This window comes from Pseudopipra pipra, chromosome 2, assembly GCF_036250125.1.
Source record: "Pseudopipra pipra isolate bDixPip1 chromosome 2, bDixPip1.hap1, whole genome shotgun sequence".
NCBI classification, from domain to species: domain Eukaryota; kingdom Metazoa; phylum Chordata; class Aves; order Passeriformes; family Pipridae; genus Pseudopipra; species Pseudopipra pipra.
The window spans coordinates 877,653-933,145 of record NC_087550.1 but is presented as its reverse complement, the minus strand read 5'-3'; the positions used below and the strand labels follow the sequence as shown (position 1 = coordinate 933,145).

At 47.1% G+C, this 55,493-nt stretch overlaps 3 long non-coding RNA genes across 9 annotated transcripts; 2 read left to right on the top strand and 1 right to left on the bottom strand.

Moving 5' to 3' along the window:
* Positions 1-36,053: 36,053 nt before the first annotated feature.
* On the top strand, positions 36,054-44,893 carry LOC135407687 (uncharacterized). Of its 6 annotated transcripts, none has more exons than XR_010426980.1 (6): positions 36,054-36,708; positions 37,003-38,399; positions 38,524-38,832; positions 39,356-39,528; positions 39,802-40,037; positions 43,854-44,019. It is a non-coding gene; the product is annotated as an uncharacterized LOC135407687 (long non-coding RNA). The 6 variants fall into 6 exon arrangements; XR_010426979.1 differs by having other exon boundaries at positions 39,356-39,504; positions 43,854-44,018; XR_010426981.1 differs by lacking the exon at positions 43,854-44,019 and adding an exon at positions 44,801-44,893 and having other exon boundaries at positions 36,055-36,708; positions 39,356-39,504; positions 39,802-39,935.
* A 2,412-nt stretch (positions 44,894-47,305) lies between these two features.
* Positions 47,306-50,791, top strand: LOC135407679 (uncharacterized). 2 transcript variants are annotated; one of them, XR_010426966.1, is made up of 4 exons: positions 47,306-47,390; positions 48,177-48,244; positions 48,377-48,526; positions 50,496-50,791. It is a non-coding gene; the product is annotated as an uncharacterized LOC135407679 (long non-coding RNA). The 2 variants fall into 2 exon arrangements; XR_010426965.1 differs by having other exon boundaries at positions 50,465-50,528.
* On the bottom strand, positions 49,654-50,590 carry LOC135407684 (uncharacterized). Its single transcript, XR_010426967.1, has 2 exons — positions 50,187-50,590; positions 49,654-50,105 (listed from the first exon to the last, which is right to left on the bottom strand). It is a non-coding gene; the product is annotated as an uncharacterized LOC135407684 (long non-coding RNA).
* Positions 50,792-55,493: the final 4,702 nt, after the last annotated feature.

Sequence of the window (55,493 nt, the reverse complement as noted above, 5' to 3'; positions counted from 1 at the left end):
GAGGCCCCGAGATTTGGAAGCTATCCTAAAGAAAAAGCATAAAACTACTTTCCAAATCATGGCTTAAAACAGTTAGAAAAGGAGAAAACATTACACTGTGAGCATCACCATAGTATTTAATATTGTTTTTCCCATAGCCAAGGTCATGCTACCTTCCAGAGGCCCAGTCATGACTCCCAAGCAAATCCCATGAAGCTGTGAGGTGCCAGGTAGAGCTGATGAAGAAATTCTGCTGATTGAGAGGTAGACCAGCAGATAAAAGAAAAATCAATACCTGAGCATCAGTACAGTGTAATAAAAGCAATATCTCATTTTGACACCTTGACTGAGGGGTTTTTTTGGACAAAGACTGACATTCTTTTTCCACCTAAGTTTAACCCCTGATGTCAAGTTTTGCTTTTCTGTGTTGTCCAGTATGGGTGACTCCTGCCTCATCTCCAGTTGTGACTCCTGCCTCATCTCCTCTCCTCATCTCCACATTGCTTGTTTCTCTCTTTCATAAAGGCTACAGCTATTTTGCTTTCTGCAAAGACTTTTCTCTCCGTCATATTAAGCTAAACATGCACTAGGAGGATATCAGAGACTAATTAAATATTGAGGCTGTGATACTCAAATAAACAGGTATTTGGGCTCCAAAGGTGCAGACTGTTGTCTCCTTCTCATCAACTATTTCATCAGTGGAGACTTCATAAGTGGTCATTTGTTGTTCCTTATAACTTTTGGATGACTCTGTAACAGGTTCTCTACATTCAATGCTGAAAGACAAAGCCCTTGTGCTGAAGGCACTCCTAAGTTTTTTCAATGAGCTGAACCACGGATAAAGATTTAATCTGATGCCAATTCCCCACATTCATTAAGATCAGTTATTCCACAGAAAAACTCAAATGGTCCAAGGGAATTCATGTCAGAAAGACTGTTTCTCCATCCCTCAGATAGCCAACAAAGAAAAGCACTACTTCAAAACACTCCTTAAATAGATGACTTGACTTCCAGCTTTGTAGGCGTGCTAGGCAATTTCAATTGCTACTTGTGAAAACGCCTGGTGACGTCTCGCAGTTGGGAAACTTAATTTTAGCACAACCAAGGAGTCAAGGAGGGACAAAGGAAGGTAATATTGCCCACCTAGTCCTTGAACCTGCACAAAAACTTACATCAGAAACATTAAACCTACTGAATTGTAGTAAAAACATATTGAGATGTGGTTTTCATCCATGAATTTGTTTCTTTTCCTTACCATTTCTATAAGAGTGGACATAGGATTGGGGCTGTTTTTTTAATAATTATTCTAGTGTTTATGAGCTACTTAATTTAGGAATTTTGGAATAAAGGAACCCTCAGTGTCTTTTTCTCTGTTGATTTCGAGAGCTCTACTTGACATCAGAAAGGATATTTTTTAATTTATTCTGAAGCCAGAATAAAATGTGCAACTGGCATTCATAATGACTCATAGAAACAGCACACCATATGTAATCTATCAGTGGCTTTAGCAACACATAGCTCACATGGCAGTGCTCTGCATATAGGTAAAGGTCATTTAAGAGAGGAAAGACACACATTTACACACAATTTCTACATATTAGCTAAAAAGAATATCTGTGGGTTTGAGTTTTCTTCAGTGGTACATGGGTTATTAACATTACCAAGACCCACAACTGAATGTACACTGTAACTGTTAGCTATAGCCATACCCTTATGAACATCTTGTGCCTACATTAATCACTCTCATTTTGCTGACTGACATTGTTGATGGAGTCTTGGAAGGGAAAATGCAGGTGAACACCTCCTACTTGCACCAGATTTGAACTACAGTAGAGTATGCCTACTTCTCACCGCCCAGCATGAGACACAAGACAAGTGAATTAATCCTTTTAAAAATTTTGCCTCTGTTCTTCTGGCTTGCACTTTGTGTAATGACCAAAAGCAACCACCTACATACTTGCTATATCCAGCTGTATGAAGAATGCCAGAGAAATAGTGAAACATGTACCAGCTGCAATGAAGGACCTGAAATGTAATAAGTAACACGTAACTGCACAATCAATTTCCACTATTAATTTCCATAACGTTTAGAATAAAATATGGTTGATTTTCCACAAGCATTTTAATTCATGAAGTATATTTATTGTAGGTTGAGTCTGAAATAAGTGACCCAATTTCAACAACTTAAAATAACAAGCCATATATTTTGCCAGAAGGATAGTTATTTCCCTGGATTTACAGATGGTATCCTGGCTATTCTTGATCTAAGATTTTTAACAACGAAGTTAGAAACTCTTTTGGCAATCCTAAAGTCCTGTGTAAGGACCCATCTTGAGTATTAGTATTCCTTCTTGACCATAAATTCTTTATCTATACATATATATATATGCAATGGACATATTTCCTCTTATCCAAACGTAGGAGAACTACCCAAAAAAAAAAGAAAAAAAAAAGCCCTCCTTCTGTGTTGGCTGCAGAGAGCAGCCAAATTTATCAGTTTGAGTTCTCTTTGGTGCACCATGCCGGTACTGAAGTGCCATCACACTCCTTTTTATTTGTATTACTTCTCCCAAAGCTAATTACAACTATTTGTCTTCCCTAACTTTTTTCTTACTATTAAAATTTACAGAATTGAATGTATTATGCCAGTTCCAAATTAATGACAGAAGTCTGCAATTTCCAATTTACATTCTACACTCTAATACCTTTTATGAGCTAAACTGCTTTGTATTCAGTTATCTAGAATTTGAAATAGTTGGCATTTTTGGGCATTGAACTGTAGGTAAAAGAGGATGAACGAGCAAACCTCCGACGCTCGTTCTTCACGCCAGCACGTTACTGATTGCTTCCTTAGCTTTGGCATCGAGATTCTCAGGGATGCCCAGAACAAGCCTAGCTGGAAGCAACAGCGCAGCTTTGCACCAGGTGTTATCCCCGCCGCCCCCGGAGCTCCCCCCAACCTCCCCCGCTTCCCCACACCCAGCCCCGGCAAAACTTGTGGAAGTTACCCGGCGAGAGGCGCCCGCTGGGGAGCACCCGGCGCCGGAGGGGCGGTGCGGGGACCCGGCACCGCCGCGCCCGGGGGGATGCGGGGCTGGAGGCGGATGCTCCGCCGCGCCCTCCCCCGGCCCCAGGGTGGGCTGTGCGGGGGCTGGACCCCAGCCCCTCTCAGCCCCTGCCCCCCCGGCTCTTACCTGGGCGGCGGGAGCCCCGAAACGCGGTCCCGGGAGATGCGGGAGGCGCGCCCGAAGTTCGTCGGGGAAAGGCGGGGGGGCAGATCCCGCGGGAATGAAAGCCCCCGGGGTGCGCGGTCAGTAGTTTGCACAGTCCAGGCGGAGCAAGCTCACTCGCTCTGTTAAAGGTTGGGGGGGCGGGAAGAAGGGGAGCGGATGGAGAGCGAGAGGAAGGCCCCCTTTCCTACGGGCTCCTGCAGCCGAAGGGAGGAGTTAGTTTAATCAGAGGCCGCGCTCCCGGGAAACGTGCCCGAGCGGGAGCACGGACGGGCGGGGAGGGAAAGTTGCGGCGCTCCGGAGCTTCAGCACCGCGGCCAGCGGCACCCAGCCCGGCCGAGGTGTGCCTGGGGCATCCAAAATACACATCGGGCAAAAAAACGCGGGCTGGGCAGACGGTGGAATATCGGGAGAGCTATTCCTATCGCAAATTGTCATCACCCTTCGAAAGGGGCATGTTATCCCTCCTGGGAATTTGCCAAGTGGCTTGTGCCAGCCCCAGCTGAAAATAGGGATCAGGTCATGAGAGCCTGAAGAATCACTAATGTCCCCTCCACCTCAAATAGACAGAAATTATATTTGATTGCACGTATTCTGGCGGATTGGTGATCCACTACCACTGGCTGGTAAATATTATTAATCTTATTCTGCAGGTGAGGACACTGGGACAGAGAGATCAAGAAATGATTGAGGTTACACACATAGAGTCAGATCCCTTTGTGACTGCATATATGTAGCCTGTGAGATCATTTTCCTCTTTAGATAATTTCTTTCCCTCCTTCTTTCTCCCTGGATTTAATCACAGAATCAGTAGAATTACAGAATGGCCTGGGTTGGAAGGAACATTAAAGAGCATCTTGTTCCAAACCCCCTGCCATGGGCAGGGACACCTTCCACCAGACCAGGTTGCTCAGAGCTCCATCAAACTGGCTTTGAACACTTCCAGGGATGGGGCATCCACAGCTTCTCTGGGCAACCTTAAGTGTAGTACCTCAATTGCACTAGCAGCAATAGCTTGATCATCAACTCTTGAAGTGTTTATAGACCTCTCCCAAGCACTGCAATATGACTTGAGGTCCTCCAGATTCAGTAAGTTGCTATTGTGAATGTAATAGAGCAAAATAAAGCAGCACAGTTTTGTGAGGAACAGTCAATAGGAGCATGAGAACAGAACCAGACCTTTTATCTGCACGGAGATGATTGTGAAGCAAGTGGGATAAGAATTCACATGTTAGATTCTCTCAAGGAGAAGAGGTAGAATTGACCTTTTGTAAATCTCAGCAAACAAAAAAATTCCAGAAATTGAATGCTTATTATCACCACAGTTCATGAAATATTAAACAAGCATTCCAGGACAACAAACAGTCTTCAGCATTGTAGAAAAAGCATTTCTACAGGAGTGGAGCAGAGTTATTTTTGAAAAAAAAATATTGATATATTACACTGAGAAAGGAAATTTTCATTACTAATTCATGTAAAACGTAAACAAAAAGAATCTACTACTTGTTGGTTGTTGGAAACAGTTTAGTTATTGACCAAAAACATAAAGGCAGACTTAGAGGAAGTTCATTAATGATCAAGAAAGAAAAGAGGTAGGTAAGGTAATCTTAAAAACAATACGTCATGACTCTTCAGTTCATCAATATTTATACGATGCATTTATGTGCATGCCTTTTCTAAATACCTGTATGGCATGAGAAAACAAATTACAGCTGTGGAAATGGAAGAGAGTATGGAAGGCTGAACAGATGGAAATGCTAGCCCATGCATTTTCTGCCTAATCTTAAAGTAAAGGAACTACGAGAACTAAAAGGCTGAGCTTATTTTTAAAATTGTCTTTATTATGTTAAGAAAACTTTCCTGTCTGACCATTGAGGAGGCACTCTGGCTGTCACACTCCCACCATTGACTCCTGCCATGTCACCTGAACGCCCCACAGGTCCCCATGTCCTTTGTTGGGTGAAAGGTTGATGCCAGTTCATGCATTCCTCAACATATATATGCAAATATATATATTATCTACTTTTAATTATTTTGTATAAATGCATTTTTAATTTTTTTCTAAATTATACATACGATTCCTCACAGCCTTCCCAAGGTATTTACTGTCACCTCCCAAGGTGTTTAAAGTACATTCTAAAGTGTCTTCTTTTTCTGCTGAGCTAAGGAAAAAATTTTTATATATATATATATGTACACACACATACTTACACACATATGACAAAACCTAATGCCAAGCATTTACAACATTTTGCAAAATGGAAGACAGACTTTGAAATCTCGGGATCTGAGAAGCAGGTAGTAACATAAGCCTAGAAGAAGGTTTTCATGGCAGTAACACACTAAAATTACATGGTGCAAGTTTCCCCAACAAGAGGCTGGAAGCAGGTGTGCCAGTCAGGCTCGTCACAGATTGTGCAGCAAAGACAGAGGCCTCTTTAGTGCAAGTGTCCTGGAGCATAGCCAGGACTGATACATGGCTTTGGATATGGCTGTGTCAAAATTCAGGCTGCTATGGTTTCAGACTCAGAAGTCACCTTGCTGTGCAGATGGTCTGAGAGATGAAGCATGGAAGAAGAAAGCTGAAATGCTGGTGGCAGAAGTCATGAACTGAACGGGACCAACTGCACAAAGCAACGTATGACACATCCTGCTGCAGCAGAGAAGAGTTTCTTTTCTTCCCTGGGCTAGCCACTCATTCCCAGTCAGGAGGCTCATTTAGGGTAGTGACCAGTTTGGTATGCTCATTTTACAGGACAGTCCAAACCATCTTGTGGTTAACATTTCACAGTGTGGGTAATATTGCTCTAATATCTCACAAGTTCTTGGTGTCTATGGTCTCAGTGCAGTTTCTATCGGAGAAATTTTTTCTCAGGTAGCAAAACATCAAAGTTAGACAATGGCCAAGCAGCTATTGTCAGAAATTATTAAGGGCTGAATAATGATCAGCTTAGAATAGAATTAAGATTACAAGATGCATGTACATCTTATTTTTAAGACAAGGAATCTTCTTTGCTCTCCCCCACTTTTGCTATAGAGCAGAAAGGGTCCTCTTATGTTAGATACCAGACAAGGAATGGAACAGCAACAGCAAAAATCTTCCTTCATTGGAGAGCTTATAGTCTAGTGGGGTAAAAGACTTGATAAGGATAATGTACTTACTGTGTGGGCAGCATAAGCTTTATGTGTTCTTAATTATTCATTTCTTTGCTGCTAAGTGCTTTGATTAAAAAATGATGTGATGTGTACATGCAGTGTTGATACTCAGATAACTTAATTGTTTTGGTAATATAACAGGGCATATGATGTAATGCCAATAGACTGCACCTTGTGTGCATTACAGAGCTCTTCCACGTGGATGCTGATGCTCTAGTGACAAAGCTAATGATTCCTAATACGTGCACAGGGTAAGAAAGAGGCTGCTGTGATAGACACTTAATAAATGGTTAAACAGATTGGAGGGAGAGCCAAGAAAAAAAACTCAAAATCTTGGCTTTGAACTGGCTTTGGAATGATATAAGCAGATGCAACAGATTTGAATGTGAGGAAAAGAAAGAGCCTGAGGGAGAAAGATACCCAAGTAATGCAGATAGTTTTCCTTACATACAAACTTACCAGCTTCCCTGCCAAAAATACGCTCCAAGCAATACCAACTTTATGGCATATTCCCAGCAGTAATCCAGGCTCAAATATATTAGTTACTGTAGGGCACAATGAATTTTCTTTTCCAGGTGTTTCAGTAAAGGAGTATAAAGTATCTAATTAAAATGTAAACATCCAAGTGGGTATTCATGCCTTCCAACTGATGTGACATGAATTACTGCCTAGGAAAACTCTCTAGCAACTATAGAAATTTACTCTTCTAATCATATCACCTAAACAGCATTAAGAAGACGCCTTTCATTCTTTTTTTTTCCCCCCACATATATCTGTGCTGAAGCAAAATAGAACTAGAATTAAACAAAAGAGAGAGAAAGGGAAATAAAATTTAGAAAATTACTGTCATTGTGGCTCAGCCACTCTGGATCAGGTCTTCTCAGAGGATAAGGATCTAAATGTGATAGATGCCAACAGCTGACTGTTCAAAGCAAAGAGGGATTTTTAAGATATTAGTGTATTGATAGGTAGCAAAAAAGAGCAGAAAATCACCCCTTGTAGTCGAAACAGGAGGATCTATTAGAGTAACTGTCTTTCCTCTCTGTATGTATGAACATTTGGCCCGTTGAAATTAGTTGGTATTTTGGCAGTAATTTCAGCAGAATCAGAATTTTATTAAACAATTTTTAGTAGGTATGAAGTAGTAATGTGTCAACAAAATGAGTGGAAGATGGACAACAGGCTGCATATGTAAAACAACTTTCATTAAACCTGCAACGAAATATATTCAAATCACTACCATCACTACTGTGATTCACATTTTCTTTTAGAAGTACATTTTCTAACCCCTTTCTTTCCCCCCAGTTAGCCTGAGCTTGAAAATCAGATTTACATTCTACTTGCCCAAAGGTGCTGCCCATTTCGAAGGGCATCTGACACATCCAGCAGGAACTGATGTGACAAATCAGAGCAAACCCATTATTGTGATAGCAGTCACCTCAGTAAAAAATGAAGTATTGGATTATCAGGAGGAACTAAGAGGTCATTCACCTTTTTCCAGTTGCTCATCTTAACAATTAAGACTTTGAATGATAATTTGATTTGAGTTGTGTCAAAAGTAGTTATACCACTGTTAGAGTACTACCTGATTGCAAGTATAATCATGCTTTTGTGTGAAAATTAACCCCTAAACCTCTTACAGTGTAGAAGGTTAAGCACTTTGATTACTTCATACCTAGAATCTGACCCAGAATCTCAGTTTCATAATGCCAGACCAACTTCTAATTGATTTTATATCACCATTGATTATTACAGCAATGTAAGACTTCATCCAATTGAGTTATAGAGCAGGGGAGGAGGGGGGGGAAAATCTATCACAAAGATACAGAAGCATCCATCAGAGATGCATTTAGAGCAAATGGACAATGCACTTTTTTTTTTTTTTAAAGTTGTAATTGTATTCAAGTGAAATGACATTTAGCAGCCATCGACTGTAGGTTATTGAAATATTCTGTGACCTTGGCTCGACTTCCAAATGGAAAGCAAAACCACAATAAAACGGCAGAGAATACAGAAATCAAATTTTGGTCTCTATTACATTGTTTTGAAAAACTTCAATAACATGTTAATGATCTTAATTACTCTCACAGCTACCAATTTTGGAACCAGTGCTTAACCAAAACCAAATGTTGAATAACCCCATAATCTCCAAGTGGACAGAGTTCAAAGTGGACCTGTACATACTTTCTAGAGCAGCCCAGCTATTTTGGTAAGAGTGTGATTTTCTTGCCCAAATAATTGCATCATTATGCTGCTAGACTTGTACAAGCCTAATGCATACACACAGCACATTATAGGTTAGTTCATTACTATATAAGATTAAACTATGGTAATACAGCTGCAATCACATTGGATGGGCATTTTTCACCCTACTATGTCCTGGCATTTAAAGCAACAATGTTATGTTTAGCAGTAATGCCTTTTTTTTATTCATATCACTACTTCTTGCAGTGCAAAATCATAATCTAAAAGGAAACTTTTTTTTCTTTTATTTCAGAAGGGATGGGAATGGATAGATGTTGAAAGCCAGCCACCAAAGTCCCAGTTTATTTAAGAGTTATTTATTTACAGCTTGAGACTGTTCACTGAATTTAGCTAAATAAAGGAGTAGGAAGAGGGGAGAGAGAGAACAGAAGCTCTTTGCTTGACAGCAGTTAGAGCAGCACTCCTGATTATTGTAATGGGTTCACTTGTCAAATGCCTTTCATACCAAAAGCAAGGCTGTTAAATGTGAAGTTGAGACTGTGGATTTTTTTTCCTCAATGAAAAAGCACTCTCCATATCAACCCCCCACAGAAGAGCATTAAAAGCATTTTGATGCTTGAGGGAATCTGATTTCCAGGGGGCTATCACAGCATCTACCTGTCTTTTGTGGCTTCTGAACACTTTGTTTGTAACTTCAAACAATGAGTCAGTACACAGGGGTCCTTTTAGAATTTACTAATAAGGAAGCCTTAGTTTTATCTCTCTTGACCAGTAGCATTCATAAATAAACTGTATTTCTCCCTTCCCACTCCATGAAAACCATGAGCATTCTACCAACTGAATTGAAAGCCTTTTCTCATCCTTTCAGCTCTTAAGTAGCAAAATTCCTTTTAAAAATATAATCAAAGGTAAGTGCTGGTTTTGAATCAGCCAGTAATCTGACCCTAAAGCTACGTAGTGACTAAATGAATATTTGGACACTTCTTCTTTAAACTGAACAAACAAACAAACAAACAAACAAACAAAAAACAACCCAGGAGTGATTTTAGCTGTCACAGCAGAGCTGAAAACATGGAGAGGCATCAAGAGGAAGGAAGGAAGCCATGCTATTGCTGATGCTTTCCAGTAAGCAGTGCTCAACAAAGGTGATTATTCACTGGGTATGTGGTTACACAATCAGAAATGGATTAGGAAAAATAAATCACCCCGAAAGCACTGATTGGGATTCTGACACATGATTTTTTTATTACTAGAAACGATTTTGAAAAAACAAACCCCTGCTTTTCAACTCCTCTTTATTTTCACAGGTGCATTCTGAAACTTCAGCAACACTGCTAGGACCAGTTTCACACACACAGGAATGTAGGGACAACCAGAAGGCTCAATAAGGAGAGTTGAAATAGACTTTTTTTTTCTTTAATTTTATTTCATTCTATTATTAGATGCACTGCTTACAGTTTCAGAAATATGAAACCATGTTTCTAGGAGATAGAGTTTTCTTTGGCTTTTCTGTTAGGCTGGGAGAGTTGACTTTCTTCCTTCAGTGCAAAGAAAGTTGTGTACCTGTATGCTAACTAGCTCCTTTCAGGCACAGGAAAGAAAAATGTTTGTGAGCCCCAAAGATTTTTAAAAAAATAACATTTTTTTTTTCCTGTGTATGAAGAGAACAAAATTCCAGTTGCATTTTAGAGCACAGATGAGTATAGTGAGTATAAAGATGAGTACCTCAGCATTGCTAGAGCTTTAATGGAAAATAATGATTAGAATTATTGCTCCCAGCTTACCTACCTTAATAAAGTACCAATTTATGAGGTATTTCTGATGGGTTTTAAACCATCAAAACACTTGCAACTCCCTTGAACCCTTACAGACCAACAAGTGCCTTTGCTGACACATTATGCACAGATTTTAAGCATGATATTCCATTACAGATACTGCAGGCCACCAGCCTGCTGGCAGAATTAAAAAGAAGCAGAAATAGGAATTTTAAAGGAAAATTAAGAGGAGGAAGAGAATATAACTCCGTGTGGAAATCAATCCCAAAACTGAAATTAGATTTTCAACTACTTTTACAAAGCATTTTTAGTCAAGGCAACAAAGAGAATGAGTTAGTATATTCAAAGAAACCTCAATTCCTTTTGCTACTGTCCTGTAATAGATGTACTTAAAAATCACTAATATATTTCTGAAAGATGAAGAATTGGAATACAGCAGCACAGTTATTGGTTGTCCTTTATTAGAAAGTCGATTGATTGCTCCAGGTTTTCTAACTATACATACTGAAAAAAAAAAAAAGCTGCAAAAAGGATTAATTCTGTAAAATAGCACACAAAAGTAGAAAAAAATCAATAGCAACAGGAATCTAGGGAATAGATTTTAAAAAATCACAAGGGCTGGTACAGTTACTTATAAATGACAGATAAAAAGCATAAATCAATAGAAAGTTCTGAAGAAGGTACCACAGGAATAGATGAGCATATACTCCAGAAAAATGAATGTTTTTTGTATGGCAGACAAAACCAATGGAACCAGTCATCATGAAATGGAAGAATAACAACACATCCCACAATACTTTGTAATGACCTTGATAGGAAAAATCAGGCTGCTGAGAAGTTACACCTCACTTAATTAGACAGGATTTTGTGCAGCTTTGAAAGCATTTACTTGATCTTGGTCATGGTTTAATACCAGCTGGCAACCAAGTACCAGGCAGCCACCCACTACATTAAATACACCTTATTGCCTGCAAGCTCTTTGTGATTTAAAACCATGCCTGCTTGTTAATCAAAGCAAGACAGGGATAAATACTATAATTCTCATATTTGTTAACTGCCTTTTTACCACCAGAAGTGCATCATTGGAAGCAACACACTGAGATATAGCTGGTCATAAAGCTACTAAATCCCACCTTCTGATTTGGAAATGATGATTGTTCCTGTTTTGCAACTTCCCAGAAAGTTTTATGAACACAACCTCTTTGAATTCCAAAGGGAATTTCTGCTACCAAGTGTGAATGTACTGGTTAGGGAGCTTAGAATAAAGAGGAGGACAGTCCATTTACTCTGACCTTTGCCTCGATGTTAAGGAACAAAGGCAGCATGTTCTTCTCAATTTGAGAACCCACTGGCAGGACAGCTGTGACTAAGCTGCCAGACAGACCACCTAAACAAGGACACCCTGAGAAAGATTTTGTCCCATAGCACCTGTCTTGATAGAAGGACAGATAAACTGGACAGACAGAAATATAAACAACTCGTTGGGATTACTCAGCTATTGGTGATGAATCTAGAAACTTTCAATCTGGAACAGATTGCTCTCCAGCAACCCTTACCTGGCATGGTAGCCATGGTAATCCTAACCCTAACTCTAAACCCTAACCCCTAACCCCTAAACCCTAAACCCTAACATTAACCCTAACCCCTAAACCCTAACCCTATTAAAGGCTATTAAAATGCACCCTGATTTGACCCAATTTAAATTTGACTGGACGGGAAAGCCTCCAAAAGGCAAAATGAGAACACATGCACCATGGAAAGTACCACAAGATCACACACCTGGCAATATCTGTACTTCCTGAAATCTTAAATGGCTTTTTCAAAAATACTAGTGTGGAGGATGCATGATTTAAACACGTGATAGTTGTATGTTCTTCTTCCTAAACCTTCCCTTGCTTCGCTGATCTTCTTTTTCTTGCATCTGGCTGTTTTGTCCTTGAAAGAAGCTGAATTGGAAGTTCACATTTTGCTCTGGACATGGGGCAGAACACAACAGTTTGTGAAAAATTTGGAGCACTAACCAATTATGAAAATGAGTGTTCATCTTCTGCTCTTCTTTGGTGCTCACATCCTCAGCCCTACCCAGCAGTGACTTAGGTTTGAACCACTTTGTGTCTCACAATCCACTCTGTGTATTTTTGAGAGGTCTGAGTTTATTCCATTCTCTTTCCATGAAGAAACTGTTCTGGACAAGCAAGGAGAGGAATCATGGAATCTTCAGGCTTTACCCTTCCTTCCTGTGAGTACATACTTACAAAAGATTGAAACCTTGTGAAAATAGCCACAGATTTCCAGGCTGAGCAGAGAAAATACAAATACTATTTCCTCAGATCTTTAATCCATTCTTTAAGCTACTCTCACAGCTTTTTTTTTCATTTTTTAATATTGGCTCAAACCTATATTATCTATCTAAAGCTAGTGTTCAGCTATATTGTGTAAGCAATATTGTATAACAATATTGTATATATTGTATAACAATTGTATATATTGTATATATTGTATAACAATATTGCTTCCCCTTGTGTCAAAAACAATTCTGTACTGCTGCCTCAGGCAATGTCTCCAGCCTTCCCTTTCACATCACAGTGGTTGAGAAAGCATTTTTCTCTCCTTTTCCCAACAAGTTCTCAGCTGTACTCTTGACATATTTTAATTAGGGTTTCTCTCTGATCAAAGGACGGACACCTCTCTCCTCCAATTAGTTAATGGTTTCCCACTTTCTGCTGCTGCTGTTGTTCCCATTTCACTTGCCATCCTCCTTGACCTCGCAGCAGCTGGAACTCTGAAATTAGATTAGACAGGTTCATGCAACTCTCTCAGCTGCACAGAGGCTGCCAGAGTAGTTTTGTTATTTGTGTCCAAAACCATGGCTGAATTCTTATTTTGTTGTATAAATTGCAGCAACAGTGGGTCTGTATGGATGGACATGACTATTTCCAACACGAATGAAAGTATGAAAATAATACAAAGCAGCAGTAGGAGACGGGTGTGCTTTCTTTTGTAGCACAAACACATATGAGACACAAGCCTTCCCAAAGTCTGTATTCAAAAGACTGTTCATTCAACATTGCCCTAGTAACAGCCTTACAAAAAGAGAACCTCTAATGGCAATGTATTCCAGTGACTAGGAATGGGTTATTATTGAAAGAGCCATATTGAGATTATGAGTGGTAAGGAACTAATCTTTCAAGTATTCTCTGGTTTTACTGCAAGGCTTATAGTAATATTAGGATGGTGGTGTGGGGGGAAAGGATTTTACAGAGAGACAAACCTGTGTTTTACTAACTTCTGCCTCTTGTGAAGCAACAGTAACTTAGGTTGACTCAGGTATGCTCTCTAAATCTCACTGCTTATATTTTACAAAAATTTTAAAAGGATATGGGCTTTTGCAGCAAATACTTACAGAGTCCTTTTCTGTACGTCATTGGCCCAGTTTTGAAAAAGTAAAGTGAAGGCCATGCAAGGAAAACATCTCATGAAAACTACAACTTAGTAAGAGAAATAGAAGGTAGAGCCATCGGCTGAAAATGTAACTGAATGTGGTGGTACAAATTAGTTGCTGTTCAGCAAGTCCTGTCGCTTACTGGAGTGGGTATGGCAGTGTCCCACAGTCACAGAAGGGTTTGGGCTGGAAGGGACCTTAAAGATCATCCTGTTCCAACACCCCTGCCATGGGCAGGGACACCTTCCACTACATCAGGCTGCTCAGAGCTCCATCCAGCCTGGCCTTGAACACTTCCACTAATGGGGCACCCATGGATTCTCTGGGCCCTTGTTCCAGTGCCTCACCACCCTCGTGTGCACAGTACTCATTAATCTATTAATTAAAAAGAGAAAAAAAAATAAAGCCAGCAGTGAAAGAAGCACCTGTTACTTCTTATTCCATCTATCTTCTTACTACACACTGGGAAAAAGAAACTTGTTACTATTCTTTATAGAAGACACACAATGGTATGTTACAGCTTTTGCTCCTTTCCTAAGGAGCTGTGCAATTTAAGTTTTTCACTCCTAGCAACAGTTCCTCTTCCACCTCTCTGCTGTTAAAGTAGGGCAGGATCAAAGGGAGTTGTTTGTTAAGTAACTCCTCTCGCACTCCCATATTCAGTTGCAGTTCCTCTGACTGTGACATTTCAGCTTATTATACACGAGGGTCAAATGTAGACTGACAGAGCTCTTTCTAAACACTCATGAAACATCCCACCATCCACACCTCCTCTTAATTCTGCTACATCTTGCCAAACAATGAGGAATCCACACCTTGAATCAGGCTCTGAAGAGTGCATATGGTTTAATACAGGAAAAGAATTTAGGCCAGATTTTTCAACTCAAAGAGCCTAACTAATATGCCTATTATTATTATTATTATTATTATTACTACTATTACTATTATTATTATTATTATTACTACTACATAAAATAATTTCCATTATTTTACCAATGCAATGCAATGCTTCATGAATGTTAAGGATTTCATCCTTACAAAAGTCCTGACAGATATGTTACTTGCAAGATATGTTACTTGGTGCAAGAAAGTGAAATACAGAGCTCCTGACTTACAGTGAAAGTTAAAGGGAGAAAAAAAGCCCAACAAAACAAAAAACCAGGCAGACAAACAGGGGGAAAAAAAGCCCCAAACAACAACAGCAAAAGTTGTCATGGGACACAGAGTTCCTAACCTGCTACTCAACAAACAGCAATTGATCTGAATAAAAAAGGAGGAAACAAATAAGGACACTCTCCTATTGTCAATCATAGCAGGAAAGATATTCATCGAAAAGTCAGAAGTCCAGAAGTTTAAAAAGTCCAGAAGTTTAATATATGTAAGCAATGAGATAGACAGAATGGATCCTGCTAATTGTTTTAATAATTCATTGCAATTAAACTAAGAGAAATCTCTTCACTCAATGAGCTGCAGGAGCAAACCATTACTGTCAGGTTATGGCTACCATGCATATCAAATGTCACTTTTGATAGAGTTCATAAAACTTCAGTGCTTTTTCATCATGAAAATAAATAAATGAATATATAAGGAAACCTCAGCTCTACACCAAAATTCAGCTTCATCAAAAATAACTTCAAGGGTTTAATATTTAGAGTAGGTGTAGGCAACCTGCCCTTACTGAGAAGTATCTATGATTAGAAAACACGATCTCATTTGGATTTATGTCACTCTCCCAAGGTATATGATTATGTCTCCAAAAGAAAATCAGTATTCCACTGGCTACAAATGTATTACTGCTGGTTTAGGAAACCCTGGCTCCACTGCCACCTTACTGGTAATATGATGCATTTCAGTGCATTTTGCTGAGTTCAGTGCATTTTGATACTTCCATTTAGTGTTTTGCACTTCCTTTTCAATTCTCTCTTTGCAGTGCATCAAACTTTGTTTGTTATATTTCAAGTAGTGAGGTAGATAAATACTGTCTGCCAAGATATACTTTCAATTTAGCGTGAAAGTGCCTGCTTAAAATTCCCTTTGAATAAATTTTTGTTTATAAAAAAGAAAGCTTTTTGGCAAGCCATTAATTATCACACAATTATTTGTGCTAGACTGTCATAAGAAGTGGATGTAGCACTATAAACACATTTTATAACTAAACAGCAAAAAAGATACTGGCCATCTTTTCCACTGAAGAATTTGTTGCACAATCCTAAATAGATAACCTACATGTCCTACGTAAAAAGGATTTTAGGCACCTTTTTCTGGACATGCACTCTGTTATAAATCTGGCTTTTTCCTTTAAAACAAAGAATCTCTACCCTCAGAGGCAGGATAAGCTGCATTTCTTAACAGTTTGCACAGGTAGCTAATATTTTACTTTATATTGAATGTAAAGAATGATCTCTGCAGCTAAAACCTAAAAATATTCAGAGAAGCATTGAAATTCTTTCCATAAGCCTCATGCAGGTGCTTTTCAATAAGTCATCTTCACTTGAAAATTTGATAATTAAAATTCTGTTTGCTTCATAATTGCGGTAAAAAAAACATCAAGAACTGGGCTTTGATATTCTCTTATTTATACAGGACTCAATTAGGGACAAATACTGCTGAATTTCTGTTACTCTAGAACATCATGACTGACCATAGATACCTATCTTTGTTTTTTGCCCTGCCCATGTTTTCTTGCTATACTGGCTCTGGCTGAGATGGAATTTACTTTCTTCACAGCAGCCTGGATGTGGTGCTGTTTTGGATTTGTGACTAAAACAGCGTTGATAACACATCAATATTTTGGCTATTGCTGAGTAGGGCTCTCACAGAGTCAAGCCTCTTGTCTTTTTTTTTACCTGAGGAAACAGAGATGTGCAAGGGGGTGGGGGGAAGTGCAGGGGGGATGTGCACAGCTGAGACAGCTGACCTGAATATTCCATGATACCCCATAATATCATGGAGTACAGGAGGAAGGGGCTGGGGGTTGAGGGAAGAATGAGGGCAGGGGAAAGTTGGCTTTCAAGGTGGCTGTTGCTCAGAGATCTTTTGGGCATCAGCTTGCTAGCAGCAGGTGGGTCATGACTACTTTGTCATCACTTTTTGTTCGTTTGTTTCCCCTCCTCTTTCCTTCACCTATTTAAAATGTCTGTATGTTGACCCCTGAGTTTTCTCACTTTTTCATCTTCCCTTTCACTCCCCTATACCATCACAGGAAGGGTGAGAGTGAGTGAGTAGCAGTGTGGTTGCTTGGCTGCTGGCTGGGCTCAACCCACAACACCCGTGAAGTTATTCCACGTGTTTTCTCATTCCCTGTATCCTTTCTTTCCTGCCCAGCAACCTGTTGCACAGGCTTGGGCAAGGTCCTTGCTTAGGGACAGAATTGAAGGATACCATATGGAGAGCAATCCTCTCTTCTCCTAAACTGTCTCATCCTACACCATTCAAATGAGTCAAAAGTGCTACACAGGACACCGAGCTATTAATGAAGCTTAACATTCTGCAGCTGGCAGCTTATGGTATCAACTGATCTGAGTGTCACCTTTACAGTAAACAGTTTTTAAACTAACAGAATTGTTTCCCTTAGAAAGGCAGTCACACACTGCTAAATTCACACAATTAATTCCACTTACGTGAACTGATGTTTCTGGTACAGACACCCATACCTGAATCCTTCTTCCAGTGTCTGCCTGAAACACAATCCAAACAGTAATTCCATTGTAATTTCGGTTAATTTGGGTATTTGTCACAACCTAACCATAGCAGAGCAGACTCAAGCTTTTATATTAACTCACCTGAAACTTCAGGGGAGGTTCTAGGCCAGGCAAAACTGTAGCTCTGCTCAGCATAATCAGACAAACCCAGCACAAAGTGGCTACTAGCCTTGAAGTTTCATTAAATTCCTGGAGGAATTATTCAGATATTTGGAGGAAAAATGGGATCATTGAAGATGTTTCAGGCAAGAGAGTCTGTAACCACTTATTGGCACAATATCTTCCAGAAGGTCACTGATTATTACCAACCACGTCTATTAAAATCCAATTTTACGTGACATTTCAAGAAGTGTGTTGGGCAACAAATTGGCAGGCTGAAAGTGTTTTTCCAAAGAAGAGAAGGCAGCCACAAGGGCAGATATACATTGCAGACCAGTAATATTGCAATAAACTAAAGTACACTATCAATCTGCTGAATTAATGCCAGGGGGCTGGCCCATTGTATTTGCTGAAAGAGAGACAGTTGTTACAGAAAAAGTACAGTAATATGAGGCTCAATAACTATTCCTGGGATAAATGCTGATGGATAAGGCAATTCTTGAGATGCCCATGACAAAGCTGATATCTAACTTTTTTCAGATTTTTTCAAATATTTTTCCATTGCCCTTCTCTTCCAATGGATCACTGCCATAAATACGAGCCCGAAAAATTAGGCTGACATTTCTTAGGATTCTTCCCCCACTACCCCATCCTGCAGCCAAATCTGGTCCTGCTGGAAGCTAGGAAATCTACTGTCCACACATACTAGAATAGGGAGAAGAATTTTACAGGAATGGATTATCCAGTCCTGCAATTTTCAGTGAGCCTGTGCCTCTCTGGTATGCTTTTGTTTACCTCCAGCTATTATTATCTTACCTATTATCCAGGAAGATAATATTAATTAAGAGAAGCTACTACTTACAAATCTGCTGATTTACAGGAGTGACAAAGCTCATGAAACCAAGTGTTTTATGATGTTGTTTCACATTTGAGCTCTCTGATGTGTTATAACACCTGAATTCTGGAAAAGACTTCCTATGAATGAGGTAACATCTTTCTGCCTTGTGGCTTCTCTGGAACTTAGTAAGGACTAAATTCAACCCACAGCTTTTTTTTTTCTGTGTCCTCTGCAGAACCTACCGTCAGAAAATGCAAAAGCTACTGTCTCTAAGACCACACTATCTTCATTACAAAAGACTTAGATTTTTCATAGGAATTGTTGGACAGAGAAGCAGCCTGATACTATAACTTATATCCTCGTAGGAAATCCAGGTTTCCTCTTACCTCCAGGAAGGTAACACTTCAAATTCTTGTTTACACTTGATTTGATCTTTGAAATTTAATTGTTAGAGTGCTACTAAGGCCAAATAAGAGCTGTTATATATTTTATTGGTATAGAAACTGTAGTAAGAAGGGAGTGGAAAAGCAAACAATTCCAGCAAATCACTTCTCACTAATGGCAACATAAATCTGCAGTTACTCAGTTGACTTCAATGAATCTACTTTACATTTATACCGCTGTAGCCAAGCATGAAATTCATGCCAGTGATTTATTCCATAAATGAGAGACATCGAGGTTGGACTCAGTTCTGCACCTAGGAAATGGTCCGTAGTTGAAAAATTCCTGGTAATTGGAGATAGAATTCACATTTGAGGAGTGTTTCCAGGGAATATTTTTTAATGTTTCAGGGATTTCATTGCTATGAAGGGCGAGATGTATGCAGCCACCTGTGACATAAAGTGTACATGTTTCAGATATGAAACAGTTCTTAGGACTCAGCTGTAGGGAACAGGTCTGGAAAGGTGATTGCTCCCCATATTTTGACAAAGGCTTCAACTTCACGTTGCATAATTCCTGTATCTGTAATCTACTTCATACACCAAAACAAAATCTATAATCTAAGAAACAGAGTTGAAGAAGGAAATGGGATAAATCCAAAATGAAAATCTGTTGGTCACCTTACTCTCTAATTTGGAGCTACAAATACCTAAACCAGTTTTGTCTTAATGACATAGGCATCAGGGGCATAAAGAAGATGAAGCCAAACTCTTTTCAGGAGTATCCAGTGACATAAGAAGAGGCAACAAGCAGCACAAATTGTAATACAGGATACTCCACTCAAACATAAGTAGAATCCCCGAACTATGGATGTTTAAGACTCCTATTAGGTTGTTGCAAGTTACTCAGCTATTCCTGATGCAAAGCAGTATTTCAACTTCAACAAAAGTCAGACCACAACAAAAAATCTTTTGTACCTCATACTTAACAGTTTGGGGATTGTTGTTAAAACAGATCTGTTTTTAGGAAATTAACTCTTGTTCTGCCGCTCTTATTCTGCTTCTACACAGAAACTTGATGAACACCCAATGTCTGCCACTGGTGGATCACAGGATCGAGGTCATCTATATGGAACCCTCCCCCTCTTCCCCAAAAAATGCCTTTAACATATTGAATATAATGTGTTATCTGATGAAAACTGAGTTGGAAAGAGTGTTGTACATTGTCTTCTCTGACTACACTCAAAAGGAGATTTCCTGCCTCTTCCAGCACTGTCCTGATCTGAAACTTATTTAAAAGTAAAAAATATGCATTTCCTCTTGGTTTCAGTCACAGCACTGGACAAGGGTACCATGTCAGAATCCATGAAAGAACCAGGGGAAAAGAAAAAGGACAAGGTAAATTAGATGTTTTCCCCTCAACTGACTAGTTTCCACCCTTTTCAGTAGTCACACAATAGATGCTCTGTAACAAAGTTCAGAAGAAATTTACATACCCATCTGGAGAAAATATAAAATTCATTAACACCTTATCTTATAGATGCAAATTGCAAATTCAAAACCTTTCTTCTTTTGACAAACTGGAGTCTTTTTTTGTCAGTAGTGTGAATTGATGTTTCCCATCTTTTACTTCAAGTGTTTGGTGGGAAATGTACAATTTGCACTTCAAAGACTCAATCCAGATCAGTCCTGTGCTTTGGCTGTAGGAAAGTCTTGCAATTGTATCATTAAACTCAAGATATTTCCATATATTTAAAGTGACAGGCTTACATTTATTTAATTACATAGGAAGCATTAGGCTGCATATTGTTTGCAGGAGCATTTCAGCATATTTGGAGCTCTGATCTATTTATTTAATCATATAAATGATATGCTTGGTGCCCACTGCAGTACAAAGTCTCATCTCATGTGTGTGGGAAATATTTTACCAAACAATCTTAACACTCAAGGCAAAATTAAACCAGACATCATGGCCCAAAGCAATCCTCTCAAAACTATTCTTCCTGCCTTAGGCCATTATTTGATTGTACAATGAGCTTTTAAATCCACGTGCTACCAGACCGAACCCTGAGAGTTTTATTCATTCAATATTCCTGATGGAGAATGCCCAGCACAAAGATTTCATGTGAAAGGCCATCAGACATTATTCCTGCCACTCCTGTTTACAGAAGCAGCTCTGTAATCACACGGAGGCACCGAAATGTTCATGCTTCTGATTCACAGAGAATATTTCTTCACAAAAGGATTTGAAAAGTGAACGTGCCATAAAACACTATCATGGCAAGTAGCAGAGGTGTCAGGAGACAGGGCTGAGAGAGCTGCTCATCCCTCCTACATGGAAATATATTAAAAACATAAAACTCAAGGCACTGCTGTCTAGGGAGCAGGCTGAATTAATCTCTTAAAATTATTTTCAAGGAGTCCGGGGTGTTACAGTTCATGGGAAGCTTATCAAAAACACTGTAGATAAAACTGTGCTAGGCAACACAGGGGTGGTGGCTGGGGTGCTATCCCTCCTCCTCAGCAGGGTCTGAAGGCCAGGGAAGGTGGTTGGCCACAGCCCAGCTATTCCCAGGCACTGAGTCCAGCCCAGGGTGGGAATGGCCACAGGCCAAATTTTCCCATTACCAGTTCAGATTAGCTTCCTCCTTGTCAGAAGTCACATCAGCGTCAGAGAGAAGTAACCCCAAGCTACTATGTCCATTAGTTGCTAAGTACAATGTAACAAGAAGTTAAATCCACACTAGTGATTGTCAAGCATTTTGGGGGAAAGTGTTTTTCAAAACAATTCATCAATATTAACAGTATGTCCAGTCATATTCTAAGGCTGGTCACTGCAAAAGTCAGAGAATGCAAAGGAATCTTGTGAGCTAAAGATCTTAATTTTCCATACAGTACAGCTCTATGTAATCTGGAAATGCTGATGGTCCTGTAATTAAAAACAAAAACAAACAAACAAAAACCCCACCACACAAAAAAAAACCCAGACATGTCTGAAAGCTCTACTACTAAAACATTGTCAGCCAAAACTGATTGTTAGGGGTAAAATAAATGCTATGGAGAATTCCTTAATAGCAAAAAGCTTTTTTCACAAGGAACTCTATCCTCTATACTTTTGCATTCCCCATCACTAAATAGCAAGTGCTTCTCAAGCCTTAGTGCATTTAGTTAGAGGAATAATATTATTTTTCATTGTACAGATGGAGAGCTGAGGTAGAGGAAAGGAAACACTGACAGTGGCCATCAGTTTGAATGTTTATTTCTGGATTCTTGGGCCACTATCCTAAATACTGGGCAGTGCTTTCTACCACAGCAATTAATTTTCCCCTCTTATTATGGAGAGTCCTAGATAGATGCATCAATAACACTACATCAAAAAAGATAGGGTGCCCTTGTCTCCTTCCTTGGGGAACCAGAACTGAGATCTCCCCCTTTTCCTTAAAAAGACTAGAAGAGAATTTAGTATTAATTAAATTATTAATTAATTCCTGAACTGCTTTCAGAAATTTCTGCACTTTATCATCTTAGCTTAGGGCAGGAAAACCTGTTCTGGTAATTTTGGCATCTAATGTGGCTTCCAAGACAAAAAAATACATACAGTGACATAGAGCAACAGGGTAACTCTTGAAGATGGTTTTAACCTAGCCTCCTCTTGCTGCTAGCCAGAACAACTTGTGGACACAGGGATATGGGTGAAAATCTTCCCCCAGTGCTGGCAAACTGTGATCCCCCAGGTATAAGCACTGCTGAATGACATAGGCCTGTGTAGGTTAGCAGAGGCTTCTGCTTTAACATGGGCTGACAGAGGGAAGCCTTCCCCTCACCCATATGCGACACAACTTTTTGTTTTTCTGGTAACTGCACCTCTGCAGACTCATTTGCTGGTGTACAGGTATATTATTTAGACACCTGATGCTTCTGGGTATAATATTAGCTTGGTGAAATAAAATTATGCTTGATACAGAAACTATTACATGAAAGCAGGACAAGGACCTGAGAGCAGGATGGTTTCCTGCTGTTTCCTGCTTCCACAGCAATACATCACAGACCACATGAAGATAATGGAAGGCAGCACTTAGGCACCCTGGCACTAGTGCTGTAAACCACAATAGCTCCTTTGCAAGGGAAACAGAAAACACAGCACCTTTCCCTTGAAGGGACAACACCTGGCCTGGGATTGGACTCAGTCAAATCAGTGAGCAGGTACATGAATTCACAAAAGCAGGTAAATAACTTACGGCTCATTACATTTAGCTGTACACATATATAGTATATCCTCATTACTGAACACCCCTAGTGTTCTTGCCTCTTTACTCGTGCAGTCCCGATCCCATACTACAACAGCTCTTGCAACAACAGGCATTTCAGCGCCTCTCAATCACACCATTTTTTTGGCTGCCGACAGGTGTCACCATAAGGAAGGAACAGATTCAACAGAGATTTTTGTTCTGCAGGACTTGTCACAAAACTGTTCTGGGGAGCAGCTTGAAGAAATGGCTACAAACTCTAAGTTACTCACGGTTTCTGCGGCCGTGCTGCCTTAAGCCATCAGTATCGATGGAAACTTGGCACCAGCAGCAGGGAGAAGCAGAATATGTCCCCATTGCTGACTTTCTCACTGCCTTTTCCTGCAGCATTTGCTATTGAATGGTATTCTTCACAGAATCTGCATATATTCCTCCTACACGTGTTTCTCCTACACTACCAAATTCTGAACTCTTCTCCAGGTCTACCTATTCTCCTCGTCTGTATGTTAAAATATTTTATTTTTTGAAGTCTGTCTTTCAACTAGATAAAGCAAAAGCATATCAATTCAGTGAATTACTTCCTATATTGCTTATGAATCCTTAATACAAGTGGATGTAATCAGAGCTATTCATTGCTGCATTGATAATTTTAGCACTTCAGCTTCAAAAAACCCTGATTATAATGATCAGTCTCTTGGAGTTTGTTTTATATTTTCTGATCTTTTTGTTTTAACACTCTGAATGGCTCTAATAAGATAAAAGGAATGCCTACTTTAAAAAAAAAAACACATTTTCTTCTTTCTTCCTCTTTCAGAAACTACAACTCCTCCAGTGCCTTGCAGATAATTGAATAATGAAAATGATGTGCTCGTTCTTAACTGAAAAAAAAGAAAACTCTTGCAGAGCAATCCAATCTTGGAAGTCTGAAAGATAAGAGGAGCTGTTATGCAGCATTCAGATAAGGTCCTTCCCAGTGCTTTGCAATCAGACAAAATTCCTACTTCTTTTAATAGAGGTTTGAAGAAGGGTAGAGTACTTTGATACCGAAATCTTTCACATATGAAAAACATGGACATGAGAAGGGAGACTACTTATTTAATCAATAAAGCACCTAATAAGGAATTCAACTGGAAAGAATGGAATTCAGGGAGAAGTAGAGCTACTGTCATCTCTACTAGCTGTAATGTCCTAGGTTTGAAAAATGTCATGAGACTATAACTTATATATAATAGCAAATCACTTTAACAAATAACCAAACTGATCATCTATACCTGCACAATGAAGTGTATTGAACTGAAAAATTTCAAGATCACAACTGAATGATCATGTTTCCTTATATGCATAGCTATATTGAGACAGTTTTCCTGCTGAAAAAGTGTTTATAGTAAACAAATATTAATATAGTTATTATTATACTGGCTTCAATAAGAACTGCTATAGAATTGGTTTTTAAAATTGGAATTTGCTGATGGCAAATTTTTTAATTTGATCCAGAAAATGTTAAAATGTCATGGTAGACTGAAAATGAAATATTATTTTGTTTCCTCTCAGGCTTTATGTTCTTTTTATGTTCTTTTCCTATTACTACATGACATCTGAGTGGCAATAACTCCTCCTGACACGTCATAACAACTGAAGTGTTCTGTTAGTCATATTCTCTTTCTAAAAGCAACACAAACAATTGAATGTTATCTTCAGATCCAAAGACAAAAAGATTTATTATATTCTTTGGAAATATGCCTCCTGTGTCTGCTGTAATGAAAATGCTGCAATGGGCACACACCCAGGCATCTTGGTATTGATTCGCTGAACTCCTGCTATTTACCATCTAGCTGTAATGATTGCAAAGAAAAACAAAAATACAGACTAAAGGTGTGCTTTAAAACACGTTTCTTTCTTGAAGAAAAAGCAGGCCACTCTTATCCTCCTGTTTTATTTAATCTTACCCAAGTTATCTCATACAACTGGTTGGAAGATAGTGCAACGAGGCACATCTCCGTAATTTGCCAGGTTACAAATGTTTCAGAAATGTCTTTTACCTTATCTTACCATGCAGTTTTTTCCATTGGTGAGTTCTCCCCTTTTAACAGCTTGCTGGCAGAAATTAGAAAGCAACAAATCACAAGAAAAGGGGAAAGAAAAAGAAGTGGAGACAGGATGTTTCAGATCAGCTTCTCAATTTGAGACAAGGAGCCGAACCAGAAAGCTGAAGTGCTGAGGAGACTGATCTGCAGGGAGTCTGATTCCACTGGTAAAATGGCAAACTGCTCCAACCATGGCAGCAATTTCCCAAATCCTGGGAGGGTGGCAGAGCATTCAGCAGCTGTGGTAGCATGACCTCAGAACTAGCTAGGCTTGGGACACGTAACTGGAGCCTCAGCAGCCAGAGGCTCAGCTGAGCTGGAATGATTGTGTATGAGAGTAAGCTATGAACTGCATCTGAGAATTAAGCTGGCTTTGCCAAAAGTCTTCTCTGCTTTTGTTGCCATTATTTTCAAGCTAATCTCTTCCCCCATTCAACTCAGCCATGCAGTGAAACCATAGTTTGGGCATCACTTAGACAGGGGTTTCAGCTTCTTTCATTTTTAATTACTCCAAAAAATTAGGTAAGACAAGATCCGAATTAAGCAGATTGATGCAGGCACAAGACCATTTCTTGAGAAAAAAAAAATTTGTAAGCCTACATGCTTCCAAATAAGCACACATCCATAAATCTTCAAAAGACTCAGGATGGAATACTTCACAACATAGGCATACAAAGTAGGTAATTACTGGCTTGCTCACTCTTCTTGCCATTCTGCAATTTTCATTTCACTTTGCCAAAATGCTAGGCAGGAAAATATGGAATAAGAATGACAAAGAAAACAAACTTGAAATGCCACTCTTAACAGGTTTTAATGATATTTTTTAATGATATTTTCTGGGATGACTGCAGCGTCAAAGCATATTGAAAGAAATTTATGAAAAGCCACAGAATAGGCACATAATAGACATTCAAATGCCTAAACTTTACAATGTGCAAGCATATAATTAGGGGAATGCTATATAATAAACACACAGTAAGCCAGAATAATCACAAGGGGAATAACAAAATGAATACTAAAGCAGGAAAACCAAAGCTATCTGCACACTGAAAAATACCATGAATTCAAAGCAGTGTGTGCAGAACTGAATACCTGAAAACCCAAACTGGACACAGAGGGGGAAAGGATGCCATAAGAAAACTTTCTTGTTATAAAATTCTCCAACTGGGAGAACTGTAATATATTTAATATATTAATATATGGGCACTACATGAGAAACTTTCACAAAAGACACTACAGAAAAAAAAAATAGAGTAAGAGCAAATACAATAAACTGTTTAAAATCAGAAGTTTAGCTCTGCTCAATGCCAAGATTTAACCTAAATACTTTAACATTAACCTGATACATTAGCAAGAAAAGTAAGTTTAAATTTGCCAATGGAGATTTACTGAAAGTCTTCTTCCAGTAACTCAGCTGATCACAGGCATCCAAAATATGGAGAGCAACAGCCTGCATCAGTAATAGTTACAACACCTTCTTCCTAACCAGTATCAATCCAACTCCTTCTCATTCCTCTTAATCAATATTTTAAGTTCCTCATTACAGTACCTAAAACAATTACAGCTACAGAAGTGTCTTATTTTCCCAAACATGGAGTGTTCTCATACCTTTTGCCCATTAAATAGAGGCCTCATTTGCATGAGGACTTAAAGCTAATTTAACAAGGAATTACATCAGTAGTAAAATTCACATCAACTGGTATCTCTTCTGAAGAAGTACCCAGCTAGTTATATTTAGTGCTGCATCTGCCACAGGAAACAAAACTTTAACCACTATTTTCACAGGTGAGTTATTTACAGAACAATACTCCTTCCATTTCATCCAGCATCAATGGTGCAACCTGACATACAACCTTTGGGTGCCTGGGAATGCAGGTAGCCAGGGAACTAGCAAATTCACCTCCTGGAGCTCTGCAAAGTGATGGCATCACCAGTAGCACATCAAGAAGGAAGAAAATAAGGTAAAAGGGAAGAAGGGCAAGATGCAAAGGCTATAGTTTAATTAGGCTGCAGATTCATTAAACCTGGGATAATTTCTCAGCAGTAAATTGTGCCACTCATGATTACTCCCAACTTGTTTGGGAGGGTGCTCTTCACCTTACTGACAATCTTTCAGTCCCTCCTTGGCTAAAAATCAAAGGAGAGCTGATAGCTGCTATTTGTCACCCTGCAGCCTCACAGCAAATACATATTTTAATGCCCTTTGCCCTCTTTCTGACAGCCCGTTTGCAACCTGGTTTATAAGAAAACCAAGCCCTTGTGATTCTTCTAGTGTGGATACGGTTGGAGAAAAACCAAAGCAGAACAAAACCAAGAAACTTGACCAGTCTGGTCTCATAGGAAGAGAAAACGACCCCCTTGCTTGCTTTCAGCCTCCTGCAGAGTGCAGCAGTTCTCAGTGTGAATTGTCAAACACACAAACACCAGCACAGGGGACTGGTCTCTTCTGCCGTGTCTCAAGTGAAAGGATGAGAGGAAACAGCCTCATCCTGCACAAGGGGATATTCAGATTAGATATATATATATTAAAAAAAAACATCTGAAAGAGTGTTTTGGCATTGGAACCACTTCCCCAGACAGAGGTGGTGGAGTCACTGTCCCTGGAAGTGATCAAGAGGTGGCTGGATGTGGCACTTGGGGATATGGTTTAGGGGTGATTATGGTGGTGCTGAGTTGACAGTTGGACTCGATGATATTGGAAGTCTCTTTCAACCTTGTTGATTCTGGGATAAACAAAAAGGTGCTGTTTATGCTGTTCCACATAAGGTGCTGTTAGAAGATACCATACATTGGCTAATTGGAGAACTTACCTGGCAAGCAAGGTATTTTTTGATTCTTTACGTCCATCTCTCTTCTGGATCCTCCTAAATATTTACCTGCCTCTTGTTTAAAGCTAAATGATAAATTAAATTTTAGAGTTCTGTATTTTTGACAATACATTATTTCTATACAGTGAAAAGCCATGAGAGAAAATAAAACACTATACTAAAAATATTGATCAGTATAAATAATGCATGACTCATTTTGAATTACTTCTGTAGCCCAATATTCTTGTCTTGCTAGTGGGAATAAATTAATTATAACATTAGAAGCCATTGTGCAAAGGTTAAAAACAGGCATGCATGCATTCAATCTACAGAAAACTAAAAAGTTTAGGTTAATGAAATGTCTGAGGAAAAGAGTCTTATTAATTAGCAGGTTCACAGCATTCTTCACAGCTATAATTTAGAGATGCCAAACTGCAATATATTAATGCTGTGGGCAAAATCTGCATCTCCATCTTGAAAATCATTTCAAGCTTATTTTATTCAATCTTGGATCTTTTGTCTAGCGATTTGCATGCCCAGAAGCACTATCACTTCTTCAAAGTCTTGCATGAGACAGAAACCAAGTGTAATGTTTATCACCCTGTACATAATGGATAAAACCACAGAAAGAGCTCTAGTTACATTTACTTTTTCTAAATAGATTGCATTTTCAAAGTTTCATTAATATTGTACCTGATGTAGATAAGAGTTTATAGATTTTTTTTTTGCCCTTCATTGGCATCAGATTTGATATCGATCTGATCACTTATTATCTTTGGTTTTTTGGTTTGATTTTTTGGGGGGGCTGGGCATGTGGGCCTGATCCTAGCAGTCAGCAGGAATCTTTCCACTGACTCTGCTGACTGCTTCAAGGCATAGCAAACAAAACCAAAGTACAGTACCTTGCAACCTAACAAACCTGGAGCTTTCTGTATAACACACAGAGAAGGCACACAGTGAGGAGTATTGCCACTAGCTGTGACACTGTTCCAGTCCTTCAGTCATAACCCAAAAGCCATTCAGGAGTAGATATTGTAGATATATTTTCTCTTTTCGGTCTTTGCACTTTGAAGAGCGTCGATAATGTTATTATTTATTGGGGCTGTTTTTGTGCGATGGACACTTCTGCTTTTTAAACACCAAGGTTATTCTGTCACTGAGCATCACCTTTAAGAACCGAGCAGTAAATTAACATTTGTGGTCCTGTGGGTTGTTTTTTGGGGAGGAAAAGTCACTGCTGGAGGGAGGTGCGAGAATGGGAGAGCTGCCAAACTCTCAGAAAGTTCCAGTGATGGGGACTTCTTGTTCTGTGTTTGAGTGGGCAGAGAAAGGAGGAGCTGACTGCTGAGCCAAGTTTGAGTGGCATGGCTCCCAATAAAAAGTGTACCAGATTGGAGAGCTGCAGTTTTCCAACTGACAACTCAGGATCCAGCTCTGACTTTAAAACTGACTCCTCTGAACTAGAACAAACCCCGTTTGGCTCAACCTGGGAGAGAACACTTCTAAGAACAAAGTCCACCCAGCAGATGAGACCCTTTTTAGAAATCCAAAGATCTTTTCACAGATCAGACCACATCCAAACACCTAGGATGTGCCCAGGCTGCGCCACACACTGCACCTGAAAGCCAAACCTCAAAAGCTTTGTGTAATGGGAAACAGGGCTGCTGTCCCTTTGGTCAGACCCTGCCCGTCATTACTGGCCCGACCCCCCCCAAAACCCGATACAAATGAGGATTCCTCGAAGGGAAAAGGTGCCAGCACAGAAAGCCCTGGCTGCCCACGGAGTGCCCAGGGTGCGCCACACACTGCACCTGAAAGCCAAAGCTCACAACCTTTCTGTCCTGGGAAACAAGGCTGCTGTCCCCCCTTTGGTCAGCCCCACCCACCACTGCCGGCTCGCCCCCCCAAACCCGATACCAATGAGGATTCCTCGAAGGGAAAAGGTGCCAGCACAGAAAGCCCTGGATGCCCACGGAGTGCCCAGGGTGCACCACAGTACACCTCAAAGCCAAACCTCACAACTTTTCTGTCCTGGGAAACAGGGCTGCTGTCCCGCCTTTGGTCAGCCCCGCCCGCCATTGTCTGTATTTGCTTTGGAGGAGAGAATGAAAACTTGGGATGAAATGAAGTGGATCAGGATGGTGGAACAAAAAGGAAAAAATCAGAAAACATTTCAAATATTATTCAAGTGATTTTTTTTTTCCAGTAATACAAACCATGAAATTCCTTATAACATTATAGTATTTTACAGTTTTATGAAGCTTTCTATTGTGACTTTTATGGAATCAAAAGATGAAATGATATTTTAGCATTTCTATTTTTCAAAATGAAAGGTATACTGAAAATAAAGTAGCTTTATGCATTTATGGGAGAGTTCATGTCCATTTTCGCTCCTTATGTGTCGAGTCTTGTCTGATTGAATTGAGATCTGAGGATCACTGTGGTGGTATGGGAGAGTGGCTGGCAATTTGGAAGCAGGCGTCCTTGATTCGCCTGGATTGCCAAGGAGCAGCACGGAGATGAGCCCAGTGGTGGCAGGGGTGTCACCTCCTTCAGGAAGCAGGCGGTGGGTGCAGGGGAGATGCAGCAGGTGGAGACCATGGAGAGGAAGGTCCTGGTGGAGCCCAGGGGCGCCTGGCTGTAGCCGCTGGCGTACTCGTACAGATACCTGCGGCAGGGGCGGGATGAGGAGACCCGGCACACCGGGATCGGGAGCAGGAGCTGCGGGATTTAGGGGCGTTGGGGCTGCCCGGGGATGGGAGCCCTCTCCGGCTACCGGGAACGGCGAGTCCGCACTGCAGGACTTGACCGACAGGGCCGAGGACTGCGGGAGGGACAAGTGGTTATGGCCACTCCCGACACACTGTCTCATCCCAGCCGTGCTTTGGGGTCCATCCCCCGCTTTTGGGTCGCGCCCCGGGGCTGCAGTCCCGGCCGTGCCCACCGGGGTCACCGCTCTCCCGTGCCAAGGCACAGCCCCGGCTCCCCCGGCCCGAGTGGGACCGTGTCCCGTTCCCTGGGGGGGTCCCAGCCCCAATCCCACCTCGGTCCTCCCGCCGCGGGGCCCCCACTCCGCCTGCCGGGCGAGAGGCGGCACCGGCCAGGACCCGCAGCGGGCACGGGCGGGACCCGGCAACGAGCCCCGGGAACAAACCCCCGAGCACGGACCCCCGGGAACGAGCCCCTGGACTTAAGAGGAAGGGGTTTGAAATCCTCAAAAGCTCAGTGATGACAGAACAGTGTCACTGCCTTTATCAGCTCATCTCTAAATTCGTCATGTCACAAGAAGCTGTGCAGAAATACCCATCTCAACAAACATCTCCCAGAGCAGTCCCAATCCAAGTGTGCTTCACTTCAGCTGGGCACAAGCACCACTCTTGCTCACCTCCGTGCTGTGTTTGACAGTCTGACAGAACATTCCTTTGGGGAACTTTTCCTTCCGTGGTTCCTGCTCACGAGGAGGCTGATACACCAGACTTACTGCCTGAGGTACAAAACACTCTCCAGAGTAATCCCCCCAACAACTGTATCAGATAGAAACACATCCTTAGAAATAACAATTGCGATGCCAGGGTTTCATGTTTTAAGCTCTCTGTCTCTCCCTCCAGAGTTCTCCTGGGAATGTAGGGATGGTGTTTAAAAGCAGCATAAGGAGAACTGGCAGTCACTGTTCCACACTTTCCAGGATAGCAACACTGCCAAACTGAGCTTGTAACATAGACACTCTCAGGATAATTTGTATATCTCATTAAATGCTAATTCTTCATGGGAAGAATCAGGACAGAGAGGCTGATTTAACACCTAGAGGGATTCGTGGGCTACAATGAGGACACTGACCACAAGCCTGGTGCTCCTGAAAAGGGCAGGGATTGACCTGACAAGTGCCTCAGATCGATCTGTGACAAGAAGTGGGAGGTGCAGTTGGTACCAGAGTCGCTGTCCCTTCACACACAGTTAGTCATTGGCCTGCAGAAAAGAAGGGGGTTCCTGCCTGCTGCTCTCCCCTGGCACTGCCCCGTTCCCTGGGAAAGTGCAGCTCTTGTCACTGCAGTGTAAAGGTGGGGAAAAGGCAGCGAGAGAAAGGCAGCCCAGCTTGGGGGGGTGACCCTCCCTTCCTTCAGCTGCTGGGAAACGTGGCCGGGGTCCCTCAGAGGCACTCCAGCTGAGGAGCTGCACCACTGCCAGAGGGACTTGGCAGTGACGGGGCAAGGGCAGCTCCTAAAATGCCCAGCTGCAGGAATGAGCCGCCCAGGCCTCCGCACCAAGCCCTGTGCAGGGCACTTGGGCTGCTGGGGAATGGCCCAGCAGGGAGGTTCTGCTCCTGCCAGCCCAGCTGTTGCTCCAACCGCATAGGAGGGGAGGTATTTTGTCAGGACAGTCGCTCATGGAACGGGTTGCCTGGGGAGGTTGTTGTATCCCCATCCGTGGAATGTTTCAAAACATGACTGGATCCCTCCCTGAGCAGCCCGCTCCGATCCCATTGGTGACTGTGGCCTGAGCAGGAGGTCAGACTTAGAGACCTTGAACTGTCTCTTCTGACCCAGATTGCTCTACAGTCCTGCAGCAGTTCTGGCTTCTTACAGTCCATGAGATCTGTTGGTTCCACAGTCTGCAGAGAAGCTCCTTTGCCCAGCAGGCAGTCCTGGAATGCCCAGCCATCCATGGCAGAGATTCCCAGAGCTGCCACGTGCCCCAGCTGTCCCTGAGCCCCAGCTTTGGCCTCGGCACTGAAACGCTGCCAGGACCTGTCCCTGCTGTGCAGGTCCGTGGGGCTGCAGGACACGGTGTCACACAGCACACACGGCCACTGGGTCCTGCCAGCTCCTCCAGCCTGTGCTTCCTGATTGCCGGGGATTTTAGGGGCCGCCTGTCTCCAGGGATGGGCAGGGAAACAGAGATTTCCTGTGACTGGGAGCAACGCAGGGCCTTGCCAAGGCAAGCGAATCGCCCGGGCTCCAGGTGCCCGTGTGCAATTCCATCTCCAGGCTCTCCCCCAGCAGCAGGTTCCTGTCCCCAGTTCCCGATCTCCCTCAGCCGAGCGGGCGGGGCGGGGCCGCAGGGCCGGGCGGGCTGGGATTGGGCGGCGGCGCTCGAGCGCTGATTGGGCAGCGCTGCCGGCCCGCGGTATAAAGGGCCGGCGGGGCGGGTGCGGTCGGTTGTGTGTGAGGGCTGAGGGCGCGGCCCCGCTGCTGCCCGGGCTGCGGAGGGGAGAGCGCCTTGGCCGCTGGGTTATGGACCGGGGGAGCCGGGGGGCGTTTAGGGGCGCCTTGTGCTGGGCAGCGGGGACCGGGTAAACCCCTTACCTGCCGGGTGACCCTGGGGGAGCCGTGGCAGGACTGCGGGGCTGGTGCTCTCTGGGTGGATCAAGTTTTGCTTTGGAATTCCAAACCCTTTCCCTGTGCAGGGTTAGGAGGCAAAGACTGCTTCAGCTTGGGTTTTTTTGGTGCTGGATTAACGCTTTTTGCTCGTTCTGTGTCCATTTGCAGCCTCGCTCGTGGTTTCCCCTGGGGCGGAGGCGAGTTGTGCTTCCTGCGGGGAGAGAGAAGGGCCTTGGGAAGCTGCTCCATGAGCCACAGCTGTGCCGAGCCCGGGAGTCTGTCCAGGTGAGAGCAGGGCTTATACTGCCAGGGAGGAGCTGGGTTTGCTGTTGAAACATGCCCATGCCTTTAAATGCAAGGGCAGGCAGAAGCTGGGAGGGACCCTGAGCACATTTGAAAAGCCCTTGACTGTGGGAGGAGTGTCCAGGAGAAATGATTCCTTTTTTTGCAGGGAGGCAGTTTGTGAGGACGGGGGGGTTGCTGTGCTCTCTAGCAAAAATACTCCCCTTGGGATGTGCAGGGTGAGGAAATGTTGGCCCCGTGTGGGCTGGAGCAAAGGTGTGTGGGTGCCTGTGTGTGACACCCGTGGGTGTGCAGGAAGGGGGTTCTGGTGCCATTGGAGCTGCCAGGGAGCCAAAAGGGGCACAGTTGTCTGAAAAAGGTGAAAGCTCTGTTGGCCTCTGTTGACACCTGCACCAAAGGAGATGCAAATTTCCCCCCTCTTGTTTGCAGGCTTCACAAAGCTCCCAGGAAAGGAAGTTTTAGGTTCCAACTCCCCTTTATGCTAAAGGTTTCCTTGCTTTCTCAGCAGGATGTGGAGTGCCACCGTGTCCCCGAGGTCACCCTTTCTGCTGTTGGGAGAGCACGAGGTGGATGGAGAGGATCCCCAGCCATCTGCAGGCACAAGGGACTCGCACAACTGCGATTTTTCTCCAGCTCTCTTAAGGTGGACTTTCAGGGCACCATGGGTAATGTGCCAGCTCTCCTGCTGGAGTTTTTGTCTTCTGCTCTATTTGAACATAAAGAGTAAAACTAAAGTCAGGTGTGTTCTAGAGTATGTTACAGTCGTGCAAAGCTCCTTCCCTCTGTTTATTTTCTGTTCTGGAAAGCACAGTCTGGGGTTCCTGGGCACTTGCTATTAAATGATTCCATGAAAATAATTTTGTACTGAAAGGAGAAAGGAGCTGACTGTTTGAGATCAGATGTCACTGATAAAAGCTTTGTTTTTTCACTCAGTAAGCTTTTAAACTATCTCATAGTGTGTAGGAATGCCTGGCTTCTAAAACTCACCAGTTGAGTCTTAGAAGTTTCTTTGAAGAGCTGTTTTCAGGCAGCAGAATTGGCCCTGCAGGAGGGACTCTGTGCCTGCTCTCCCGTGGCTCCAAGGGATCTCTGGCCCTTCACGCCGGCACCGAGATTTTCTCGGGAAGGGCCTCAGATCCCCGGACCAGTCTGGGACACAGGCAAGATCCCCCTGCCTTTAGAAATGAGGCCTTCTTGTGGCTTCCTCCCCGTACACGTTGGTGGGTTCCAAAGAAGGACTCTTGAAATGCCTTTTGGGCTGTCCACTGAAGCCTTGGGACCAAATTGGGCCCCCTGGAGGGACAGTGCTGTTGGTGCCCCCCGGGTTGGGGCACCCCGAGGACTCCAGCGCGCACCGAAAGGATTATTCGGGGAGATCCTCGGGGTGCCCGGCCCTGGGGAGCTCAAAGCAAGGTCCCTGCCATGGATTCATGCATTGCTGAGAGTATCCCAGGGGTCCCTGTCCCTGCTAGACAGGGAGCTCTCTAATGGGCTGGAATTGGGTGATAAAAGTGGTGCTCCAAGTGCAAAGGAAGTGTGGGATGGGGATTAAGAAATGAGCAGTGAGGGTCCAATTGGCTGTTTTCTCTGGAATGTGACTGTAAGAGCTGCAGGAGTGCCAGGTGTGTGTTCCAGTCCCCAGCATTTGGTTTGCACATGTCCTGGTCAGACACAGGTCCAACTTCCTCAGTCCTTAACCCAAGAGAAGAAGAATTAAGGACTGGCAGTGTTAAGGTGACTGGTGTGACAGGGGTTAAATTGGGAAACCATTGGGGAATTGCTCATTTTGTCTGTTTGCCAAACTCACCCAAAGCTGTGCTAGGAAGAGATTGAGTGGAAAAGTTGAGGCAGAAATGAAATTGAAAACTGGGGATGTTGAAACAGTAATTGCTGGAACTAAATGTGTCCAAGCAGCAGCTCTTGTTGTGCAGGGAATAACTCCTGTCAGCAGCAAGGTCGTGACTGAAGTGGCAGCTGCAGTTGTTCCTGTGGTGTGGGCCAGTGGACTTCCAGGAGAGTGGAAGAGGGCAGAACCTGTAGGTATTACCCCTGATGTGGGATCTCTACTGGTAAGGCAAACCCAGTATCCTTTAAAATCAGAATGCCAGCTTGGATTGGTTGCAGTAACAGCTAAATTGGCTCATCCTGGTTTGCTTGTAGGATGTGAATGCAAGAACCTGCCAAGAAACCAATGGCCAAGATGATTGATGAGTGCAGGACCTGAGAGAACCACCTTGAATGACAATCTCGAGGAGTTTCCAGTATTGGATATAAACGATGGCCTTTGCTGCATCTCCTTGAGCAAGGAAAGCCAAGAAACCTTTGCCTTTGAAGGAGAAAATCTGGGAAGCGGGAAGGAAGAAGAGAAGCCCCGTGACTCCTCCCTGAGCCCCAGACAGCCCCTGAACTGCCTTCCTGGGAATGGTGGGACGGGCTGGACTCTGGATTGCTCCCTCTGGATGTGTGGTAAGACTGTTATACCAGCTTTTAAAAACAGCCTGTAACCATTTGCTGCCTTGGCTAGATGGTGCAAGGGCAGCCTTTAAGCAGCTAAAGCATTCCCTGAGGAGAGCTCTGGGTCTGCCAGATGTGTCAGAACTGTTGGAAGCATCTTTGGTGGGGAGGGCAAACAAAGGCCAAGGTGTGCAGTGACCCCCCTGACAAGGGACTTTGAGTTAATGGCATCCCTGCAAGTGAACTTTGTGGGCTGTTCTCCCTGTAGGCCAGGTGACAGTCCCAGCTACAGTGATGGGAAAAATGGTTAAAAGACAGCCCCAAAAGCTGGAAATCCTCCTGGAGGCTCTTGGCCAACAGAGTTTCCTGAGTTGCCCCTGAAAGAAGGACAGTGACAGCTTTTGAGTGCTGGTAGATGCTTTTAATAGATAGCCTTGAGTGTGTCCTTGTTGCACCAGTAGGCCTTGTCAAAGTCCCCATCTTCCAGGAGATATACCTATTAAAGTTCCAAATGCTCTCCATAATCCTTTGTTGGCTTGAGGCTCTCCCCTCAGGAACTGCAGGAACTCCTGGTGCCGCCTGGGCCGATGGATTGGACGCCCCAGCCCCTCCGTTCCTGCCCAGCCCCTGGGGCCGTGTCCAGTGGTGGCACTGCCAGCCCTGCAGGGGAAGTGGGAAGGGCCTTTCCAGGTCTTGTGGATCCATTGATAGCAGTTGGCATTGCAGAAAGAGGATGTGGGGTCTCTTTTTCTTTAGTTAAAAAAGCTCCTTTTGGTTGGTGAGCAGAACAAAGTGGATCCTTCAGAGTTCCCATCTGTGTTTGTGTCTCAGCCTGTGTTAGGATTCAGGGCTGTCAGTTGTTGTCACTGAGGAGTCAAACTCTGCTTTAAATCATGAGACACTGGCCTAATGGCCGAGTGTGAAGAATAAAGAGGGAATGCTGTCTGAGTGTTGAGATGTAACAAGGGCTAATCCTTTTTGCAGTGGGATGGAGCCTGGAAACTGCACAGAGCTGAGCCAAGGGATTGAAAGGGACCAACCAAGGGAGGTGAAGAAAGAAGGAAGAAGGGAACTGAGGCAGTAGACAAGCACCTCTAAGTTACACTGTAAACAGGTGAGTTGTCTTGAAATTCCTAAGACAGGCACTGAGGACTTTGAGGGCTCCAGACAGAGCAGACCTGGGAAGGCCCTCGGTGAAGCCCCTTGGAAACCTTCTAAGGGTAGGTGTGTATGGTAGTGAGTGTTGGAGAATGCCCTGAATGTGGAACAGGAATGTAGAGAACAAAAAGGAATCCTCCTGTAATGCTGCCATATCAGCTACAGTGGAGATGGCTGTGTGTGCCCTTTGGGAGCTGATTGCCAGGGCACCTGGCGGTCTGGAATGATTGAAGAGCAGAGGAATAGAAGGTTGCCTGGCTTCTAAACCTCTCCAACTGAGTCTTAGAGACTTCTTTGAAGAGCTGATTTCAGGCAGCAGAATTGGCCCCCAGGAGGGACTCTGTGCCTGCTCTCCCGTGGCTCCAAGGGATCTCTGGCCCTTCACGCCGGCACCGAGATTTTCTCGGGAAGGGCCTCAGATCCCCGGACCAGTCTGGGACACAGGCAAGATCCCCCTGCATTTTGGGACCGAATGGACCCCCTGGAGGGACAGTGCTGTTGGTGCCCCCGGGTTGGGGCACCCCGAGGACTCCAGCGCGCACCGAAAGGATTATTCGGGGAGATCCTCGGGGTGCCCGGCCCTGGGGAGCTCAAAGCAAGGTCCCTGCCATGGATTCAGGCATTGCTGAGAGTATCCCAGGGGTCCCTGTCCGTGCTAGACATGGAGCTCTCTAATGGGCTGGAATTGGGTGATAAAAGTGGTGCTCCAAGTGCCAAAGAAGTGTGGGATTGGGATTAAGAAATGAGCAGTGAGGGTCCAATTGGCTGTTTTCTCTTGAATGTCACTGTAAGAGCTGCAGGAGTGCCCGGTGTGTGTTCCAGTCCCCAGCATTTGGTTTGCACATGTCCTGGTCAGACACAGGTCCAACTTCCTCAGTCCTTAACCCAGTAGAGGGAGAATGAAGGACTGGCAGTGTTAAGGTGATTGGTGTGACAGGGGTTAAACTGGGAAAACATCGGGGAATTCCTCAGTTTCCCTATTTGCCAAACTCACCCAACCCTGTGCTAGGAAGAGATTGAGTGGAAAAGTTGAGGCAGAAATGAAATTGAAAACTGGGGATGTTGAAACAGTAATTGCTGGAACTAAATGTGTCCAAGCAGCAGCTCTTGTTGTGCAGGGAATAACTCCTGTCAGCAGCAAGGTCCTGACTGAAGTGGCAGCTGCAGTTGTTCCTGTGGTGTGGGCCAGTGGACTTCCAGGAGAGTGGAAGAGGGCAGAACCTGTAGGTATCACCCCTGATGTGGGATCTATATGGGTAAGGCAAACCCAGTATCCTTTAAAATCAGAATGCCAGCTTGGATTGGTTGCAGTAACAGCTAAATTGGCTCCTCCTGGTTTTCTTGCAGGATGTGAATGCAAGAACCTGCCAAGAAAAGCAATGGCCAAGATGATTGATGAGTGCAGGACCTGAGAGAACCACCTTGAATGACAATCTCGAGGAGTTTCCAGTATTGGATTTAAAAGATGGTCTTTGCTGCATCTCCTTGAGCAAGGAAAGCCAAGAAACCTTTGCTTTTGAAGGAGAAAATCTGGGAAGCAGGGAAAGGAAGAAGAGAAGCCCCCTGACTCCTCCCTGAGCCCCAGACAACCCCTGAACTGCCTTCCTGGGAATGGTAGGACGGGCTGGACTCTGGATTGCTCCCTCTGGATGTGTGGTAAGACTGTTATACCAGCTTTTAAAAACAGCCTGTAAGCATTTGCTGCCTTGGCTAGATGGTGCAAGGGCAGCCTTTAAGCAGCTAAAGCATTCCCTGAGGAGAGCTCTGGGTCTGCCAGATGTCTCAGAACTGTTGGAAGCATCTTTGGTGGGGAGGGCAAACAAAGGACAAGGTGTGACCCCCTGACAAGGGACTTTGAGTTAATGGCATCCCTGCAAGTGAACTTTGTGGGCTGTTCTCCCTGTAGGCCAGGTGACAGTCCCAGCTACAGTGATGGGAAAAATGGTTAAAAGAGAACCTGAAAAGCTGGAAATCCTCCTGGAGGCTCTTGGCCAACAGAGTTTCCTGAGTTGCCCCTGAAAGAAGGACAGTGACAGCTTTTGAGTGCTGGTAGATGCTTTTAATAGATAGCCTTGAGTGTGTACTTGTTGCACCAGTAGGCCTTGTCAAAGTCCCCATCTTCCAGGAGATATGCATATTGAAGTTTAAAATTATCTCCATAATCCTTTGTTGGCTTGAGGCTCTCCCCTCAGGAACTGCAGGAACTCCTGGTGCCGCCTGGGCCGATGGATTGGACGCCCCAGCCCCTCCGTTCCTGCCCAGCCACTGGGGCCGTGTCCAGTGGTGGCACTGCCAGCCCTGCAGGGGAAGTGGGAAGGGCCTTTCCAGGTCTTGTGGATCACATTGATAGCAGTTGGCATTGCAGAAAGAGGATGTGGGGTCTCTTATTCTTTAATTTAAAAAGCTCCTTTTGGTTGGTGAGCAGAACAAAGTGGATCCTTCAGAGTTCCCATCCGTGTTTGTGTCTCAGCCTGTGTTAGGATTCAGGGCTGTAGCTGTTGTTGTCACTGAGGAGTCAAACTCTGCTTTAAATCATGAGACACTGGCCTAATGGTCAAGTGTCAAGAAAAAAGTGGGAATGCTATCTGAGTGTTGAGATGTAACAAGGGCTAATCCTTTTTGCAGTGGGATGGAGCCTGGAAACTGCACAGAGCTGAGCCAAGGGATTGAAAGGGACCAACCAAGGGAGGTGAAGAAAGAAGGAAGAAGGGAAGTGAGGCAGCAGCCAAGCAGCCCCAAGTTCCTGTGTAAGCAGGTGAGTTGTCTTGAGGTTCCTCAGGCAGGCACTGAGGACTTTGAGGGCTCCAGACAGAGCAGACCTGGGAAGGCCCTCGGTGGAGCCCCTTGGAAACCTTGTAAGGGTTTGTGTGTATGATAGTGAGTGTTGGAGAATGTCCTGAACATGGAACAGGAATGCAAGGAAAGAAAATAAACCCTCCTGTAATGCTGACCCCTGCCATCAGCTGCAGTGGAGATAGCTGTGTGTGCCCTTTGGGAGCTGATTGCCAGGATACGTGGAGGGCTGGGATCATGGCTGGGTGTTGTAAGCAAGGAATGCCTGGCTTCTAAAAGTCACCAGCTGAGTCTTAGAGGCTTCTTTGTAGAGCTGAGTTCAGGCAGCAGAATTGGCCCTGCAGGAGGGACTCTGTGCCTGCTCTCCCGTGGCTCCAAGGGATCTCTGGCCCTTCACGCCGGCACCGAGATTTTCTCGGGAAGGGCCTCAGATCCCCGGACCAGTCTGGGACACAGGCAAGATCCCCCTGCCTTTAGAAATGAGGCCTTCTTGTGGCTTCCTCCCCGTACACGTTGGTGGGTTCCAAAGAAGGACTCTGGAAATGCCTTTTGGGCTGTCCATTGAAGCCTTGGGACCAAATTGGCCCCCTGGAGGGACAGTGCTGTTGGGGCCCCCGGGTTGGGGCACCCCGAGGACTCCAGCGCGCACCGAAAGGATTATTCGGGGAGATCCTCGGGGTGCCCGGCCCTGGGGAGCTCAAAGCAAGGTCCCTGCCATGGATTCATGCATTGCTGAGAGTATCCCAGGGGTCCCTGTCCGTGCTAGACAGGGAGCTCTCTAAATTGGGAAAACAACGGGGAATTCCTCAGTTTCCCTATTTGCCAAACTCACCCAACCCTGTGCTAGGGAGAGATGGACTGGAGTCTCTGATCCCCTGGGCAGTTGTTCTGCATGATCTGGGAGCCTCTGGGATTAGACTGGACTGGGCAGACAGGGAGCAGTTTGTCCTGTGGAGCTGGGCTGGGTTAGTTCAGGATGCCTTGGGAGGCAGGGCTGGGGAGGCCCCTCTGTTGGCTGTAGTGGTGGAAGGTTGTAGCAGCAGGGATGGAGCCCTTCGCCCTCCTGCTCCCCCGTGAGCCCCGCCGGGCCCGTGCCCTTGGCAATGGAGGGCCCCCCATTGCTGAGCCAGCGGTTCCGGGGGCCAGGAGGGATGGGATCAGGATGCCGAGCTCCACCCAGGGCCAGGGCTGCCAGTGTTCAACCATGGAGAGAACTGAAAGCGGAGTGAGATGGAGGCCAAGCTCCAGCACAAGGATGGGTGAGAAAAGACTGTGGTCCTCAGGTGGAGCTTTGAATTCCCTGGAAAAATGGATCCTGTCAGACGGTTCAGGCCCTCGTGGGTGCTGGAGCAGAGGCCTCTGTGATTTATGGTCACCCTAAAAAGTTGCAAGGGCAGCAAGTTCTGACTGCAGGATGAGGTGGGAAATAACGTGCAGTGGTCCAGAGAAAAGCTGAGGCTAGAATTGGTCCTGTGCCAGAGCAGCCTCGTGCAGTGCTTGTTGCTGTCCCTGAGTGTCCCATTGCAGTCGATATTTCCAAGGGTGCCTTGTGCTGGGGAACACTGGGGGCAGTTCCCTTTCCCTGGGCACGTTTCTCCCCCTCAGGGGTGGCTCCATAGTCCCACCCTGTGCTCTGGGAGCGTGGCAGAACACCTGGACCCAGTGTCCTTGTCAGAGAGGGGACAAGGGATGGTTGGATGGGTGAGGGAATGGTTCAGGGAGTACAAGCACCATTAGAGTGAGTAGTGCAGCACGTGGAAAGAAAGGGGGGGAGTTAATCCAGACAGAATTCAAGCACCTACCCAACCTGTGATATTTTTAGGAACTCAGTGGTGTTGTGGTCCCCAGGAAGTGTTGCCCAGGACTAGGCAGGAGACTTCAGGCTTGGTCCCCCCCAGAGCAAGGTGGAAGCCCAGCAGTTTATTGGTTGGTTTGGCTTTTGGTGACAACAAGGTTCTCCTTTGGGACCAATCCTTGGCCCGTGCCATAAAGTCCCAGGACAGAAGTGTGAGTTCGAGTGGGAAATGAGCAGCAGGGAGGGTTGGAAACAGCTCAGGGAGCAATTCAACAGGCTCCGGACCCGTGGCCAATACGAGCCAGAGAGGGGCAACTAAAGGTTCCTGCCAGTGCTAATGATGCCACTTGGAGCCTCTGGCAGAAGTAGGGTAATGTAAGGGGGGAACTTTTGAATTAGATGATCAATGGAGCATAGAGGTGTGAGAAAGAAATCCTATTAGGATGTGAAACCGGCTCGAGTATGGTACAATGGAACTTCATGGCACAAGCTAATTGGAAGGTCCATTGTGCTTTTCAGCAAGTCAGCCTGATATCCCCTGTTATCAGAGCTGAGTTCTTCCTTGGTTCTGCTACATGTTGCCAGGTAGATACCTCTACCCTTGAAACACAAGGGTAGAGGTCATCCCTAGGGGTGAGAAAGATGCTGGTGAGAGGAAGATGATGTGGGCAGGGGTCGCTGGCCCCTTGCCCTACAAGTAGGGCAGGCCCAGACTGTTGCCACCAGGCCATGATCAGGTGGTGTTTGGCTGCCATTCAGGCCTCCCCTTACACTGCGTCCTGGCCCTACGTGGTGTAATGTGGAGCTGATCAAATGGGCTGTCAGGACTGCTGAGCTGAGCGATCCTCATCCTGCCACCGAGCCTGTGTTGCTCCGCGGGGACGCCCGCTAAGGGATGGGCACCGACCAGCTGCTGCAGATCCTGACAGCCCTGCCTGGCTGGGGGGGTGGGCACAGGTTAGTGATAGGAGGCAACAGAGAAAGAAGACTTTAAATATCCTTTAGTGTTCCTTTAATACCCTTTATTTAGTATTCATCATATTTTCCCTTTAATTTCCCCTTTCACTAACCAAATATCGTGTTAATAGTTATCCATAATATTGTGTTAAGATGCTTTTTGGTATCCCTTTAATTCCCTTTTTACTAGTTAATATTGTACTGTATTGAATGCTGTTCTTAGTATTTGTTTTAATGCCACACGATAAGGCAGTTCATTTGTATCCTTTTTTAACTTTTGATTCTCTTTGCTAAGTTTATTATTATTATTATTCTCACTGCAATAAAGATATCTTGTGTGTTTGAATGTTTGTGGCACTTGTCTTTATTCCGGGCATGTATCCTAATGAGCTGTTACAGGTAGGAAGGAAGTGCCCTTAGGATTTGGGAATAGGAAGTTACTGGAAGCCAGCCCAGGATCGACCCTGTTGGAGAAGTGGCTCTGAGTATGTTCTTGGGCTTTAGTGGGAACAACAAATGATAAGAGGGCCTGAAATCCCCCTAAGGCCTTGGGTACAAAGCTCCTCCAGGATGCCCAGGCCAGGCCCTGCTCAGGAAGGCAGCCCCATGGAATGGAGATGGTGGATCCAAGCCAGAGCCAGAGCAGGGGTCGGGGCAGGAGCGAGGCCTCGGGAGGGAGTTGCCCCTGGCCCTGTGGTTGAAGCAACAAGTGTAGATCCCCTGGACAGTGAGCACAAATCACTGGGGAAATAGGGAAAAGCCCCAGAGCAAGTGCTGGGAGCAGAGAGGGAGCATGCATGGCTCACTGCTGGGTCAGCCACATCTGTCAGTGGGAAGCACTTTTGGAAAGCAGGAGCTTATAACCCATGCCAGAGTCACGATGGGGGGAGGCAAAAGTAGTCCATGTGCTGAGTGAGACACTGTACCTGTGGGAATGAAACAGGAAGAACTAGGGCAGTGTCAGGTTTGTAGGGATTTGGGGTCAGTTGGCAGTGGTTTGGCTACTTGGCTCCCAGCTGACACCATCACAGAATTAGTGATTAAATGCAGACAAGGAAAATGGGAATATGTTCTGTGAATAAATGTTAGTGGAGGGAATGATATTGCCATGTTTTAGCTTGACATCTTACAGAAACTCTGGATCCTGGCCATCCTCACAGCCCTTGTGGTCCCTCTGGGCGATGCTGTTGGCCCGGGCAGTTCCCTGGAAAAGGTGCCTGGGTCGGGTGACTTGGTTCGATTTGGATGGAGATGGAAAAGCAGCTCCAAACCAGGTCCCCAGGACAAGGTGAGCTGGGAAGCAAATGGCCCTTGCCCAGGGGTCAGTCTCTCTTTGTGCCCGGGGGGACTCTCTGGCAGGGCCGGGGTCTGTCGGGCTCATTGTGCGGGCGGCTGTTGGTGCCCTCAGGGGAATTGGATGGATGTGATTCCAGGGGCTGGGAGCACTGTTGCCATGCAGTGCTGTAGTTTCCCTTACGGTGCCGGGTCCGGGGGGTCTCCCTGGCATCGTTGTCCCCCTGTGTGAGCGGTGCCAGTCACAGCAGCAGGGCCGTCCCCTGGGCTCTGCCTGCTGGGCTGTTCTGGGGAAGTGCTGCCCAAAGAGCAAAGGGATCAGCTGGGGCAGGGATGGCACAGTTGGGCATCATCCTCCCAAGGCCAATATTGGTCCAACTGTTGGGTACCTGCTGCCTGTGTCCTGCAGCCCAGCATCATCAGGATAACAAAATTCCTTTCCCTACTCTGATTCCAGTGCTCCCATCTTGCCCCCGGCAGCGAGGCTGGGGGGACACGGGACTGGGAGGAACAGGAGCTGGTATTGGATTTGTAGGCAGTGGAGACATGGAATTGTTTGGTGACCAATGGCAAAGAGCTGGGCCAGGTGTATCCCGAGTGCTGAATTTAGGAGCACAAGGGATGCCCACTGTATTTACCCCCCACCCTTCACTCCAGAATGTGATGGGGAGTTTGGGCAGCTCTCTAATGGTTCCCCAAGATGTAATTGTTGTGCACAGGGGAACAGCAGTAACTTATGAACTGGGCTGAGTGCACATGACATGGTGTGTATATTGTAATACAAAGAAATGAGGCACAGAAGGACTTAATGGGTACCAATGAACTGATCTGGAGGACCGTATTCACATCCTGGATTGCAAAAATTAACTGGATTTTGTCTCCTGAATTTCTACAGTGCACCAACTGATATCGTGCTGGAAAAATAACACACTGCAATGTAAGTCAACCAGGGATTTTTGTATGTAAGTAAGTGCAAATTATTGCCCTGCAAATTTGAAATAAGACTTGACTTGATCACCAAATGCAAACAGTAACTATAGGGGTCAGTTAGTGACCTTTGGGCATCAGGTTAGAACAACTCACTGCTCCCCACTGGTGGGACATATTTACAGGATTCTCACCACCTGCTACAAAGTTTTGGAACACTTTAATCCATCCACTAATCACAGTAATTATTGTACTGATTTTATGAACAACAGAGTTGCTGTCTCTGGGATCAATTATAAGAAGGTGCTTCTCCCGTGTCTCTGCCCTGCCCAGGGATCAAAGGACCAAAGGAAAGGATGAGAACTGAGCCCTGGGGCTGCTGCCCCTGAGGAGCAGGGTCAGGGCTGTGTGTGCTCAGGGGCCCTGGCTGAAGGCTGCAGGTGCAGTGAGTGTGTGCTGGGCCAAGGCAGCCAAGGTGTGTGCAGCTGCTCCGTGCCCTCCACCCTTGGCCCCGCCGGGCGCCTGCCCAGCGCTCCAGGGGTGGCCAACGGGGAGCTCCCGGGAACCTGCCCGTGCCCAGGGCCCCACAGTGCCAGGCCTGGCCTAAAGCCGGCTTGGGTGGGCAGAGCCTGGCCAGCGGGACCCCCTTGGAGCCGCCCCGCAGCCTCCCCGGGGGTGGAGGCACCCGCAGGAATTGTCCCAGTGCCGGAGCCTGCGGGATCGGCTGCCCCGGGGCTGCCAGTGGGCTGGGGGGGAGCCGGAGGGGGCCGTGGGGAGGGATTGCTGCTGAGCCACACTTCTGCCTTGCTCATTTCCTTTTGTATCCCCTAAATCTGTATCCCATGTGTTGGATTGGGTTTGTTTAAGCTGTTCCTATTATTCCATGACTGGTGGGAAGTTGTTTCCTGGAGTGCCCTGTCTGCCACAGACTTGAGCTGTTGGGTCCCAAATGATATTGGAGGGAGAGGCAGAAACTGCCACTGCTGCTGGGGCTGAACTGTGCAGTGACTGGGCAGGACTTGGCCCTGATGCCTGAGTGCATCTTTAGGATGGATCCCAACTGTCAGCTCCTGGCTCCATCCCTTGAGTAGATGGTGTTCCTGCCAGCCCAGCTGCTGTGTTGGGGGTACTGTGGGCACCTCTGGCCCTGGCCTGCTGTGCCTGTGTTTGTGTTGCAGCTCAATAAAGTCCCTTTCAGTGGTGATTGTGTCATTTTCGTGTCAGTTGCTCTCAGTTCCTCTCCCCTCTTCCCCTGCTCCCGTGGCTGCATCACTTGCTTGTGCCTAAAGGAACTCTTCCCCTGCAGCAGTTCCCTGCTGCTCTCAGAGAGGGTGGAGCTGAGGCCCCTGAGCCAAGGGAGAAAGGATCCATCCAAGGCAGGCCCGTGCTCACCCCCTGCCTTCCTCCAGCCTCCCGCGTTTCCAGTTCCCCTCCCTGCTGGACACACAGCCTGTTCCCAAACAACCCCTGTTCCTGTTCTCTCTCCGGGTCTCCCCTCACAACTCCCCTCCTCTAATCTCCAGCTGCCCAGGCCCCTGTTTCTGAGGGGCATTCCTGGGCTGCTGCCCCCCCCATTCTTTATAAATGAAGTGCCAAGAGCCCCAAGTGCAGAGAGGTCTGCAGGGAATCAGTGCCAAGAGCTGCCCGTGCCTGCCTGTGTTCCTGCAGTTCTCCTTCCTGTTCTCCCTGGGCTGGAGAGACCTGCCTGCCCTGGGTTTATTGGAGCAGAGGGATGGGATTACATTTGTCCAGAAGGGATGTTCACAGACACTTGTTTTCTGACAGGCAGTGCCATTTTCCTTTTGCCTTTCCCAAGTTTTCCCAAGTGCTGCCCAGCACGGGGATCCATGTGCTGGGACGGTGACTGGCAGCAGGAAGGGGAGCCTTGGCCTCACCTGCCCAGCTCAGGTGGGTGGCACAGAATGGGGGTGGGCTGGGAGGGCATGAACACATTTCTGAGTTCTGGAGTGCCATGAGACCTTTTCCTATCAGGTTTCTTTCCCAGATTTCCTGGAGTCCATCATCCCAAATGTCTCTTCCTTTGCCCAAAGTCCAGTGGCAGAGGATTGACTGACTCCCAAGGGAGGTTTGGAATGAAAAGGATTCTGTTCAAATGGGGCAAGGAATGCAGTAAGAAAGATGAGCCTCCTTTTAGTGCCTGAAGTAGAGAGGAATAAAAATGCTGGAAAAGGCCACGTTTCATTTTTTGTCCCCCCTGGATTTTTCATGGCTAAAACTCTCTAGTGAGCAATTGAGCAGAAGGGTGAAGGGCAGGAGCCTTTGACTTGCCCAGTGCCCTTAATTGCCTTGTTCTCCTCTCTTCCAGGCCAGGCCAAAGCCCTGCTCCAGCCCAGCTCTGCCCAGTGCCCTGGGCTGGGAGCAGCCAAAGGCAAGAGGCTGCAGCCCCGCCGGCCGGGCTGGGGGCTCCTGGTGCTGCCCGTGGGGTGGGGTAAGTCACAGGGACACGTTTCTCTCCTCCTGCTGTTGGCATTTGCTCCCTGGGCACTGGATGTGTAAGGAAGGAGGGAGTAGCAGGGAAGGGCAGTATTTCCAAACTGTCTGAATGTTGCCCCCAGGTCTGGGATGGAGCAGCCATGGGGGTGGTTGGGTTTGGCCTGGGCCGGTCGGGATCAGCCATAAAGGACCCACCAGACCCCTGAACCCTCACTGGACATGTCCAGCCCCTCAAGTCATTAATTTTCAATAGAGGACAAGGTATTGGTACTTGCTTCTGATCTGTGGAGAATGTCCTTTGGAATGATGAATGCAAAGCATCTCTTTGGGTCTTTTGTTTGTTTGTTTGTAATTTCCTCTCTGGCTTCAATGAGTTTGATGTGCTCCTGTTAAGGAAGCAGCGTGTCAGAGGCAGTTTGCCAAGGAGGCCAGAAGTGTCTTTGAAGCAGAGAGTGCTGCCAGCTGCGTGTGCCTGTCCCCAGCCTGGCACTGCCCACAGGGACACACTGGGCACTGACCATGAGAGGGAACAAAACCACTGCCTGCCAGAGGGTTTGTCCTGGGCCATCAGGCCTTGGGCAGGAATTGGACTGGGCAACTCCATCAGCTGCTCTTCCCTCCCCCACAAAGCCCCATCCCCTGGGCATTAATGACATGCCCTGTGCCCAGCGCTCACTGTTCACCCAACTGAAACCAGAGCAAGACTTGCTTTGCTGTGAACAACTCAAAGTAACTTTAAAACAAAATAAATCACTTTTTCCTTCTTTTTTTTTTCTTTTAGATGCTGGAATTGCCTCTCTGGCTGTGTGCTGAGCTCTGGCTGCAGGGGACTGTCAGGCCTTGGTGGCTGTGAGTTCCTGTTCTTCTCCCTGGGAAAGTGGAAAGAGTTATTCATTAGATTGTAGAAATGTTTTCTGAACCCTGTCCCCTTCTTTGTGCCTTTTGCTGACAGATCTTCTCTTTCTGCCTTTGCATGTACAGCTGTTCCCTGATGTCCATTCCCTGGCCTGAATTCCTTGCAGCTCCCAGCTGGGGAAACCTGGGAGAACATGGCAGGGACAGAGGTGACATCTGTAGCTGCCAACTTGGGGTAATTTCGAGGGGACCCAGCAACTGTTTGTGTAGGAAAAGGTGAAGTGCTGCAGAGGGGAGAGAGGTGGCATTTTGGAGGGGTCCCACTGAGGGGGGAGTGGAGAGCCTGGGGCTGGAGTGTGAGTTATTAAACAGGGAAGAAGGGAAGGATGCTTGGGAGGGAAACACTCAGGGAATGTGTAGGGATGGAATGGAAATTTGGGGCATCAGGAAGAGAAAATGGGTGATGTAGAGGAAGGGAAATGTTGGGGGTAAGACTTGATGTCATTTGTAGAGGACAGAATGACCATTTAGAGGTAAAGTGAGGCAGTCAGTGGTGGGCAGGGAGGGAAAATTTCTGTTTGTAAAATCAGAGGTCACGTGGAGGAGAGAGAATGCACCTCCTGGGGTAAACTGGGGTAAACCTTGCGGACCTCCAGGGAAAATGTGGGGGGTAAAACTTGTGGGAATCTGCAGGGCAGAGAGTGAATCTTCTGAGGTGAAAATGAGTTCCTGGGTGGTGGAGAGGTGGGGAAAGTGTTGAGAGCAAACTGGAGGGGATCTGCTGGGTAGAGAATGAACATCTTGAGGTAGAAGTGAGTTGCTGAGATGTGGAGGGGTCGGGAAAATGCAGTGGGTCCAGTGTGACCTGCAGCAGAGAGGATGTACCTCCTGATGGACACTGAGGCAGTCAGGGGTGGGCAGGAGGGGAAACCTTTGAAGGTAAAACTTGAGGGAACGCCCAGGGAAGAGAATGAATATTTTGAAGGATAAATGAGGTACTCAATGAGGTATTCATTGGATTGCAGAAATGTTTTCTGAAAGCTGTCCCCTTCTTTGTGCCTTTTGCTGACAGACCTTCTCTTTCTGCCTTTGAATTTACAGCCTCCTTGTAGCTCCCAGCCAGGAAAACCTGGGATAACTGAGGAGGGACAGAGATGAAGGTTTTATCTGCAAACTTGGGGTAATTTCTAGGGGATACACCACCTGTTTGTGTGGGAAAGTGTTTTTAACCACATTGGCTCAAGTTATGTTTGCACCAGCTGGGGCCAGAGGTGCCAGGCAATCCAAAGCAAACCCTGCTCAGCCTCCAAATCCCAGGGGAAGTTCTCCAAGCTGCTCATTGAGGGACTAAAGATACATTGCAATGGAACCAAGAGCACTACTAAGTTTCCTGGGAATCCCAGTATTGCTGTCCTAGAATTTTTAACAGCTTTTTAAGCTTTTTATGACAGTAATGGCTTTCTTCCTTTGATTGAATCCCGCGGTAGGATTTGGGGTTTCTTTGGATTCTGAATCCCTCCCAGTGGCCCTGACACTGGTCAGGAGCTGGCAGGACAAACAGAGTCAGAGCTCCTGGCAGGCACAGGGGCTTTCCCCCAGAGTGGATCCAACTGCTGCCCCCCAGCCTGGCCAGGAGGGATCTGCTTTGGCTCCCGGCTCCTGCCAGAGACAGAATGTGTTCCCTTGATTGGAACGAGGATCCCGTAGCTTCATCTCCTGGAGGTTCCCTGGGCAGCTGATCCACTCTGCCCCGTGTCCTGCTCTCAGCTCCTGCCCAGCCAGAGCCAACTGTGCCAAGGGCACGAGCACTCACAGCCTGGATAGGGAATGGGGGACTGGCTTGTGCACAATTCACCTAGAAAGTCAAACGAGGGGATTGTTGGAGTATCTGGCTCCTTAGGGAACCTGCTGGGATTAGAGAAGCACAACCCCAAACCTCCAGCTGTGGGTGGAGTTGTGGAACCTAAACCAGCACAAACTCATCCCCCAAAATGAACCGTGGGAGAGCAGGACCAAATAAGGGTCAGTGTCCCTGGGGAAAGGCAAAAGGAATTGGGTGGGACTTGGATTGTCCCCTTGGGAGATGGAGGTTGCTGGGATGCAGAGAATGCCCTCCCTCAGGCTGCCAAGATCTCTCAGGGCAGCGGCTTTGGCCGACAGGGCAGCACAAAGATTGTTCTCTGCGTGGGGCCCAGGTTTGGGTTCCGGTTTCAGCTTTGCAGGTTTGGATGAATTCTACCTACAGCCCGCAATTCCAGGCCGAATTCCTGCTGCAATAGCCTCCCAGTGCCTCCTGGAGCCTGGATCTTCCCCCGCAGAGCTGCTCCTCTAACGCCAGGTTTGCCAGGAAGCAGCCCCGGTTCCAGGTTTGCTCAGCGGGATCGGGACAAGAACAGGTTGATATTCCACAGACCTTGCTGTTTATAACCCTCCTCCCCCGGCCCCGCTGGTGTCCCTGGGGGGACTTGAGCGAGTTCCCTGGAATTGGGCCGGTTTTCCGCCCCGGGCCGGGCTCCAGGGGATGTGATGGCCCAGGAGAAGGCGGGGGCCGGACGCACTCCCGGCCCGGGCCGAGGCAGCCCCTGAGCACGGGCGAGGACGTCTCTCCGGGCCGGGAAGCCGCTGTCCCTTCGAAGCCTCGGGAGCGGCCCCGGGGAGTTCTTTTCCCCGAGGAAAGGGATGCACAGCCCTGCCTTCAGGGCACCTCGGCTCTGACCCACCTGTTCCAGCTGTCCACGGGTTCTGCAGGTGCGGTTGGGTCCCCGGAAAACTGCGAATTGCATCCAACCTTCTCCAAGCACCCCCTTTTCTTTTCGGGTATCTCCGAGGGCTCTGGCTCGGGATTTAGTGCCGCTGAGGACACATGGCCCTGGCTTTACGGCTGCTGCTGGCTGCTGGGCTCCGGCTGGAAGGGCAGGGATTTGGGGCGGGCGGGACACACGTGGGGGGCGCGGGGCAGCTCTGGGAGGTGGGCCCTGGGAATGGCTGCAGCGCTGCTCTGCAGCCCCGCCGTGCCGACACTGCCGAGTGCCAGCTGGATTCTTTGGGTCCTTTGGGGCTGTCACTGGGCCGTGTCCAGGGTGAGGCATCTCAGGGGGCCCGTTCAGAGCAGCGCCCGGCTGAGGAGCCGCGGGCAGCCCTTTCCCCGTGCCCACCCCACGGGGGCTGTAGGGCACAGCTCCAGGGCACAGCTCATCCATTCCCCGGCAATAGGAAGCCCAAGCAGGGCTGGGTCACTGTCTGTCTGTCGCTCCGGCCTCCTCCCGGCCCGCGTTCCCTGCCCAGCTGGGACTGCCCAGGGAGCCCCAAGAACATTCCTGGCGGGAAGCAGGAGCCGCCGAGGGCTCCGTCCAACTCCGGGCCCGAAAAGCGGCCCCGACCTGAGCCCCCCCCGGCATTTTGGGATCCAAACGCTCACCTGGAGGAGACAGGTGAGCCTCCCCCCGCAGGCGGGACCAGGCGGCGACACTCGACCGACGCCTTTGCCTCGGAGCGAGGGATCCCTCCAGAGTCGTTTGGCTCCTTTATCCCTGGAAATGAGCTCGGATGCCGCACGAGCACCTTTGCAGCCGTTGGGTGAAGCCCGGACGGGGCCGGAAAACCTCCCTGAGCAGGGCAGTGATGAATTGGTGCCCGTCCCCAGCCGGGCACAGCCCAGCCGGCCGCGCTCCCTCCGGCCCGTGGCTGCGAAGGGCTCCTGCAGAGATTGAATAAAAGCGCATTTCCTGACTGTATTTCTCTGCGGTCTTGCCCCTCTTTTGACTCGCGCAGCACCGTCCGGTTGGAGCATTTCTTGGTTTCCTCCCCTGTAGCCGTTTCCCTCCCAGGCAGGACCTTCCCCCGTCTGCAAATAAAGAGGAAACGTTTCAACGGGATTTTGAAAAACCAGAGGGTTTGCCCCGGGAGGGTGCGAGTTGCCGAGGAAGCGGGGGAGAGGAAGGAGAGCCTTAGGTCTCACCTGGCAAGTGTCAGCTGAGCTGCCCCTTATGGATGGCAGGGCAAAGAACTGCTGTCGGTAATTGCCGAAGTTCCGCAGCCAGAGCTGGGAGCAGCTTGTGCCCGACCCGCGGCACGGTCAGTGCCGGCTCCTGGGGCCGCCTGAGGACAGACACAGGGACACGGGGACAGACGGGCAGCTCTGCTCGGGGTCCCGGAGCACGGGAGGAACGGGGAAAGGGCTGCGGCCGTTCTTCCCTCCCCGGCAGGCCCCCGGCTCCCCGCGGCCGGAGCCCCGGCGGGCCCCAGAGCCCTCGTTCCCGGGGGGCCCTGCGGGCGGGAACCTCCTGGGGCCGCGTGGAAGGGGGAGGCGGGCGATATTCGCCCCGGGAGCGGGTGCGGTGGCCTCGGGGGTGCCCGAGCGGGAAAGCTCCGATCCCGCGGGGGGTACGGGCGGCACCCCTCCTCGGGGGTCCCGGGGCCAGCCCGGCGTGTCCCCGTGCCCCGGCCGGTCCCAGCCCCGGCTCCGCGTCTGCACGACGAAAGCGCCGCCGTTCTCCCCCGACCGGGCCCCGGCAGAGCCCCGGCCCGAGCGGCCCCGCCGCGCTCGGCCCCAGCGCCCGGCCCGGAGCGGCTCTTCTCGCCCGCGTTGCCGGGGCACAGGCGGCGAGGCCGGGCTGGGATGAGCCCGGCACCGATCCTGGTCTCCGTCCCGAATGCCGAGCCCCATCCCAGCCCCAAACCAACCTCGCTCCTCCGGACGCGGTCCCGGTCCCGGCCCCGATCCTTGTCCCGGTCCTCCTGCCGAGCTCCATCGCCACCCTCGGTCCTCCGACGCGCCGATCGCTCCCGCAGCATCCCAGTACGAGCTTCCTCCACAAACTCGGGACGAGCGCGGCTCTGCCGGCTTTTAAACGGCGCGGCCGGGGCGGGGCCGGGGCGGGGCCGGGGGCGGAGCGGGGCCCGCACAGGTGTGCGAGGCGGGGCCCGTCCAGGTGCGCGGGGCGGGGACGGGCAGGGGGCGGGTCGGGGCGGGGGTATTTAAGCGCCGGAACTCGCCCCCGCGGCTCTTTGCTCGGGCAGTGCGCGGGGAGGCAGCAGCGCCGCGGGAGCCTCTCGCTGCCGCGGCCCTTTTTCTTTGCTTTTGTTCTTGCCTTTCTTTTGCTTTTCCCCCTTTTTTTCGTCCCCTCCCTTCCTCCCCACCCTCCACCCGCTCCCCGCACGCCGCCTCTCCCCGGTCGCTGCCCTCCTGCACAGCCCGGCCCCCCCACCTATCCCCGGCCCCCGCTGCCTGCCCCTGCTCCCCCCTCGCTGCTCCGCTGCACAGCCCGACCTGCCCGCACCCCCGCTCCGTCCTTGCCCCCCCGCCCGTCCCGTCCGTCCCCCTGTCCCCCGGGCCGTGTCCCCGCAGCCGCGGGCTTGGGGGCGCCGGTTTTAATAAAGCCGCGAGGGCCGGAGCCGGCGCCCCCCCTGGATCCCCCTTTCCACGGGGCCGGGCCCGCTCGGCGGGTCCCCCCTGCAGTTCACAAGCACCGCCCGACACCGCCGGGGCTCCGGCCCGTCCCGACATCACACGGGGGGCTCCGCAGGCGGGGGGACGAGGGGGAGGCGGGGGGGGCAGGGGATGAGGGTCCCCTCCGGAGGAGGGGGCTCGGGGAGGAGGGAGGAGGGCGGGGGCAGGGGGGGCTCGGAGAGGGGGGAGGAGGAGGGGGCAGGGGAGGGGGGCAGGGGGATCCCCTCCGGAGGAGTGGGGTCCTCGGGTGGAAGGGGTCAGAGGGGGGAATTCCTCCCACTGATCCCTCCCACCCCGGGACTCCGTCCCTCGGGGGGGCGATCGGGGGTCGGGGCCCCCCTCCGGAGAAGGGGGTCCCGGGGTGGGAGGGGGGAGTTTTCCCCCTGTCGGGCCCCTCCCATCCCGGGACTCCCCGCCCTGAGGGGTGGCCTGGGGGACCCCCTCCAGGGCAGTGGGGTCCCGCGGTGGGAGGGGTCAGAGGGGGGAACTCCTCCCACTGATCCCTCCCCACCCCGGGGACTCCCTCCCCCGGGGGGCGGTCGGGGGCGGGGGCCCCCTCCGGGAAAGGGGGGTCCCGGGGGTGGGAGGGGAGGAGGGGCGAGTTCCCCCCTCTGGCCCCTCCCACCTCGGGACTCCCCGCCCCGGGGGGCGGTCGGGGGGAACCCCCTCCGGGGGAGTGGGGTCCCGCGGTGGGAGGGGTCAGAGCGGGGAGATCCGCCCCGCGATTCCTCCCATCCCGGGACCCCTGCCCGGGGGGGAAGGGGGGGGGAAGGCGGGGGGGGGGGAAGGAGAAGGGGGAGTAGTGGCGGAGGGGGGGTGGGAGGCAAGGCGAGGGGGACGGGGGAGGAAGGGGGGGGAAGGGGGGGGAAGGGGGGGAAGGGGGGGGAGGGGGGGGGAAGGGGGGGGTAGGGGGGGGGAAGGGGGGGGAGGGGGGGGGAAGGGGGAGGTGGGGGGGGAAGGGGGGGGAAGGGGGGGGTAGGGGGGGGAAGGGGGGGGAAGGGGGGGGTAGGGGGGGGAAGGGGGGGGTAGGGGGGGGAAGGGGGGGGTAGGGGGGGGAAGGGGGGGGAAGGGGGGGGTAGGGGGGGAAGGGGGGGGAAGGGGGGGGTAGGGGGGGGAAGAGGGGGGGGAAGGGGGGGGACTAGATTCTTAAAGATTCTTAATGATTCTATTTTATCTTTGTATATATGAAGTATATATAATGTGACATATATGAATTATCTTCATACAGTATGTCGTAATTACTTTAGTTTATTAACTTATACTGCATGCTGTTGTAGAAGCAATCATTTTTGCTTATTAATTTTAATGTATTGGAGCATTTTATTAGTACTTTTTTAATAAGCGTTAATTAATAATTAAATGCTATAAGCTTTTGTGTATTTAATTGGTTGTATAATATAATTACAATACTTATTTGTTTTATTTAGGGAATAACTTTTTTTTTGGTTTTAATATTTTATGTTTTATATATGTTAAATATATATAGGAAATATATAAAACGGAAAGACAGGGGAAGGGGTGGAAAGAATCGTTTAACATATAAGTATGCACATGGTATATATATATTACACTTACCGTTTGGAAAACTTTATAAACAATATAAATATAAAAACCAATATCCATGACTTTATAAAAGCACATCCCTTAACAGTAAAAAAATTTATTATAAGATAACATCTTGTATAAAAACTAATAGATTAATTTTTAATTGATAGCTGTTTAAACGTAAATTGCAATTGAAAGGTAGTACTTTTAGATCAAGTAATAAATCAAGCTCTTATACATGCGTCACAT